A 72,089-nucleotide genomic window follows, 5' to 3' on the forward strand; every position below is an offset into this window, starting at 1 on the left:
CTGCAATATAAATAATCACAATTTTCTTGATTAATGTAAAACAATCAGCCATTCATTAGTAGGATTAGATAGTATTACTGTCTATTAAGTTCTTGAAAATAGAAAGAGCTGCATCCACATGACATTTTTCTTTTCCATGTGGCTAGAAAATACCTCCAGATTTCTTGGCTCTTTGATGCTGCCTTCAGAAACTGTGTGTGATTCACAGGACAGCTGAAACTGATAGCATTCATTCTATCAGTTTCCAAAGAAGTAGAAAATACCCATCAAATTATAAACAAGGAAGTTTTCACTTAAAGAACAGATGTGTGGAAAATAAAGACCAATTCTGATTTTAAACACTACAGAAATAGCTTACAGCAAGTGCCTCATTTTCTGCATTTTAAAGCTGTACTTTGAAGAGTGAAAAGACTATTATTTTAGACCACGTGAAAATTTTAGTGACAGTTGTATAGGATGAAAATCATATTTTTAACTTTTAAAATTTGTTTAAATTGTCATACCAAGTATTGGATATAAATTTTTTTATAATGATCTTATTATCTAGACTGACTCTGATCACTATCCTACAATGCTAACCCCCACTTGATATCAATTTTACTGTATTTTTTAATACATCAATGCCATGGGAAATTGTTTTGCTCTATGGCTTTGTTCACGGGAGACCATAAAATGAGACTCTCTGAATAAACCCAGGTGTGATAAGAAACTGATTTCTTTACCAGAATGGCTTCTTGGATCTGTTTCCATGTTTATTTTTTGGATTCGGTGGTTAATTTGGTTTCTAATCATGCTTTTGACCCCATTTCCAGACAGTTTGTGGTAACGGGAGAAGAAAGGCCCTGCAGTAGGTAATTAAGTCTGCAAACGCCGTGCTGCTTACTCTTCATTGCAGCCGATAACCAGAGTGCTGTTGCTCGAGTGTAAAATGCAGAAATTAATGATCCTATGTAATACAGATTAGGGCTTTCATTTTAAAAACTATCAATGCGGAAGAACAAAGGTGGGGAAAGCAGCATGATATTTGGATTTTCAATATCTAGTAAGGATTGCAAATTTTTAAAGAGCTTTCTGAGCAAAGACTAATCAAAATTCTCCTTATGTTCTACAGTGATTGATTAGTTCAGAACTCAAATATATTATTGCCCCATTGAATCTTTGAAAAGGCACAATTAGACACATTTGTACATGTCTTTTCACTGGTAAACATGTCCTTTTGTTTCTTCAGATCAAATGGAGATACTAAAGGCATTGAACACACTGAGTATCACACAGTAACTACTCATAAAGAGTTCCATGTTTGAATTAAATGTGTTCTTTCCCTATAGAGGAAATATAAAGTAATATATGAGAATCAATAAAACAGCATACTTATTTTTAAAAGAATGGTCTCGTAAGATTTCTATTTGCATTGTTTTTTTTTACCCCTAATTATAGCCACCTAAATTACGAAGTCAACCTAGTTTAACCTATCGTTGTAATTTACCCATCATAAGAAAATAGTATTCCAATAAAATAAAAATATTTGTTAATACAAAGCTTGAGGCCCTGAAATGCACATGTTTCAGACTGTGATCATTCCTCAGTATGTGAGTATCCTAATATTCTCCATCAGCAGCATCAATTTAATCCAGATCCATGATCATATTGATGTATTTTTGTTCCTTCTTATTTAGACCACTTTATTTTATTTCACATCTGTTTATGGTTAGCCATTGTTAAAAACATTGTTCTTATAAAATTAATTCTCACTTGCCATTAGTAATAAATTAGTAAATCTGGTCAACATTTCATTATACTAGTCAGTTTTCTGTCACTGTCACAAAAATGCCTGAGAAAGATCAAAGATTTATTGGACTTCACAATCACAAAGATTTCCACCCATATCCATTTGTCTTAATGAGACAGAGCATTCCAGTAAGGACACATGACTGTGAGAAAGACTCAGCAAGGGAGCAAATAAAGAAATAGGCACATGACAAAGTACAGTGACATGTACAGAATGTCTCATGGCCTTCATCTAGTTCCTACCTTCTATGTTTCACTTCCCCCAAACTCATGCAATTATTATAATCTCAGTAATAAATTAATCACCAACAGTAAAGAGTACTCATCATCAAATCAGTCTGCAAAATTTCACCTCTGAGCACTGCTACATAAAAGAAACCGAGCCCTTCTGTTCTCCATCTGCATCCAGTGCTGGGGCAGTCCCAAAGCCTTCATACACTAAACCTGAATGCAGAGATCTGTTCTGCCAAGAGAGCACTTTTCCACCTAAACCCAGAGGCCCCAGGTAGGACCCCACTTTTTCTCCATTGACTGTCCAAAGAGAGACCATCCATAGTGCACAGGACTCAGGAGCAACAAGACAGCCTGGGACTAGACCTTTCAGATCTCCCTCTGTGCCCAGAGCTGGGGCTGTCTCATAGCCCTAGGACCCAAAACCTGCCAGCAGAGAGCTGGTTTCTGAGGAGCACTCTCACTCCTAAGACCACAGCCTCACAAGCATATAGGCTCACAAGCATATAGACTTATAGGCTCAGAGGAGACACAAGTCAGAGACAGCAAGACCAAATAACAAAGAGATAACCAGATGGTAAGAGGCCAGAACAAGAACCTAAGCAACAAAAACCAAGACTACTTGCCATCACCAGAACCCAGAACAACAAATACTGGATATCCAAACACACAGGAAAAGCAAGATTTGTATTTAAAATCACATCTCATGATGATGATAGAGGACATTAAGAAAGACATAAATAACTACCTTAAAGAAATACAGGACAGGACAGGTAAACAGGTAGAAGCCCTTAAAGAGAAAACACAAAAATCATCAAAGAATTACTGGAAACACAAGCAAACAAGTGAAGAAATTGAAAAATAAAATCCAAAGTCTAAAAAATGGAAATAGAAACAATAAAGAAACCACAACGTGTGACATCCCTGGAGATAGAAAATCTAGGACAGAGATCAGGAGTCATAGACACAAACATCACCAGTAGAACACAAGAGATTAAAGGGAGAATCTCAGGGACAGAAGATACCATAGAAAACTTTGAAATAATAATTAAAGAAAATTAAGAAAAGCAAAATCTCCTAAACCAAAAGATCCAGGAAATTCAGGATACAATGAGAAGACCAAACATTAGAATAATAGGTATAGAAGGGAGCAAAGATTCCCATCTTAAAGGGCCAGTAATTATCATCAACAAAGTTAGAGAAGAAAACTTCCCTAACCTAAAGAAGCAGATGCCCATGAACATACAAGAAGCCTACAGAAGTCCACACAGATTGGACAAGAAAAGAAATTCCTCCCTTCACATAATAGTCAAAACATCAAATACATAAAACAAAGAAAGATTATTAAAAGCAGTAAGGGGATAAAGGTCAAGTAACATATAAAAACAGATCTATCAGAATTACATGAGACTTCTCAACAGAGACTATGAAATATAAATGATCTTAGACAGATATCATACAGGTAATAAGAGAACACAAGTGTCAACATAGGCTACTATATCCAACAAAACTCTAAATTAACATAAATGGAAAAACCAAGATATTCCATTACAAAACCAAATTTACAAAATACTTTTCCACAAATCCAGCCGTAAAAAGAATAATAGATAGAAAACTCCAACACAAGGAGGGAAACTACATCCTAGAAAAAGCAAGGAAGTAAACTTCTTGCAAGAAACCCAAAAAAAGATAGCCGCACAAACAATCCCTCTTCTAATAATAAAAATAACAGAAAACAATCACTATTGCTTAGTATCTCTTAACATCAGTTGACTTAATTCCCCAATAAAAAGGCATAGACTAACAGAATGGATACATAAACAGTATCCTGCATTTTGATGACTACAGAAATTGCACCTCAGTGACAAAGACAGACACCACCTAAGAGTAAAAGTCTGGGAATTTTTTTTCCAAGCAAATAGTCCCAAGAAAGAAGCTGGAGCAGCCATCCTAATATCAAATAAAATCGACTTTCAACCAAAACTTATCAGAAAAGATAAGGAAGGACACTTCATTCTCATCAGAAGAAAATTCTACCAAGTTGAACTTTCAAATCTGAATATCTATGCTAAAAGTGCAAGAGAACCCACATTCATAAAAAAAACTTTACTAAAGCTAAAAGCATACATTGCAACATACACAATAATAATAATAGATTTCAACACCCCACTCTTATCAATGTACAGATTATAGAAACAGAAACTAAACAGAGACCTCCTGAAACTATCAGAACTTATGAAACAAATGGATTTAATAGACAGCCATAGAACATTTAGTCCTAAAACAAAACAGTATACCTTTTTCATACCACCTCATGGTATCTTCTGAAAAATCGACCATATAATTGGTCACAAATTCTTCAATAGATAGAGGGAGATTGCAATTATCCTGTGTTATCTATCACATCACCATGGAATAAGGCTTGTCTTCAATAATAACAAAAACAACATAAAGCCCAAATGCACATGGGAACTGAACAATTCTCTACTGAATGACAACTTTGTAAAGGAAGATAGAAAGATAGTAAAGACATTTTAGAATTTAAAGAAAATGAAGACACAACATACACAAACATATGTGATACAATGAGAGGATGCTAAGAGGAAAACTCATAGCTCCGAGAGCCTGAGAAAAGAAGTTAACAGCTTGACAGCACACCTGGAAGCTATAGAACAAAAAGAAGCAAATACACCCATGAGGAGTAGAGGGCAGAAAATAATCAAACTCAGAGCTGAAATCAACCAAGTAGAAATAACAACAACAACAAAAAAAATCAGGAGCTTGTTCTTTGAGAAAATCAACAAGATAGATAAACACTTAGTCAGACTAACCAGACAGCACAGAGACCATATCTAAATTAACAAACTCAGAAATGAAAAGAGAGACATAACAAGAGAAACCGAGGAAATTAAAAAATAATTATTAGATCCTACTACAAAATTCTATATTCAACAAACCTGAAAAATCTGGAAGAAATGAATTATTTTCTAGGCAGATACCAGGTACCAAAGTAAAGATGGAATCACATAAACTATCTAAATAGTTCCATAATGCCTAAAGAAATAGAAGCGGTCAATAAAATCTCCCCACCAAAATAAGCCCAGGGCCAGATGGGTTTAAGTGCAGAATTCTATCAGACCTTCAAAGAAGACCTAATACCAATACTCTTCAAACTATTTCACAAAATAGAAACAGAGGGAACACTATCCAATTTGTTCTTTGAAGCCACAATTATGCTTATTCCTAAACCACACAAAGACCCTATGAAGAAAGAAAAATTCAGACTAATTTCCTTCATGAATCTCGATGCAAAAATACTCAATAAAATTCTCAAAAACTGAGTCTAAGAACACATCAAAAGGATCATTCACAGTGATCAAGTAGGCTTCATCCCAGGGATGCAAGGATAGTTCAGTATATGGAAATCCATCAATGTAATCCACTATATAAATAGACTCAGGTGAAAAAAATAACAGATAATAATCTAATGAGATGCTGAGAAAGAAGTTAACAAAATTCAACATGCTTCATGATAAAAATCTTGGAAAGATCAGGCATTCAATGCCCACACCTAAACATTGTAAAAGCAATATATAGTAAAACAGTAGCCAATATCAAACTAATGGAGAGAAACTTGAAGCAATTTGCCTAAAATCAGGGACTAGACCAGACTGCCCACTCTCTCCCTACCTATTAAATATAGTAATTGAAGTTCTAGCCAGAGCAATAAGACATCGAAAGGAGATCAAAGGGATACAAATTGGAAAGGAAGAAGTCAAAATTTCACTTTTTGCAGATGATATGATAATATACTCAAGTGACCCCAAAATTCCACCAGAGAACTCCTAAACCTGATAACCAACTTCAGCAACGTACCTGGATATAACTCAAACAAATCAGTAGCCTTATTCTACTCAATAGATAAACAGGCTGAGATTAAAATCAGGGAAATAACACCCTTTGCAATTGCCACAAATAAAACAAAATACCTCAGTGTGACTCTAAGCAAGAAAGTGAAAGATCTGTAATCAAGAACTTCATGTGTCAGAAGAAAGACATCAAAGAAGATCTCACAAGACAGAAAGATTTCCCATGCTCATGGCTTGGCAAGATTAATGTAGTAAAAATGGCCCTCTTGCCTAAAGCAATCTAAAGATTCAATGCAATTCCCATCACAATTCCTAATCAATTCTTCATAGAATTAGAAAGAGGAATTTTCAAGTTCATCTGGAAAAGAAAAAATCCAGGATTCCAGAAATTATTCTCAACAATAAAAGAACTTCTGAAGGAACCACCATCCCTGACCTCAAGCTGTATTACAGAGCAATAATGATAAAAACTGCATATATTGGTACAAAGACAGGCAGGTAGATCAGTGTAATAGAATTGAAGACCAAGAAATGAACCAACTCATCTATGGTCACTTAATCATTTGCAAAGGATCTGAAACTCTCCAATCGAAAAAAAAAAAAAAAAGACAGCATATTCAACAAATGGTGCTTGTTCAACTGGAGGTCTGCAAATAGAATAATGCATATTGACCCACTCTTATCTCCTTGTACAAAAGTTAAATACAAGTGGATCAAAGACCACTGCATAAAAGTCAACAAAATAAAACTATTAGAAGGGAAAGTGGAGAAGAGCCTTGAACACAAAGGCACAGTGGAAAATTTTCTGAACAGATCAAAAGTGAGTTCTGTTCTAAGATCAAGAATCAATAAGTGGGATCCCATAAATTGCAAATTTTCTGAAAGAAAAAGGACACTGTTAATAGGACATAAATGCAACCAACAGATTGTGGAAATATTTTTACCAAACCTATATCCAATAGAGGGCTAATGTCTAATATATACAAAGAACTCAAGAAATTAGACTCCCAAGAATCAAATAAACCTCTTTAAAAATGTGTACAGAATTAAACAAAGAATTTTCAACTGAGGAATCCCAAATGCCTGAGAAACACCTACAGAAATGTTCAACATCCTTAGTCAGCAGAGAAATGCAAATCAAAACAGTGCTGAGATTCTATCTCACACCAGTCAGAATGGCCAAAATCAGAAACTCAGATGACAGCAGATGCTGGCAAGGATGTAAAGGAATAGGGACAATCCTCCACTGTTGGTGGATTGTAAGATGGTACAACCACTCTGGAAATCAGTCTGGAGGTTCCTCAGAAAATAAGACATAGTACTACCTGAAGTTCCAGCTAAACTACTCCTGGGCATATATACCCAAAACTTCCTCCAACATCTCACAAGGACACATGTTCCACTATGTTCATAGCACCCTTATTTATAATAGGCAGAGACTGGAAAGAACCCAGATGCCCTTCAACAGAGGAATGGATACAGAAATTTTTGTGCATTTACATAATGGATTACTACTCAGATATTGTAAACAATGACTACATGTAATTCTTAGGCAAATTAATGCAACTAGAAATTACAATCCTGAGTGAGGAAACCCAGGCACAAAAGAACACACATGGTATGCACTCACTGATACATGAGTATTATCCCAAAAGCTTAGATTACCTAAGAAAAAATTCACACATCATATAAAGTCCAAGAATAAGGAAAACTAAAATGTGGATTCTTCATTTCATCTTAGATGGGAGAACAAAATACTCATGGAAGGAAATACAGGGACAAGTGGAGCATTGACTGAAGAAATGGTCATCCAGAGACTGTCCCACCTTGGGATCCATCTCATATGCAGCCACCAAACCCAGTTACCACTGCTGATGCCAGGAAGTGCTTGCTAATAGGAGCCAGATATGGGTGTCTCCTGAGAGACTCTTATAGATCCCTATTGATACAGATGATGGTTTCAGCTAACCATTAGACTGAACAAGGGCACGCTGATGGATGAGGTAGAGAAAAGACTGAAGGAGCTGAAGGGTTTTGCAACACCATAGGAAAACAACAATATCAACCAGCCAAACCCCACCAGAGATCCCTGGGACTAAACCACCAACCAATATGTACACATGAAGGGACCCATGACTGGAGCCACATATGTAGCAGAAGATGGCATTGTCCAGCATCAATAGGAAGAAAAGCCCTTGCTACTTTGAAGGTTTGTTTCTTCAATGTAAGGTAATGCCAGGGTTTTGAAGTTGGAGTGGGTGGGAGTGGAAGCATCCTCAGAGAAGAAGGAAGGGTAGGGGGAAGGATGATTTGGGAGAAAGGGATAACATTCAAAATGTAAATTCATAAAATATTCAGGAAAAATAAAATTAAAATTAAAAAATAGAAATTAGAGAATAAAACTATAAAGGACACCGAGTCTTGATATGATATTGCAAAATCAACCCATAGCATTTTTAAGAGAATACCACTGAATTCTTCAAATTACAAATATATTAATATAGTGTAGTCATATATTCTATAAGAATGGAAATGACATTACATTATATATGAAGACAGTCGAGCCTAAAGTTGGCAACACCATTCTGGTGTTTGGGGAAAGTACAAAGTAATAAACAATGTATGATCCTTTAATTGACATCATTGAGTCTGAAACATGAATTTAAAAAATTTAGGGATTCATTAGCCACTCTCTCTGGGCTTCCCTCCTCTGTCACCACTTTCCCAGATCCTGTTCTTGGCTATTGACCAGAGTCTTGAATCAGATCATATGTGCTGGCCTCTGGACCACCTGAACTCAGATTTCTGACCTTTCAAAACCCTTAATTAGATCTTTGCATCAGTTTCTGTTAGAGCCAATGAACTACCTGCCAAGTCTAGGACAGAGATCATACCCAGATCCCCCTTAGCTTCAATAATGGTGAAGTGAAAATCTACACAAGGAAGGTGAGTCAGTTGGTGAAAGCACATGAGTTGAAGGAACACAATAGATACATCACAGGTATAGCATCCCAAGAGCTGCTGTCATGTTACTTGCCTGGTAAACTGCAAGGCCTGTGTCTACAGTCAGAAGAATGGTATCTGGAAACACACCATGATGTTCCGCAATATTAAGTGCGACATCTCTCTTGTGAAGAGGTCCTCACTCAAGTTCAAGTTTGGGGAGCAAAGCACAGCTTGTCTCTGTTTGTTACTTTGAGTTGAAAAATGACTGGTGGGAGAGTATTCACACTAAGTTCCAAGGTTCTCAGCTTTGATTGACACTCCAACAATATTTGACTCAATGCAGGCTCATGTGATTAAATGCAGAGTGTTTTCTGCCTGCATCATAGGTGGATGAGAAGCCAGCTCGAACATGCTGGGGCACAAAGAAGCTTTTTGGTCAGTTGGTCTTTGAGTTTGGTGGCAGCAGCACCAGAATCTGGGTTCATGACACCGTGGTTGTCCATGACAGTCTCAAAAATCATGCAAGATTCAACTGAGAAAACAGAGTTCCTGGCACTGCTGAGTATGCAGTTCATCTCAAAGAATGACATTAGAGATGCTGCCCATAATTTCTGCCAATTACTTTTTAGCTGTGATGACCATGGTTGTTTGGTCTTTGGGTCTGAGATAGACATCCCAAAACAGAGCATCCATGGGGTGCTTCTGTAATATGGGAAAGAAGGGCAAAGCACTGCCTTGGAGACAATATATCAGAGCAGCATTCCTCAAAAGTGTATTTATGAGACATATACACAAGGTTGTTAAATATTTTGCACTACTCACATTGATAGAGTCATGACAATTTGGGATTTCAAGACCCTACATTTCCGTCCCCTGAAAATTGTGAATCCAATGTGCGCATTTGACATCTAGCACAAAGAACATTACTAAACACACTGTGCAATTAGCATGATGGTGAGGATCATCGGTCCATGGAAATACAGTCACAGTAACCATTGACTAGATGTGTTCATGTGAATATTTTTGTTGTAGTGTTTGTTTTAAAGACAACAGTGGTTTGGGTTTTTTTGTTTCATTTCATTTGTTTCGATTTTGATAATTTATTCAATTTTAACCAAAGCTTCTCTTTAAGTGTTTATAATGGACGATTGTCACACTAACTGAAAAGGTAGGGAAATTATGAATAGCATCTGCTAAAATAAAAAGATAAAGAAAAATAAGAAAAAGGAAAATGTTGAGTTTGGAAAAATTAGAAACAATACCCCTATTCTATCACTTCAAAAGTAAAATTTGACTGGGATCTCTAAAATATGATCCAGAATGAAAGGTTTTGCTCCCCTTTGGCAGTTGGGAAAGCATTTGGCGTGCTGATCTGGCACAGTCTCTAGCCTGTATTAGTAAAATTGCTAACACAGGAAGAGCAGCATTTGGTGCATGTTGGTAACCATTCTAATCTATTTGTAAAATATGCTATGCTGCATTGTTTTCTAAACAGAGGAAAATGGAGCTTTGGCATGCATCCTGATCAGAGTATGATCAAAAGAACTTCTCTTTTTTTCAAATATCAGTATTTTTATTATTTATAAAAATCATTATATTATATTTATATTATTGCTTTTGTTCTTTGGAGACAAGGTTTCTCTAACAGTCCTGGCTGTCCTGAAACTCAGTTTGTAAACCAGGCTAGCCTCAATTCAGAGATCCACCTGCCTCTGCTTTCTGAGTGCTGGGATTAAAAGTGTGTGCAACCACCATCTGCCCATATTTTTATTCTTTTTCTTTTTTTTCTTTTTCCCTATCTTTATTAAATTGGGTATTTCTTATTTACATTTCAAATGTTATTCCCTTTCTAGGTTTCCAAGCCAATATACCCCTAGCCCCTCCCCCTCCCTAAAGTGATGCCAGGAGTTACAATAATGAAGTCTACAGCCAAGCACCTGTGCTTTGCAGTTCAATTTTTACTTTGGCTAAGACTCACTCAAAGACTCAATGTTTATTCATTCCAACAGATACATTAGATTAACATTAAATAACATCCTGTCTTTCACGTTAAATTCAACAGCTACCATGCTACCCTCACTAATAAAAGCACCAACCAGCCCTGTATGTTGTGCCCCATCACATTAACACTGTGACTCAATCTGGTCCTTTCAGCACAATTGATCTCTGATCTCTTCCTTCCTATATAAATTATGTATGCAGATTTTACTTCTTATAGCATTTCTGAAAGTCAAGTCAAAATATTCTTCCGTTATTTTTAACCAACATAATATAGGTGAAAGCAGCATGCTACAGCCATTAGACAACCTGTGCTCTTAGTCTGACTCCGTACTTCTAAGAAGTATACACAAAAAGATTTCCAGATCAATTATTCACTAGTATGCCCATGCTATTCATGTGAAACATTTATTCCCTTCAGTGGCCCCTAATGAGGACCTCAGAGGTCTTTGGATCTATCCCACTAATATTTGAAACATGACTGGCACCAGGGAGTACAGAAGTTGATATGACCAATGAGTACGAATTTAGGGAGAAAAATATGTTCCTATTCCCCCCCCTTCCAATGATCAGTTTACTAGCATCTTTTTAGTTGAATTTCAGAATGATTTACCTGGTTACAACAAATTAATAATTAAGTTGAAAAGACATACTGCCATAATGGAGTAGATAGCTTGTGTTTTAGTAACCACAGCTGAGAGTTTATACTTTTATATTGTATGATTTATATATTTCCATCTAACTGTTTCTGTCTTGCAGATAAGAACAAAGAGTTAAAGACATGCAGTGATCAACTAATTCATTCAGCAGAAAAACCAGGATTCTAATGTCCAGTTGAAAATATGAACAAGTACAAATAAAAAAAGCTTTTAATTAATTAACTAATTAATATCCCAAACATTGCTCCCCTCACAAAGTTCCTCCTACCATCCCCCTCCCTTCTCCATTGAAAGTCCCCCACTGCAACCTCCACTCATATCCCCTCTCTGCAGGATTAGGTGCATTCTTACCCACTGGGGCCAGGCAGTGCAGCCCTGTTGGGAAACAAATTCTACAGTCAAGCTCTAGCTTTAGGAACAGCCCCCCTCTACTTGTTGGGGAACCTCATGAAGACTGAGCTGCATATCTGCTGCAGATGTGCTGGGGGTCTTGGTCAATCCCCTTTATGCTCTTTGGTTGGTGGCTCAATCTCTGAGAACCCCAAGGTTCCAGGTTAGTTGAGTCAGTTGGTCTTCCCATAGAGTTCCTTTCCCCTACAGTGCCTTCTCCAACTCTTCCATAAAAGTCCCCAAACTCTGTCCAATGTATGGCTGTAGGTATCTTCCTCTGTTTCAGTCAGCTGCTGGGTAGATCCTATCAGAGGACAGTTATGATCGGCTCCTGTCTGCAAACATAACATTATTGTTATCATTATTTTATTATTATTATTATTATTATTATTATTATTAATTGCCATTATTATCATTATTACCTTTATTATTTTATAGTCCAGTTGTTGTTCCCCCTCCTGGTCTGACCACCAACAATTCTTTATCCCATTCCTCTTCTCCCTGTCTTCAAGAGGATGCTACCCTGTAAAGCCTCCCTACTCCCTGGGGCATCAAGTCTCTCAAGGGTTAGGTGCTTCTCCCACTGATGCCAGACTAGGCAATCATCTATCAGGGGCCTAGGTTCAACTACTATTTGCTGCCTGACTGATTGTTCAGTGTCTGAGAGATCTCAGGTACCAAGGTGAGTTTAGACTGCTGGTCTTTCTATGGGATAACCTTCGTCAGCTTCTTCCAGACTTACCCTAATTCAACCACAGAGGTCCCCAACTTCGATCCAATTGTTGACTGTAAGTATCTATACCTGTCTCAGTCAGTTGTTTGTTCGGCCTCTCAGAGGACAGCCATACTATGCTCCTCTCTATAAGCACACCATAGCATCCGCAAGAGTATCTGTCCTTGGAGTCTTCCCCTGAGATGGATACCAAGTTGGGCAATCACTGAACTGCCTCTCGTCAGCCTCTTCCCCAGTTTTGTCCTTCCAGTTATTTTAGAGAGGACCAATTCTAGGTCAGGGTTTTTGACTGAGAGACGGCAAGCTCATCTCTCCATTTGATGCCCTACCTTTCTACTGGAGGTGGATTCTATTACAAGTTCCCTCTCCCCATTGTTGGGCAGTCCATCTAAGGTCCCTCTCTTTGAGTCATGAGAGTCTCTCACCTCCCAGCTCTCATAACCAAGTATTAGTAATAGCGTCAGAGATTAGTGCTTGATCATTGGATTGGTCTCAAGTTGGGCCAGTTATCAGTTGGCCATTCCTTCAGTCTGCTCCATCTTTGTCGCTGTATTTAAAAATAAACTTCTTTAAGAAGAAACAACAGACTGTAGAGTCAGTGCCAGGCATTAGATCTTTAGATGTTTCACTAACACAACTGTAAAGTGGAGGCTCAGCTATTTCTTTGACACTTGCAATTTCTCCTGGATTTGCGACTTCCACTCTGTCTCTTTCTCTATCTCTGTGTCTGCCTGTCTCTGCTTCTCTCTTTGTGTCTCTGTCTCTGTCTATTTCTGTCTCTCTGTTCTCTCTCTCTCTCTCTCTCTCTCTCTCTCTCTGTGCAAATACTTAAATATTAAAAACCTTGGGACATAGCAAATATAAAGAAAAAGCAGAAAGGATGAAGAGCAATCAATTGGTTAAAATCATAAAAAGATTTTTTATGTTACTAAGAAATTTGCAAAGACTTGAGCTCACACATCATGTACCTTAGAAGAAGAGATAACTAGACATATGTAAAAAATGCAAAAGTAAAATAATATTGTTATTATTGCATTAATGGATTAAATATCTTCATCCTTTATGTGGGACTATTATGAAGCAAACTACACTCTTCCTTTCCTTATGAAACCCATATGGTTGTGAACAAAAAACTGCATTTCATAGATAAATTCTAGAAATTAATTTTCCATTATTCTTACTGATAATTCTTCGGTGGGAGGGAAATAAACAGTAACAAATACCCTCAAAGCAGACCAAGACCTGCTAATAAATAACAAGACGAACTACAAGTAGTCACTGTTGAGCAATTATATTAACCATAAATTATATACCTCTATTATTTCACACTAAAGATGGTTCTTTTTTTCATACTTAACAGTACAAACAAAAAGATGCCCTGGTAATATAATGATTGGGCAATCTTACTTTCCTTGTAGCCTCCTGCCATCCCAACACCCACTACTTCTAAAATAGGCCTGTCCATCTCTTTACTGCTTTCTGAGATGAGTGGATTGTTTGCTTCCTTTCCCTTTTCACAATTTCTTTTTTTTCAATCTTTATTAAATTTGGTGTTTCTTATTTACATTTCAAATGTTATTCCCTTTTCCGGTTTCCATGCCAACATCCCCTTAACCCCTCCCCCTCCCATATGGTTGTTCCCCTCCCCATCCCCCCCCCATTACCGCCCTCCCCCCAACAATCACGTTCACTTGGGTTTCAGTCTTGGCAAGACCAAGTGCTTCCCCTTCCACTGGTGCCCTTACTAGGCTATTTATTGTTACCTATGAGGTTGGAGCCCAGGGTCAGTCCATGTATAGTCTTTGGGTAGTGGCTTAGTCACTGGAAGCTCTGGTTGGTTGGCATTGTTGTTCATATGGGGTCTCAAGCTCTTTCCACTTCCGTTTGGAAACCTCATTTCCTAGAAAATAGTAGATTGAAGATCAATAGGAATAGTAGGTCTGGACATTGAGGGATCTCATCTGATGCAGAATGACAATTTGAGGAGCGGCAGATGCTGAAGCATTTTTTGAATTATGAGTTTTACCTAAACTCTATTGAACAGAGTAAGTAAGGGATAACCAGGTTAGAAAATATTGTACCTAAGCACTACAAAGGCCATAGGATAATGCTAGCTGATGGTGCATATTGTTCAGGAGGAGAATGTTTCAAGGTACCAACTAACTTGTATCATAGCAAGGAGACTTAATGAGCACCCAATAAAAAGTGAGAGCATCCAGATGGAGCGTAGCATTGAGACAGACTCTTCCCCATTTAAGAAAGAAAGACCATCAGACAGCAAGCAAAACAATAGTAGATTTTATTCTAAGAAGAAATTCTTTGGAACTAGAAAAAGTCATGCTGTCTTGAAATTTTACACACTAGAAGAAATCTGGGTGTTAGAGACATTATCTGGGAGACAGGAAGGGCAGTATAAGACAGCAGGATAGTTTTGTCTCTCAATTTTCTGAAATTCAGAATAGCTGTAACCATGTTTTCACTTAAAATCTACATCATGAAAGAAAGTGAAATAAATATCCTCAGGGAAAGCTATCCTGAAAGTGAGTTCTGATATCATAAAATAGAGCCCTATCTTTAGCAAGGCAGCAGCCAGCTTACTATAGACAGCACAGTACCATGAAGACTGCAAGAGGCCCTGCTACAGACACAAAAAAGAAACTCACAGAGAAAATTCATGGAAGTGAGGGACATTGTCAAAATTAGATATTCATTGTAAAGTGTGTGAATATAGTATTGAATAAGTCTTGTTATTCATCAGAACATTCAGAAACACAGGTTTTTAATGTGAGATCTAAGTTTTAAATGTTTACAATTAAGTTACTTTTCTGAACTTATACAGTCTCAAAACATCTGTTAATTGGATTCAGCACCCTTATTTAATCTGATGACAGAGGGAGGTAAAATGTGATAGAAGTGTAAAATCATCAGGTTAGGCTGGCAATATCTAACTAAGAGGAGAAATGTCAGCAAGTACATGTATGCTACACATCCACAGTATGCTTTGTTCATGGCAATCTTTGATTGCACTTGGATCTAATGGAAGTCATCTTGCCAATTCTATGCATGTTTTTTGTCTTATTCTGCTATCATAAAACTCACATGACTGAAGGTCTACATGTACATCTTAAAATGAAAAGAGAAATCACTTTATACATTCAATTATTCTAACAAGCTGAGGGAGGCATGTCGTAGAATATACCTGAAGGTCATTGGATCATGTGTAGATTTGCTTCTCTCTTTCTACAATGTAAGTTATAGGAACGAAACTCACATCTTCAGCCTTGGCACACACAGCCTTATTTATTGGGTTATCTACCAGCCTGACAAAATAATCGAATGAACAATGAAGTGATTTGCCTAACTCCTGTATTTTACAACTATCCATGAGATTTGAACTTAGTGCACACCCATACTACATGCTTCTAACTCCTATAATAAGAAACAATGAAGGGAAGCAGGGGTAAATAAACAGAAAAGTTAAACACCTACTTTAAAAGAAAAATAAACATGTCTTTATGAAAATTCAAAATGGTAAAGATAAAAGTGTTCTTTAGAGAGGGAAATAGAAGCCAATTCATAAGGAGAGGGATATTTGTGATAGTCAGAGGTGGGAGCTACATGTTCCCTCTCCCCACTGTAGGGCATTTCATCTAGGGTCCCTCTCTTTGAGTCCTGAGAGGTTCTCATGTCCCAGGTTTCTGGTTGATTCTGGGGAGACCCCCACCTCCTACCTCCCAAGGTTGCTTATTTCCATTCTTTCTGCTGAACTTCAGAGCTTCACTCCTGTTTCCCCTACCCAATACCTAATCACGTTACTCTCTTCCCCTCCCTGTACCCTTTCCCACTTAGGTCTTTCCCTTCCTCCCTCCTCCTGGGATTGCTTTCTGTCCTTCCCAAGTATGATTGAGGCATCCTCATTTGGGCCCTTCTGCTTATTAAACTATTTGAGTTCTGTGGATTGTATCCTGGGTATTCTATGGGTGGTTTGTTGTTGTGTTGTTTTGTTTTGTTTTTGGCTAATATCCTCTTATTAGTGAGTCCATACCATGCATGGCTTTTTATGTCTTACTTACCTCACTCCAGATGATATCTTCTAGTTCCATTCATTTGCCTGCAAAACTCAGGATGTCCTCATTCTTCATAATTGAGTACTATTGCATTGCGTAAATGAATCACATTTTCTGTATCCATTCTTCTATTGTGGGACATTTGGTTTGTTTCCATTTTCTGACTATCACAAACAGGAACACAATGAACATAGTAGAACACATGCTAGTGTGGCCTGGTAGGGCATCTTTTGGGTATATTCCCAAGAGTGGTACTGGTGGATCTTCAGGTAGATCTATTTCCAATTAATGAGGAACCTGCAGATTGATTTCCAGAGTACTTGTACAAGTGTGCAATCCCACCAGCAAATGGAGAAGTGTTTCACTTTCTCCACATCCTTGCCAAAATGTGCTGTCACCTAAGGTTTTTATCTTAGCCATTTTGATTGGTGTGAGGTGGAATCTCATGGACATTTTGATTTACATGTCCTTCATCACTAAGAACTTTGAACATTTCTTTAGGTATTTCTCAGCCATTTTGGATACCTTTGTTGTGAATTCTCTGTTTAGTTCTTTACCTCATTTTTGATTGGGTTGTCTGTTTTGTTGGGATGGTTAGTTTCTTGAGTTCTTTATATATTTTGGATATAAGCCCTCTATCAGATAGGAGGTTAGTAAAGACTTTTTCCCAATATATAGTTTGCCAATTTGTCCTATTGACTATGTGCTTTGCCCTACAGAAATTTTCCAATTTCATGAGGTTCCATTTATCAATTCTTGATCTTAGAGCGTGAGCCATTGGAATTCTGTTTCGGAAACTTCCCCCTGTGACAATGAGTTCAAAGCTCTTTTGCACTTTCTCTTCTATTAGACTCAGTGTATCTGGTTTTATGTTGAGGCCCTTGATCTACCTGGACTTGAGCTTTGTGTATAGTGACAAATATGGGTCTATTTTCATTTTTCTACATACAGACAACCAGTTAGACCAGCACTATTTATTGAAGAGGCTTTTTTTTCTCATTGTATATTTTTGGCATCTTTGTCAAAGATTAAGTGTCTGTACATGTGGTTTTATTTCTGGGTTTTCAATTCTATTCCACTGATCAAGGGTCTGTCTCTGTACCAATACCGTGCAGTTTTTGTCTCTATTGCTCTGTAGTATAGCTTGACGTCAGGGATTGGAATTCCTCCAGCAGTCTCTTTTATTGTTAAGAATTGTTTTCCCTATTCTGGGTTTTTTGCCTTTCAAGATGAATTTGAGAATTGTTCTTTCCATGTCTAGAAGAATTGTATGGGGATTTTGATGTGGATTGCATTGGATCTATAGATTGTCTTTGGTATGATGGACATTTTTACTATATTAACTGTGCCAACTCCATGAGCCTGGAGATCTCTCCATCTTCTGATATTGTCTTTGATTTCTTTCTTGAGAGATTTGAAATTATTATCATACAGATCTTTCATTTGTTTGTTTAGAGTTACCCCAAGATATTTTATATTATCTGTGGCTGTTGTGAAGGGTAGTCTTTTCCATAATTTCTTTCTCAACTGTTTATATTTGTATAAAGAAAGGCTCCTGATTTATTTTAGTTAATTTTATATCCAGCCACTTTGCAGAGGTTGTTTTTCAGCTGTCAAAGTGCTCTGGTAGAATTTTTCGGTCAGTTATATACTATCATTGGCAAATAGTGATACCTTTACTTCTTTGCCAATTTGTATCCTCTTTGATCTCTTTTGTTGTCTTATTGTTCCAGCTAAAACATCGAGTACTGTATTAAATAGACATGGGGAGAGTGGAAATCCTTGTCTTGTCCCCGATTTTAGTGGGATTCCTTCAAGTACCTCTGCATTTAATTTGATATTGACTGTTGGTTTGAAGTAAATTGCTTTTATTATGTTTAGGTGTGGGCCTTGACTTCCTGATCTCTCCAATACTTTTAACATAAAGGGGTGTTGTATATTGTTAAATGATTTTTCAACATCTAAAGAGATGATCATCTGATTATTTTCTTTGAGTTTGTTTATATGGTGGATTACGTTAATAGATTTTCATATACTGAGTCTACCTTGCATCCCTGGGATGAAGCCTACTTGGTTGTGGTTAATGATGGTTTTGTTGTGTTCTTGGATTCAGTTTGCAAGACCTTTATAGAGTATTTTTGCATCAATATTCATGAGGGAAATTGATCTAAAGTTCCCTTTTATTATTGTGCCCTTGTGTGATTAAGGTATCAGATCAATTGTGGATTCACAGAATGAACTAGGTAGTGTTCCTTCTGTTTCTATTTTATGGAACAGTTTGAAGAATATTGGTATTAAGTCTTCTTTGAAGGACTGGTAGAATTCTACACTAAACCTGTCTAGACCTGGCCATTTTATGGTTTGGAGGTTTTTTAGTGACTTCTATTTCCTTAGAGAATATGGGACTGTTTACATTTTACCTGTTCTTGATTTAATTTTGGTATGTGGTATCTGTCTAGAAAGCCATCTATTTCATGAAGTATTCAAGTTTTGTTGAGTACAGGCTTTTGTAGTAGGATCTGATTTTTTTTAATATCCTCCACTTCTGCTATTACGTTTCCCTTTTCATATCTGATTTTGCTAATTTGGATACTGTGTCTGGGCCTTCTAGTTAGTTTGGCTAGGGATTTCTCTATCTTGTTGATTCTGTCAAAGAACCAGCTTTTGGTTTTGCTGATTCTTCGTATAGTTCTCTTTCTTTCCATTTGGTTGTTTTTGGCCCTGAATTTGATTATCTCCTACCTCTTGGGTGTATTTGCTTCTTTTTGTTCTTGAGCTCTCTCTCACATGTGTTGCTATTGTGATCTCTCCAGTTTCTCTACTAGGGCATGTAGTACTATGAATTTTTCTCTTAGCACTGCCTTCATTGTTTCTCATATGTTTTGGTATGTTATGTCAACATTTTCATTGAATTCATTAATTTCTTTCTTATTTTTCCTTGACCAAATTATCATTGAATAGAGAGTTGTTCAGTTTTCACATGTATGTGGGCTTTCTGTTGGTTTAATTGTTATTGAAGACCAGCCTTAGGACATGATGATCAGATAGGATGCATGGGATCATTTCAATTTTCGTGTATCTGTTGAGACTTGTTTTGTGACCAATTATATGGTCAATTTTGGACAAGACACCATGGCTGAGAAGAAGGTGTATTTGCTTGATTTAGGGTGAAATATTCTATTGCTATCCATTAAATCCATTTGGTTCATAACCTCCAGTAGTTTCAATGTGTTTCTGCTTAGTGAGAGTGGGGTTTTGAAGTTTTCCATTATTATTGTGTGTGGTCTGATGTGTGTTTTGGGCTTTAGTAAAGTTTTTTTTAAATGAATGTGGGTGCCCTTGCATTTGGGGCATACATGTTCAGAATTGAGACTTTTCTCTTGGTGGATTTTCCCTTAGATGATTATGAAGGGTGCTTTCACAACTCACTTGATAATTTTGCTTGAAATTCTATTTTACTGGATAGTAGGAAGACAACTTGTTTCTTGGGATCATTTCCTTGGTAGACTGTTTTCCAAACTTTTTCTCTTAGGTAGTTTCTATCTTTGTGATTGAAGTATGTTTCTTGTGTGCAGCAAAATGTTGGGTCTTATTTGTGTATCCATACTGTAAGATTATGTCTTTTTATAGGTGAGTTGAGTCCATTAATATTGAGAGATATTAAAGACAGATGATTATTAGTTATTGTTATATTTGTTTTTATAGATGGCATTATGTGCACATGGTTGTCTTCTTTTGACTTTGTTGTGAGATGATTACTATATTGTCTTTTCTTTGGTGTAGGTACATTCCTTGCGTTGGAATTTTCCTTCTAGAATTTTCTGTAGGGCTAGATTGGTAGGTCAATACTGTTTGAATTTGGATTTGTCCTGGAAGATTTTGATCTCTTCATCTAAGTTGATTGAGAATTTTGCTGGATATAGTAGCCTGGGCTGGCATTTATGTTCTCTCAGTATCTGCGGGATCTCTGACTTTTAGTTAGACTTCTGGCTTTTAGTGTCTTTTTTGAGTAGTCTGATGTAATTCTGATAGGTCTTCTTTTATATGATTGGCCCTTTTCCCGTGTATATTTTAACATTCTTTCTTTGTTCTGTGCATTTAGTGTTTTGATTAGTATATGACAAGAGGATTTTTTCTGTTCCCATTTATTTGGTGTTCTATAGGCTTCTTGTACCTATATGGCCCTCTCTTTAAGTTGGGGAATATTTCTTCTATGATTTTTGTTGAAAATGTTTTCAGGTCTTTGAGCTGAGAATCTTCATTCTTGTCTATTCCAATTATTCTTAAATTTGTGTTTTCATTGTATCCTGAATTTTCTGGATGTCTGGGGTTAGGAGTTTTTCATGATTTGAATTTTCTTTGACAGTTGTGTCAATCTCTTCTACAGTATTTTCTACACCTGCGATTCTTTCTTCTATCTCTTGTACTCTGCTGGTGATGCTTACATCTGTAATTCCTGATTCCTTTCCTAGGTTTTCCAATTCCAGGTTTGCCTCCATATGTGTTTTCTTTATTGTTTCTACTTCCACTTTCAGTTCTTGGACATGTTTATTCAATTCCTTCACTTGATTGTTTTCCTGTATTTCTCTAAGTAATTTGTTTCCTCTTTAAGTGCTTCTACCTGCTTTCTTGTATTTCTTTTAGTGATTTGTTTATATCCTCCTGAAAGGATTCTATTATCTTCCTGAGATAAGATTTTAGGTCAGCTTTCTGATTTTGGGGTGTGTTGGTATATTTAGGACTTGCTATGGTGGGAGAATTGGGTTCTGATGATGGCCATGTATATTGGATTCTGTTGCTTATGGTCTTGCACTTAACTCTCACCATCTAATTATCCCTGGTATTTGCTGGTCTGAGCGACTTTGTCTGGAGCCTGCCTCCTTTTTCTCTGGGTTGCTTCAGGTCTCCTGATAGGCCTGTGGCCTGGTTGTAGCAGACTTTCTCTATGGCCTTCCAAATGTGGGGTCTTCAGGGGGACAGAAAAGCTGCTGAACTATTGGCCTGGCTGCAGCAAAACTCCTGGGAGGCCTTCAGACTGTTGGGGTAGTTGCCCTTCATGACTTGGAGCCCCCAGAAGGTCCTCAGAGTATGTTTTGGTTGTCTAGCTGCCTTGTGTGCAGAGAAATCCTGGGATGTCTTGAAGAAGTAGTCTCTTCAGGAGAGCAGACCAGCTGTTGATCAGTTTCCCAGTTGCCTCGTGTACAGTGGATCTCCTGGGATATCAGTTGCATTGTGGGCAGTGGATCTCCTCAGATGCCAATTGCACTGTGTGTAGTGGATCTCCAGGGTTGCCTCAAGCTGTGCTGTCAGATGCCCAGTTGCCTTGAGTGAAGCAAATATACCAGGATGCCTCAGGATGTTGTGTCTTTAGGAGAGCAGAGTAGTTAGCATTCTGCCTCAGCAGAAAGCACCAGTTGGAAGGCTTTTATTAGTTTTTATACAAAGTCTGATATTGTAAATTTCTTTACCATCCTTATTTTAGCCTGTTCTTTCCTTTGTGTGCTGACTGGTTTTGTGTGTCAACTTGACACAACCTGGAGTTATCATGTAAAAGGAGCTTCCCTTGAGGAAATGCTTCCTTGATATCCAGCTGTAAGGCATTTTCTCAATTAGTGATCAAGAGGGGAGAGCCCATTTTGAGTGGTACCATCCTGTGCTGGTAGTGTTTTTCTTTGTAAAAAAAAGGAAAAGCAAAACAAAACAACAACAAAAAAACAAAAACAAAAACAAAAAGCAGGCAGTAAGTAACATCCCTCCATGGCCTCTGCTTCAGCTCTTGCTTCCTGACCTGCTTGAGTTCCAGTCCTGACTTCCTTTGGTAATGAACAGGAGTATGAAAGTGTAACCTGAATAAATCCTTTCCTCCCCAACTTTATTCTTAGTCATGATGTTTTGTGCAGGAATAGAAATCCTGATTAAGACAGAATGTTAAGTTTCTTTTAACCATTATTTTGCTTATTTTTCCTCTAGAAACTTAAATATCCTCTTTTTGTCCTTGTTTGCTTTCATTTTATGAATCCCCTCTTAGTTTAACCTCACTGAGCTTGTAAAATAAATTTATGGGACTATGAATCCTTTGTATCATTAGTGCCATTGAAAGTTTTTTTTAATTATGTTTTTATTTGAGTATTGTTTAACACAAATATAGAAAGACGCAAAACCCTAAGAGTTGGCAATTTTTTTCTTTTACATTTACATCCTGTGTGTAAGGCATCTCCCCTGAAATTGACATTCTTCTTTTCTTGTTGTGATGGCAGAGACATATAGAGAATGTGACAAAATAAAATCTCACTGTGTATTTCATAAATGCTTCCAGTTGATGGTTTTGCATATATTTGGTTAACTGTAAGTAGTAAATCTAAAGCTATACATCATACTAGAGGTCATCAACTCTGAATTTCTATTATTTATTTATTTTTTATTCTTCTCTCATGTTTTACATCCTGACTGTACTTTCCACTTTCTCCTCTCCTCCAAGTTCATCTCTCCTAGATTGAATCCTCTTTCATTTCCCATGAGAAAACAACAGACCTCTCAGGAATATCAACCAAACAAGTCACAAACAAGTTGCAATAAGACTAGTCGTATCTGTCATACTAAGGCTTGATTAGGCAATCCAGTAAGAGGAAACAGAGTTCAAAAGCAGGCAAAAGAATCAGAGACAGTTCCTGATTCCACTCTTAGGAGTCCCACAAGAACATGAAGCTGCACACCTGTAACATAAATATTGAGGACCTAGTCCAGATCTATAGGCTCCTCCCTGACTGTTGGTTCAGTCTTTGTGAGAACCTATGAGTCCTGGCTAGTTGATTCTATGAATCATGTTCTTCTTGTATGCTTGACCCTTCTTGCTTTTACAGTCCTTCCCCACTCTTCTGAACGATTTCCCTAAGTTCTGCCTATTGTATGACTGTTTATCTCTTCAACTGTTCCCATCAGTTACTGGATGAAGCCTCTCATGACAATTACGCTATGCTATGGTCTCAGAACTTCTCATTTTCTAAGCAAAAACAGTTAAGCTGGGGAAGTGAGGAAACTTTACTAATGTCTCAAGTTGTTTATAAGAATTTGATTTTCAGTACTGGATCCTGTGATTCTCAAACATTCATCAACCTTAAAGTACATTTTACTCTAGTTCTGTTACACCTGTTGTCTTTACATTTTTATTTTGTGTAAGATTCACATATATGTGCATGCAGATATGCTCTATCTATGCATTCATGTGTATACATGTGTGTCTTCTTCTACTGTCTATCATGTTATTCTTTGAGTCATATCTTCTACTGAATGTGCAATACAAGTATACATTTCAAGTATAATGACTGGCTAGGAAAATCCCATGCTCCTGCCTCTGGTCTTTGGGTTTTAGTCCTGCTATCCTGACTGACTTTTATGTTGGTCCTAAGGATCTGATCTTAGATGTTCATGCATGCTCAGCAAGCACTTCATACACTAAATTATCTCCCACACAGGAGTTTCCTTAGCATCTAATATGTCAGATCTGGACTTGAGTCAAATAAAGGACTGTTACATTTTTCATAGTTGTGATAAAACAAAGAGAGACTAAAAGCTGACCTAGGTAGAAACAGGAATCTGAAAAAGTCAAGAGACACTTGGGCTTTCCCCTGAGCTAGCCCACAGCTGTTATCTCCCAACCACTGTGCTTTTGTGGAAACAAATTCTGTCTTCCCTAGGGGCTAAATAACTCCCTAATGGAAAGTCATTCACTTAGGAGAAACATTAACTTTTGAAGACCTCTGGGGTATCATTATTTTGAAATAATCTCTTTCTAGTCCACTGGCTACAATGATAGAACATAGTATTAAATGGTACCCTAGTTGCCCAGGAGAGTTAATGCACCTCCCATAATGCTAAATTTCCTTCAAGTTAGGGATGTTCCTAGGACACTGCAAAATCCTTTATTGGTTTTCTGACCAAGAGTACCATCATATCAAATTGCCTTTCAGATTATTTGCCTTCAAATTTCTCCTTTTCTGCTTCCAGGTATTTTTCTTCTAAGGTTTTTTCATTCTCCAGTACTTAGTTTGTCAGAGACCCAGAATCCCCCATGGTGCCTCAGGATACTCATTCTCCTGTGTCCCCAAATTTTGTACTCCCATGTTAGTATTTCATTTTCTTGACCCCAAAAGGTTTCTTCCGTTGTAACAAAAAATGTCTCAAAACTCAGTCCTAATGCCCTGTGGGTCTGCCCTAATTTAATTATATATTAGGGTGAAAATAATTCAGTAATGCCCTAAGTAGTCATTTGCAGCTTATAAGACACAATTTAAAAGAGCCATTTTATTTCAATACACTAAAGAATATAATAATATAAAATTTCAAAAAGTACAAAAGTTATATAGCAAAATATAGCTTCACTCCTCGTCTGTTTCTGAGAACGCAATTGTCCATTCATGTGATAATTTTATTATTACTTATCTGTGTAATATAGAAATGAACTGACTATATTACATATACACATATCTGCATATGAATTTATATTTAAGTACATAGGCCTTCATAGAAGTGTTAGATTAATATACACACTGTGTACTTGTCTGCATATTCATACAGAAAAAAATCTAAATTTGGGAATATTCTACTTTGATACATAGAGCATTCTTTTTAACTGATACATATTTTCTGTCTTTTATGGGTGCACCATGACATTTTCAACTAGTCTCTAAGTGAAGATATGAAGTCTAAGGATTTTAACCTCAACTCTTTAATTACAAGTAGTATTATAACTGCATCTGTATAATTTATTGTTAGAAATGGAATTACTGATGTGAAGTATACATGCATTCTAATACTGACAGGAAAAATGACTTTAGATAATTTAATTGCTTCACAACACTTCAATGTTGGCCATTTCCATAGGTGAAAATTATTTTACACTGAAGCACTTGATACAGCTATTTCATGGAATCAAAGACTCAGATGTACAATTATCTGAACGCTTAACCAGTGCTGTTTCCTGTTAGCCTAATACTACATTTGAGTTCTGTGTTTTGTATGACACAACACAAAGAGCAATATACTTGTAGACACCTACATCCTCTGGCCTGAAGAACTGAAGTATGAGGAACAGAACTTATGAAAAATACAGGTGTAAATAGTAAATAGCCAATGTAGAAAGAAAAGAAGTGAAGACGAAATAGAGAGGGCATCCGAAATTTAATGAGGTTCTGGTGTAAGATTCTTCATATAGGTATTCTTGTGAAGTAAGTCATAGACAGATTCCTGATTTAAGAACCACCAGGACTTGTTATTCCTCTCACTTTGGGAACATTTATTATAAACTTGAAGGAAAACAGAGCTGCCCTTTCCCTTCTCCCCCCACCCTTGTTTCTTTTCTTTCTCTCTCACCTCTTCTTTATCCTTTCTTTTTTATCTCTACTTATTTTTGATCATTTTGTCAAGACTAATAATAGTTTTGGAAACTGCCACAAAACCCTCCTTTTATTATTAAAAAATATTAAAAAAAATCTTTTCCAATAAAAGAGAGAATAATGCCCCGTTCAACAATATAGTATTTACTGACTCATAAACCACAGTACCACCCAAGATGTTAACAAGCTGGCATGTTTTGAGCATCAAAGATAGAGAGGAAACTGTGTTTACATGTTTGGCACAAAAACTAATGAGGCAAGTCAATTGGCCCTTTGTCTTGAGGGTCTGGAGCGCCCAGCTCTAATGTTTGGTTTCTTCATTGGCACTTGTTCAAGTAATCACTTGTGGCCTGACAAAGCCTTGCTTGTGTTCTATTAGTGGCCAAGTTGAACTCTCTGCTTGGGCTGTGTTGTCTCTCAATAGAGAGCAGTGACAGAGGGCACACTTATTTGAAAACACTAAATCAGACCATGGTGATCTCTCTCCACCAAAGTAATCCAGGAAACAAGAAATGTTCAGTCTTGCTCCTTTTGTGTGGGGCAGTGTCGTGGGAAGGTGGACCCAATGCCTTTGATGCAGTGATTTGGGAAAGCCAGTGACAAATGGGAGTTCTCCAAGAACTCTTTTCCCTTCTAATATGATTGCTACATTAACATTAACACCAACATAATGCATGACGTATTTAAGCAAAGAATGAGGAGGTGGATTGAGCACCTAATGGCAAGGACCATCCGGGGGTGATAACCCTGTTTGTCGGAGAGGATGCTAATAGTGTCTCTGTCAATATTGTCTGGTAGGAAGGAAAAGCTCCTAAAGTGGGTCAAAGTAAGACACACTGTAACTTCTTTCTCCTGCTGTTGTGCCTCTCTTCCATTCTGTCTCTTATTAGATATGTTTTTCTGCTTCCATTTAGAAGAAGAAATGCTTTGGGCCATCCTGGCATTTTTATCTGAACAACTGAACAAGTGAGTATCCAAACATTTGGCTGCTAATTTCAAAGTTCTGAACCAGAAATGAGGACTCCAAAATCTTGTTGCATGCAACATTTTTTAAGTGACAGTTTTGGCAGTTTTACCTACAGATCCAGTAAAAATAAAACTTAGGACAGTTTGTTCTTAAACTATTTCTGGTATCAGTTCTGCGGAGAATGTACTAAACTACACATAATTAAATTTATTTTATTTTTTAGTGACTGAAATTTTACATGTTCAAAATGAGATTTTGGGATAGGTTAAGATATGTTCATGTCTTTGCCAAACCCTTGAAGTTCTCTCTGGCTGCCTGCCTTGCCTCGGATCTTTTTATGAAGGGTGTAAGTGTGCATTCTATGTGCTCAGTGCCGTCAAGTAAGACTCCACTATGAAAATGGGGGGATGCTGAGTGGAACTTCTTACTTAGGAAGTCACGGGATGCTAAGTTACAATTGCAGAATATACAGAATTTGTTTGACTAACATGTTTATTTGACTTAACATGTCAAGTAGTCAGAATTTTCTTTCTTAAAAAATTAATAGCAAAACATTTCATGTTTAGAATGAAGAGGATGCTAACCTCAGGAAGGTTTCATTTTATACTTCTTTAACACATTTTATAAAAATCTTTTGAACTGCTGTTGTCTGTGCCGAAAGGAAAGCATTAATTTTGCATATGTGTAAGGCAATTCCACATTCCATCCCTGTTGTTAGTATTTACTTTTGTGTAATGACCAGAGTGTGCTGCGAGCACGGCACAAATGACCTAGTGAAGGTGGGAGAATAAGTAAACAAGTGGACGCTTTCTAAAAGAGCAATTCCATAAAGCAAAGAGACTTCTCTAAAGGCTCGAGGTCTTTGACAAGGGTTGCTTTAACAAAGCAGTGTGCTTAATTTTCTTGTTTTTGTAAGACCTTGAGATCTAGGGAGATGTGAAAAGAGATTCTCTTCAGCCTGCTTCCTTCCCTTTCCTAGCTGTGCGAGCGCTCTCCCACCCGAACCTAGTGTGGGTCCTTTCCATAGCCTCCTGCTGCAGATAGCCAGGCATTGCAGCTGACACCCAGAGCCCAGATCACTTGCATGCAAGGAGCAAATGGGGGCGGGTATGAAGGAACTGTGGCCAGCCTATATTTCTCAGCAAAGGAGCTGTCCACAGCGTAAGATGTCAGAGTGGATATGCATCTGCAGCAGAAAAGCAGGTTGCCTGCATCAGCACCAAGATCTTACACAAAGATCGCGCCCCTCCTCCCACCTTGAGGAGTTTTCACTCAAAATCAAATGGGAAGTTAAGAACTCATCGCCCTTACCGTCTCCTATGAAAATATTTTCCATATTGTAAAATGTACTTCCTGCCTACAAGCCATTTGCATTTTAATTCACAAAGGACATATTTGACATGAAACAAATTAATAAATCCATTTTTCATCTACAATGGTATTAATAAGTTTAATGTATATAAATATATATATCCTAATATGTACATGTGGTAGTTGTATATGTATTACATTTTATAATCTACTTATATGGAGCACAGTATAACTTATATGAACTGCAAGAACGACTGGGTAAATATATTCTCTGTCACAATTAACTCAGTCACTAGATAGACCTCATGCACCCGATATTTCCAGATCACAGGGTCAGGGAATCCTTTTACCAAACAAGAAGGAAGGATCAAGGCAAACCAAATAGACAAAAAATAAAATAAAATGAATGTCAGTGAGATTCCATATTGTCCTTTAACATAACCATTCTAGATAAGCTTTAAGAGTGTGCCCCACACCCAGGAATGAGAAAACGTAAGTTTGAAACAATAGCTAAATGCAGGTAGCATGAACGATGAGCTACTTGTCAGTCCCTAACAATGCACAAAACTACAGGGGATCTAGAGAAAGTTGTGGGGGAATGAAGGGAGATGGAGAAGCTCTGGAAACTTTTATCTGGAGGTGAGATATTTGCAGAAAATTGTTCTGATCACAACGTTAAAATTGTGTAGTATTAAGTACAAAATCTGAGGGGCACTATGAACACTGATCCCAATCAAAGAAAGGGAAAAGAAAAATTTCTTATTACAGAGTGTATTTTCATAACTGACCAAGAATAATTAAACAGCTGCTCTTATACTAGATGTTTGTCAAATTTATAACCAAAGGGAAACCTGTAACTGGTGTTTTGTTATGGACAGACAGTGAATACAGACGATGAAGGCAGAGACTTCATAGTAACAGTTTTAAAATCTATTTCTTTGAGGACCATATTTGAACAAAATACTAAATGCTAGTTAAACAAAGACTGCAGAAATCAATAACATGTTTTGATAGATAAGTTATGCAGGTTAATTTGAAATATGTTTTTATGAGCAATTAATGATAGCCAATGGATTTTATTCCAAACATAGCAGACTAAACAATAATATCTATTACATATTTTTCAAAAAAAATGCTTAAGTCGAGAATTACAGTTCATCTAACTGTGTTGGAATGGAATGTCACAAATAGGTAGGATACATTGTTCTATTGATATCAGTAGTTTATGCCAACGTCAAATCTATTTCTTCACCAAAGCATATATTTTTAAAAACTTAATGGAGATGAAACTGTAAAATAATCTCATGTGTTTTAAACTAGTTTTAAAAATAAGTTATGCTTTTCATGAAAGTTAGAAATTACAATATGTCCCTAATAACTAAATTTGACATATTCATGAACTGTAAGATTTCTTAATAGAAAATTCAGAAATAATACCAGGGATTTTTATTAAAATTTAAATTCTGTGATAACAAATAATCATGGACTCTAGTGTTTAAAAAATCGTAAAATCGTAAAGATATTTACTCCTCCTTTTTGACAAGATCTGCCTAAAATAATCAGTAATATTTTACTCTGATACTCAATCGTAGTTGTAAATTCTTTTCCACTGTGTCTACTCATTAGAATGGATTACAATTTATATTGTGAATTACTACATTTCTCAAGTTAAACTTTTTATTGTTCGTAGAACAAAAGGTTATTTTATGTGTTTATTATACTCTTGCCCCTTAGCAATTACCTTGAAGTTAGCATTCCTGGTACACTGACTCTCCCCATTTATGTCTGCTGTTTTTCTTTGTCAGATGCCGAGTTTCATCCCATGGTTGGGCATAGAGCAGAAGGTGTTCATCACAAATGGTTAAGGACTTCTGCTTTGATATTATAAACAGACAAGTGTAGTCACCCCATTAATTTATGAAAATACGAAATCACAAATATGTCTGAAGCAGTTCAAAGTCCTTCCTAAGGGCTTATTTGCAGCCCTCAGAAGGTAAAACTGCCCCTTTAAAGTGATTGAATCCTTTTCTTAATTTAAGAATCACTGTTTTAATACAGGTCCTGATGACCTGATATTGTCATCTCTCCATGGCACAATTGTTTGACCTTCAGAATTATTTATAACTATGGTAGGCTTGTGTTTTAAGTAGTCTTTGAAGTCTCTGACTAGATTCAGTGTTTACAAGGGTTCTCTCTGCATGAACTGGATCATGGTGTCTCCATAGCACATCCTTAAACCAAAGCAAAATATACCCCTGCACCTACACAGGTGACATAGGATATTCTGAAAGAATAGTTACAATCAGCATCTTAGGAACTATTAAATTTACCAGTAACTTAGCTTACGTTTTCTATGTTGACTTACAAATTCATCATATGAATGTTTCTTCAGAAATATAAAGTCTTTACTAAAAAATCCACTATATCATTTGTTTATTGAGAGTATCCAGATAAAATCTAGCTTTCCTCTCTCAGTTTCCAAGTTCCCAGAGCTTGTACTCAGTACTGAGATGATGGAAACTGATCCACAGCCTCCATACCAGGTTTCTGCAGAGAAAATATGAATCCTGCAAGTTCGATTACGCTTGCTAATTTTCAGTCAAACAAGCTAATTTCCAGACAGATTCTTCTGATGTTTTCCCTCTGTTTGTAATTTGCATCATTAAATAGATTGGTGTTTCAAAGCAGCCACTGTACTAAGGTCATGGGTCTTTGAGTTAAATAGAAACCACCTCATTTTTTTTCCAAGGAAGGAACAGAGAGCAGCTGATCCTGCAGTGCCAAGGCTTTCTTTTCTCTTAATGGGGAGAGTCTGAACTGTCTTGTGGATCAGAGAAATTTGCTCTGGTTTGGAGCATGGCTTTTCCCTATGTCTTTGTGCTCCAGAAAGCAGCCCAGGATCACAGGTGGCCTTGATTATCAAGATTTTTTTAATGGTGTCTCCCTCCCCTCCCTAGAACAGCAGGACATCTTCCTGATGTGAATATGTCTTTTTAAGTGGCACAAAATTTAAAAAAAATCTTAAAGCAATATCCCAAACCTAAATTAAAAATATATGTCATTAAACTTCAAAGGGCAAAATTGGTTCACAATCATCACTAGTGCTACAAAGGGGCTACATAGATATACAGAGTTATATAGCCTTTCATAGCCATTTTTTCCCCTAGAAGGTTTTCAAAGGATGGCTTCTAAAATAACATACCTAATGCAGAAAAAGAAGCTATACCCCTCCACTGTTGCCTATGTCTCTCCTGAATCAAGTAATTCCCTTTTGTCTCGGGTTACAGGGATATGTTCTTGGTTTCTCTGGCCCCCTGGAGCACTATTTCTGCCCTACAAGCTGACAATGGTGCTGGTATTAAAAAAAAGACCCTTCAATTATATAATGCTGGGCCATTCATATCAATGTGCCTGAGTCAAATTAGCCATTCTTTTCTGCAGGAGGAAGAAAGACCATAAAACGCACTCTGATTCCATATTGACAATCTCACTGCCACAGAGAGGGGTTTGGTTATTATGCAACCTCACCCCTCTCTTATAGAAACATCATATTTTGACATTGAACCTCCTCTGTCACATACCTCGAGAGCCACTCTGGCACAATGTTCCGTGGTAATTCAGTAGAAAAACTGTAATCTTTATTTGCAGATGTTTATTATTGGGGATGTTCAGATTTGGTCTGCAGTAGCACTGTGTGTGTGTTACCTTAAGTTATAATGTGAATTCTAGGAAATCCACTATTTTGTTTCAGCCACCATTTTTTAAACATTTACTGAGAAAAATGTGCACGAAGATTTATTGTCAGGGAAGACCACTGAGTTCAGAGTGCATCATTCAGGATAATTAAACATGTTTTAAAATAACCTTCCATCACAAGAAGGCATGCTAGGTAACAGTGGGACTTTAATAAGAATACATGTATGAAAGTGTGTCCTCACATGGGCAAAGCTCTTATTTTGACAAGATAAACTTGTGATTGACCCTTGGGGGAATATTTAGGTGAAGAAAACCCATTTAATTTATCAGCATCCACCCCGTTTGGTAAAGGAACACTACCGCATTCTCTTGGATGCTGAGCGTTGGCTTCAGGCTGGGCATGAGATTCAGTTTTTCTATCAAATTGTTCCTTATAAGGAGAAGGGCTGGACAGGGACTGATTCTTAGACAATGGTTTTCCTGGTTTTGGCACATTTGTCCAAGCTTAGCACTTAAAATGAAAAACTATTTTGTTGTTCACTTCAGAAAGAAGTCATGGTGTCAGATTACGATGTTTCATTTATTTTTAAAATCTTTGATTTGCTACTGAGAAGACAGAAAAATTAAACTGTCCCCCAGTAAACAAGAGGTGAATATGATTCATTAGACAAGCACCCTGTGAAGACGTGACACAAAATAAATACTCTTTGCAGTCAATCTGTACAAACATTAGAAGAATGTAGCACTGTCCTATTTACATGATAAGAACTCACATAAACTTCCTGTTCCCTGAGCTCCAAGGTTATAAGGACAATGAGAACCATTTTAATTATGTCTTTAGTTGCACAGGTAGATACCATGAAGAGGATGAAAATGCCTCAAAAATGAGGCAAGAAAGGCTCTTTTGATTGTATTCTGCTGTGTGCAAACATGACATATTTAATTAGTATTATGTTCTATCCTTCAAAAGCCACCAAAGATTTAAGACACGATAATTACCTTTTAACAACTCACAGCTGCTAAACTTCGCAAGCAACCACAACTTTCTGATTCTCAGGGAAGACCACGAGTGACTATTCCTCCGGCTGGAGTACAATGCATATGCACATAGACCACCGCATCAGAACTAAACCAGAAATGCATCATTTTCATCAGCCATAGAGCAAGAGTGATACATGGATGATACAAGCTCATAGGACAAAAAGGGATTCAGTCAGAGCACCAAAAACACCACTTGCTGTGGGAAACAGCTGTATTGCTAAGCACATGTGGTTTATCTATTGCACTTAGGTTGAGGGGAATCATCAAGCTTTCAATTTTGAACAAGAAAACTAGTTGGTGTTCAGAGAGCATTTTTTTTAGTCCTCACTCTACTCACTCTATTGGGTTGCACAATTTCCAAAGCAGCACAATGATGTAAAAAATGCCCCTTTAATCAGATTACCCTTGGCGGACTTCCCAAACTCAGGCTGAAGTGCGGTGCTTGTGGTTTCTCAGCAGCTTACACTAAGCCTGCACCATGGAAATAATCTACTTTGAAAACCCAGGAAACAAATCGACTGCACTGAGGACATAAGTCGCTGTCATTAGGGAGTGATTAGGCTAAACATTTTTATACACTCTACTAGCCCACTTTTAAATTATATATTTCTAGCCGATAGGAAGAAGGAACCTCAGGTGAGTGTTCGGAACAACCATGCAGAAAGGTGCTAGATCCAAATGAATAGAGCAGGGAACAAAGAGAGAAAGGAGAGAAAGAGAGAGAGAGAGAGGGAGGGAGGGAGGGAGGGAAAGAGGGAGGGAGGGAGGGAAGGAGGGAGGGAGAAAGAAAGAAAGAAAGAAAGAAAGAAAGAAAGAAAGAAAGAAAGAACTTACCACTTGAACTTTAACCTGTTAATGCTACATCTGGAATTTCAGATTTTAAACATAGCACTTTGTGCATAATACAAAAGAACAGGCTTTTCCTTTTCAGAATACTTTGACTTATTTATTTGTCTGTTTCCAGGATGTATGGGTCAAAATTCCCTACCTTTTGTTGTAGGCTAACGCGCTGCTGTGAATTATACTCCTTATGTAAGAAATTGTATGGGGACTTTTATAATTTCTATCACAGGCTATCAGCTCTTCTTTAACAGGGAGGGCTAGATTGGGGGATTTTGCTTCCTATCAAAAGGTTGTATTGTGGAGGCTAATACAAAGATAGCTGTGCTCTTAAATATGATTGACTTTAATCTTACAAAACCGGTGTATTAGCAGCAAACAGACAACATGCAGCGAAGCACCAGGGAACATAGGTTTATAACCTTGCATTGCATTTGCTGTTACTTTGCCTTCTAAAATGTTTCTGCTCACTAATGGACTGATAGATGTCTTTTCTTCCTTGTTGCTGTTTTTCTATTATTATTATTATTATTATTATTATTATTGTTGTTGTTGTTGTTATTGTTATTATTATCATTATAAAATAAAAAATTACCAACATGCTTTACAATTAATTTATTTATTGAAAACATTAATTTATTTAATGAGAAGCTGGATATCTGATCTCAGTCAGCAAAAAAGGGAAGTGTATTTTTTTCCCAAGCTCAGAGAAAATGCTGGATTTGAGAATGTCTTCCTTAAACAGCCGAATGAATCTCTAGCTTAAGCCATGTCTGCTTACTTTGGACATTCTGCTGAGGGTTTCATTTCTAATTTATGAAATGTTTCATTAATCCTCAATCTGTCAGCTCTTTTTGACAACAATCAAAGTTGACAGACAAAGATGAATATTTATTAAATACTCCACACTTTAGAAGTTTTTGATACATACCACTCATTGTAGTCCCCATTACCCTTAATTTTAAACAAACTGTACTCTTCAAATCTGCCCTATAGCATACAGATAACGTAGCAAGACAATTCTTGCATGTCAAAATATACTATACTGATTTCCAACGCAACCCAAAGGAATACAAATTCAAACTGCAGCTGTCGTTAGCAGAATTGCTAGAATTCAGGTGAAAAGCACCTCCCAAGTATTTCAATCATGTGTGTGTGTGTGTGTATGTGTGTGTGTGTGTGTGGTATGTGCACACGCGCGTGTGTATTCTTCCTCATCCTCCTAGCACAGCCCCCTCCCCATCATTTTTCAATCTCATGAATAATTCATGAACTGATAAATATGCAATTTCAAAAAGTGCAGACATGGCAGCACTGCATTAAAAAAAGAAAAAGAAGAAAGCGTGTGCTTTTTTACACACAAGTCTTATGCTGCACTTTACGGGCAAAATTTTTCAGGATTCAAACCCTGTGTTGTATGCATAATGGGGAGTGTGATGAGATTCTATTCAGACACCTTGCTAGACATGGAAGGAATTGTTTGTAGAACACTGTACTGCAGAAAACAATAAACATTTAAAGAAATGATGTCAGCAGTGTTTTGGACCTTTAAGCTTCATCTTTGTAATTTTTTAATAAGCAGCTTAAACTTTCCTCTCCTCAGTAAGAAGACTAGGACTGTTCATGTCTTGCTTACAGGACAGTTCTCTAGTGATACCAGGTAATAGTTTTAAGGTGTTCTCCTAACCGAGTGTAATTCTTCAGAAGCCCGTTTCACAGGATCAGCAGTTAAGTGTTCTCCCTGAGGTTTCACAGAGATAAAACCAATGGTATACAGAGCAGACTGAGGCCCTCCATTTTGCGGACTAATTGCTTGATTACCAGCCTGAAACAAAATGGAGGTGAAACCTTTTAAAAGCAGCGCAGGCAGCATATCAGAAGGAAGTAGAAAATTTATCAACGGGAAAAAAACATTTCTTAAAGAAACTGTAACATCTGAGGAGAAAAAGATTAAAGGTAATACAATACCCATGAATCACATTGTATTCATAAAGCTGTGGTTAGATATGATTAAGAGAAATAAAGTATATATTAAAAGACAACTATTCTAGGTTAGCAACAGTTAAATTTTAAAAAAAAGAAAAGGAAAATGGTTTTAATCTCAAAAGTAACCTTTCAAATGATCACTTAAATTGGAAAACACCATGGGTAAGAAATAGACCACAGCATTTAATTTGGCCTGGCTAGTTGGAAGCCTATATTTACTGTACTATAATTTCAAATTTAATTAAGTCACACTGCTGACGCCAGTAGCATCAACACAGTAAAGATGATTAATTGCATGCGTAAATGAAATATAAACAGCTCAGAAAGCAACATTAATGCAGAACCTTGCACACAGAAATGGTATGATCGATTTAAGGGTAAGCGCCTACCTGCGTCTTTGAGACACTTGCCAAAATTGGGATAACGCTCCTGCGATGGAATATAATCACTGTACCAAAAATATAACCTTTTACAGGTCATTATTTTCCTAAGACATGTGTCCAAGCTCCCTATTCCTCTCCTCCCTGTACCTCAAGCCCCAGCTTAATTTGTTGTCTGCTAGGAGACTTCTCAGACAATTTGCATTGTCATCGTATGAACTGGCTACTGGTACACAAACATGAGCTGACACACTGCTATGGAGGGACAGGGCTGTCACAACAAGGCAGCTGGACTGTTATATATTCACTTTGCTCCCATTGTACTTCCATTCACAGCAGCGCTAGGACAAAGGGCCTGACAGAGCTAACCACGGATTGTCACCTTGATTTGTCCAGGATAGCAGATATGCAGAAATAAATTATATTTTCCTGCTCATGAACATAACACAGAAGAAAATAAGCTTGCAAACAGCCTCTTCCCAGTATTAATACCAAAGAAACATCTCCTCTTTCAGAGTGACTACATGCTGCCTTACTGAGGTGATGGGGAAAAGCTGGAAGAACACAGAAAGGCTCTCCAATATTTTATGTCTAACATGGCAAAACAAATTCTCTGGTTGTGAAATTTGTGACTGTTATTTCACTTAGCTTTGATTGGTAGTGAATAGGAACACAGTTGTATAAAATGTAAACTTACCCCTCCTAAAAATGCCCTGTAAAACCTAGCAATTGCAGCTGGTGTTTTCCCCCGATAGGAAATACATACTGTATTGAAATAATTCTTTAAAAAATAAAATGAATGACATTACTCAATGTCGAATTATTTCTCAATAAGCTTAAATCTTGTGTTGGTTAAAATTTACCAAATGTGAAATCTCTAAGCTTGAAAGTGGCAAACACTGTCGGCTGCAAATGAGAAATTTTCCTGGGTAATGTTTTTATGCCAGCGTTTAATTTACTACTTTATTGACAAGGTGTTTGTGGGCCTTTGAGATGAGACAGTTTTAATATCCACATGTAGATAAATGAAGCAGACAAGGTTGGAAAATGGTTTTCTGCCAGCTTTCTGAAGGAAAACAGAACATTTCCCTGTGCAACAAGGATAAAAATATGTTACCTTATAAAATGGGAATCATTGCAAACCTGATAAAGATCATACATGCAGAGGTCTTATCAATTCTTTCCATTTTCACAGACAATGCCACAGGCTTGCTGATCCTTCAAAGGACACATTTTCACGGCCTCATATTTAAGAACTTTTTGGAAATCATAACGTTACCTACAGCTTGTTTCATTATTATTTCTAATGCTATCCGAACAGGATGTGCGAGGCACTTGCACAAAGAAACACCTAAAAAATATATTCCATTTGCTCTTTTACAAAAGAAATAAATGATGAGATATGGTCAATCTGAACTTGCTATATTTTAGATGATGTCATTGCATTCTGTAGCTGAGTACATCTTATTGAAAACAGTCCTATGGAAACTGTTTCTTTCAAAGGAGCTATTCATTTTGAATTTTCCCTTGTTCTATTTTGTTTTTTTGGCTGCACAGAACATACAGATTCTGTCCACAAAGCCGCACTTGGTAGCCAGTGTTTTAAATAGTGACTAGCACAAACCACGAAGATACATGGAGTAGGGTGGTGCATGTGAAGAGAACGTAAAGCCCTTCCCCATACTGAAATGCAAATGTCACTCGATCAAAGGCTTGCCCTCTCACAATAAAAGATGCACTCAAAATTAAACCTATGCTTTAAGAGGATAAGCAAAAAAAATCCCTGAATAACTTGCTTTAAATATACTCAGGAAAAAATCTAAATGAACTCAAAGTGTTATTTATTACTGTCCAAGAAAAAAAAATGGTACAGATGTGGCTTTCCTCAGAATTCTATGCAGTCAACCGTAAGAGCTCCGTGCGCGTGCACCTGACTGCAGCAGAACCCGAACTTGATGGTTACAGGGGATGACAGAAAGGGAACATTGAAAGTGCTATTATGCAGTTTACAAGGGAAAGGTTTCAGCACATTTCAGCTTCCTCTAGTTATCCTAGCTGAGACTCTCTCTCTCTCTCTCTCTCTCTCTCTCTCTCTCTCTCTCTCCCTCTTTCTCTCTCTCCTTGTTTATCTTCTGTGTGTGTGTGTGTGTGTGTGTGTGTGTGTGTGTGTGTGTGTGTGTTTATTAGTTGTGCATAGTTTTAATTCTGAGACTTGATTTGTCCTCCGTGGTCACCATCTCTAACACCCTGTGCCTTTTAGGATTTCACATCATTTGACAGATTTTTCAACCTGCTTTATGGTTGTAAGTAAAATTCACAAATATTGGATTCATGTATATTGTCCTCTTTAGAAAAAAAAGTGGACATGATCCCACTTCATCCCTGTATTTTAGTCATATGTTCTGAGACCACATTTTATACTACTAAGATTTTTTTTTCCTGATTAAATGTAGGAATGTGTTCAGTTTAGGGCTTTTGTCATTCCTATAACTAAAGTGGTTTTCAGTCAGTGGGTAACATTTGTGTTTTAAACTATATCATGTACATATTCTTCCTAGATGAATGTGTCAATAAAAATGATTCTAGAAATAGGAGTTATTTGCAATTATTTTATGCTATATACAAATTGGAGTTCTATGATTATAGTGTTTATACTCATCAAAGAGGGAAGGAAATGAAATGATTCAAAATTCCCAAAACATGTCATATCATATCAAAACACAGACCTCAATAATTATACTAAAATTAGTGATATTTTAATGTATTTTGTGGAGGACCCAAAATATACAATTTTTATTTCGGGGAACAAAACCATAATTTTTCAATTCTTTTCCCTGGTATTTTCCTGTTCTCTCTCGGTATATTCCTATAAAGCATTTCTAGGATCAGCATTGCTGCTTGGCATTGTCTTAAACTTTCCTTGAATTTAAGAGCGATGCAAGCCACGCTGCCCTGCTCCTGATATATTGGTAAGTAGGCCTTCGAAGATTCTATTTTCCACACAGGGTCAAGACTGCTGACAAGGGATTAATCAGCTGCTCCTCCTAAGCCATGAATCAGAACAATTGCTGTCAGTTTCCTATGGTACAAATGCCTGGGAAGAGAAGAGTTGGGAAATGAAAGAATGTATCCGGAATGTAGAAACAAAAGTGCCAGAGAATAAGAGAAGCTCGCTGAAACTACAATTTGGCTACTAGTGATTTGATCTGATTCAATCACCAAATTAAATAGATGAAATATATGTTGAACTAAGTGCTTTCAAGGATCCACCCTATCCCTCTGAGGTCATGCTCTTATATCACTTGTGACATTTTATAAAAGCTTTCTGCCCATTTACTTTCTTTTGTTGGCACTGCTTATGTTCAGGTACGCATTGAAACACGTCCATTGGCTGAGGGTTACATTCAGGGAAGTCTGGGCAAAATGTGTGCTGCTCTTCTGTATGGCTATTGCAGAGCCAACATTGTATTTAACATCTCTGTGCGTGTTTGCATCATTTGCATCAGAAAATTTAAAAACACTGAGTGAAAATGTCTGCATGAAGGGGAAATGAAAATCCACCTTCTCAGAGTGTGACAAGAGTCTTTGTGTAGGAAGATACACTTAGGCTGAAATGGCCCTTCTGTAAGTGAGATTGCCACTAGTCCATGAGGACATGAAAACACACACAGACTAATAACACATTTGTGGAAACAACTGTGCCTAGATTTCCAGATAATAGTGAGAAAATAACAAAGAGTTCCTTTTCTTGGAGATAAGATATCATATGCAGATAAATATTTCTGATTTTGAGCTTTAGAATATGGTATTTTTAAAAAGGCAATGTGAGGACCGTGATTCACAAATAATGAGGAATACAGAATACAGGTGATTAATAATTGTGTCATGAAAATTAAATAATGTCACATTAGAGAACATGAATATAAAGGAAGTTTTCAAAATAAAGTCTTTCTTTAAATTATTAAAAAATAAAAATATTCAATGATAATATATTTTAAATACTGTAGAAAACAATTCTTTCACAATTAAAAATAAATAGCAATTTTATGCTGATAGATTTTAGTAGAATTATTTGTCAAAATTTTAAGAATAAAATTATATACATGTATATATTCCTGTAACAATGTAAAAAAATGATCATTTATAAATATTGGCTGTGTACTGAGGTCTGTTTTAACAGATAAGTAAATGAAAGTAGTAAGTGTATTTTGATGTTTCACAATGATTTTGTATATGTATATAGTATATAATAAAGTATAAAATATTAAAATTAGTAATAAATAGGAACAAAAGGTATTAAAGTCTTTCTACAGGCATCCAAATTGCATTTTATTTTGGGTGTATATTTAGTGCAGATTGTGAGCAAGAAATGCTTGGTGGTTTAAAAACAGCACAGAATTAGCATGTTAAGTGCTATTCTACAAAAATAGTACTTCATATAAAAATAATATTAGTTCATGAATTAGTAAACACTGTGTCATATCATTTTAAGTGGAGTGTTTGGTATATCTAGACTATGGCTAAACCAATTTGACTTACTAGAAAAGACCGTAAAGCATGCACTGTATTTCATAAGAACACCTCTTCCCCTAAAGGATTTACCCTACAACTTCCACATGTTACTGAGAAATAAGTGTACAGCTACTAATGCCTTCCTTAAATGCATTGTGAATATAGATATGTATTTAATTACATGCTGTAAGGATTTATATTAAAATTATCTGTTGCTTGCATGAAAAATAACCTTTACTTGACAGATTAAAAAAACTGAAAAAAATCTTGTAAACAAAAATTGGCATGCAAAGGGCTAAAAGGAAACACTATTTTTAGAAATAGATGACTTATTTTTACCCACATGCAAAGATTAATGCATCTTATAATTGATGAAATATTTGATTAAAAATAATTGCATAGAGAGTGATTCAAAATGACTGTTTAGCACAGTTCTGACAATGATTTATAAGGTGTTTGGCAAAATTGTACAAAGCAGTGCACATAAGTAATCTGTAAAAGGCTATAAAGAGTGAATTTAATATTTCTTGTTTATTGATAATTTTTGTGTAAGTAGACACAATGAAAAAGCATTTCTAGACAGGTGCTAAGAGTATACCTGAACTTAATAATGTATTTGTTTAGCATTTCCACAATTTATTCTAATTCGGAACAGTGCAATTTTGTTACTGCTCTCCACAGAACAGAAATCCTTGTTCTCTGTGCTACTGTCCTAATACTTACGCAAGAGCTGTGAAGGACAGGTTTTTGTGTGAAACCTCCTATCCACAATTAAATGATATTTGTTTCCTGATTGCAAATGATTTAGTAAAAAAAAATGGCCACTGATGAAAATACATGTTTCAGATATGAAATATATATAAAGACACATTTAGAACTTAATGTTGTACCTGAATGTAGTTTCTCCAAGACATAGTAAACTACCACAGATGACATGCACAGGTGCTCACAGAGGACAGAGAAAGGAGGAAACTAGGAGGCAGGATTGGGACTGAATAGCCTTCCCTTTCTGTAAGACAAGAAGCCTTGAATGTGATTCCTACCCTTTTCTTCAGAAAGGATGAATGAGGGCATCAAAGCCACATTTAGGCCATACACTATGCTTAATGTTTTTTTCCAATTATAGATGACCTTTAGGCAAAGAAGTAAAAATCTCTGCATACTATTAAATGCAACAAAATCACTATTTTTATGTTGCTGAGTAAGCATGTACAACTGAACTTAAAACCTGATTTATTTACTCTTTTTACAGCAATATTTCATCATTCTGCAACAATATTTCATCTGATTTCTCAGTATAATTTGGGAAGAGGGTTTTCAGTGATATATATATATATATATATATATATATATATATATTCCAAGCAGTATATGATTTTGAATTCCATTGATATGTGTGTGTTTACATACATACATGTATATATATATGCATACATAAGAACTATTCATTTTCCTTTTTATATTAATTTCACTTGAATGTAAATTTAACCACAGCAAAAGAGTTTTGGAAAACAAATTTGAAAACATCTCTGTGGCCCTATCATTTTTCATTGTTTAAAACATTTAATTTAAATATATTTTGTTCATATTCTTCCCTCATCTAGTCATTTCAGATTCTCTTTTTCACTGCCAACCCAACTTGAAGTTTTCTCAGAGCATAAACAAAAAACCCAGTACAACAAAAAAAACCCCCATAAAACCAAGAAAACAAAATAGTACCCAAACAGAAAGAGAAAGACTTTAATAAATAAAAGCACACACACACACACACACACAAATAAACAACAATAAAATCTGTGTAGTCCAATTATATATTGGTCACCTACAATATAAGATCTGCTTTGAAGTGACTGATATACCCATTGTCACGCAACATCTTAGTATCTAGGGTTTCATTTATTCATCCATAATTCATTAATTTAAACACAAAAATTATTTAATAAGATAAATTGAACAAAAACTATTTCACTGAAGTTGTACAAGACAAATGAACAGAATGAAAATGGCCCAAGAAAACACAAGAATCAGAACAACATATTTGTTCACACACTCACGAATCACATAAAACTACTAAATTAAAAGCTGAAGTATATACAAGAGGACGCAGTGCTGACCCTTGAAGGCCCTTTGCTTGCTGTTTCAGTCTCTGGGTTCATATGACCTTTGCTCAAGTTGATTTAGAGGGCCTTGTTCTCCTGCTGGCCCCCATCGTCTCTAGCTCTTAGGCTCTGCCTCCTCTTCAGTGGGGTTCCCTAAGCTCTGAAGGGAGGAATTTGATAGACACATTCCATTTGGAGTTGAATATTTTTATATAATGAAATTGGTACCTTCTAAGAAAAATAATATCAGAAATATATCTAACCACATCAAATTTCATAGCTATAGTACTACTGTTATTTTAAACTTGCATAATACTTTTAAAATATGTTTATTAAATATTCAGAAATTACCTAATATTATAAGGTTGTAAAATGGGATTAAGAGAGAATTTTATCAGCAAATTAAAATAATTCCAAAATGCGGATGCTTCACTCCTTTTTTAAAAGGGGAACAAGAATACCCTTAGGAGGGGATAGAGAGGCAAAGTTTAGAACAGAAGCTGAAGGAACACCCATTCAGAGCCTGCCCCACATGTGGCCCATTCGTATACAGCCACCAAGTTAGATAAGATGTTTGAAGCAAAGAAGTGCAGGCCGACAGAAATTAGATGTAGATCTCTCCTGAGTGACACAGCCAGAATATGGCAAATACATAGGCGAATACCAGCAGCAATCCACTGAACTGAGAACTGGATCCCCATTGAAGGAATCAGAGAAAGGACTGGAAGAGCTTGAAGGGGCTCGAGACCCCATATGAACAACAGTGCCAACCAACCAGAGCTTCCAGGAACTAAGCCACTACCCAAAGACTATACATGGACTGATCCTGGACTCCAACCTCATAGGTAGCAATGAATAGCCTAGTAAGGGCACCAATGGAAGGGAAAGCCCTTGGTCCTGCCAAGGCTGGACCCCCCCCCCAGTGAACCGGATTGTTGGGGGAGGGCGTTAATGGGGAGAGGATGGTTAGGGGAACACCTATATAGAAGGGGAGGGGTAGGGGTTAGGGTGGTGTTGGCCTGGAAACCAACCAGGAAAAGGAATAACAATTGAAAACGTAAATAAGAAATGCTCAATTTAATAAAGATGCAAAAAAAAAACAAAAAGAAATTTCTAAAGCGATGATAGCTAATTTATTTTCCTGCAAGAGTCAGGGTATTTACAATATATTATTTAATATCCAATTCTACTTCCTTTACCTGGTTTACAACTGTATTGTTGGTAATTCAATCTATCAAAAGTTAAGTACTGAGAGTGTGTTTGCTTCAGCACTGATCTATGAATCTGGCACAGGGGCAAATGAAGGATGTACTTCTCAGTTGAGTGAGTGACAAATACATTAATGAAAAACATCAAAAAATAATTTTAAAATATACATGAGATGGAGTTTATTTGTGACACAAAAGAAATTTTGGTAAAATAATGCTTTAAAATTCTCCAATAATGAACACTCACAGAACTATAGAAGAATTTGAAATGAGATAAATTCTTAAATATTAATCATGGCCATCTATATTACATGTTTCTATTATTTAAGTGGTCAAAGAATATAATCTTTACCCAAAGCATGTCTTAAAATATTTAGAGAAATATTAACTCTGTTTAGAAAGAGACATTCCTATTTTACTACATTTTATCAAATGAGTAAAAACTAGTTTTATAATTGTTTTTGTTCAAAGAACAAGTGCTTAGTTATTTATTTTATCTAGTGTGAAAATATAACAAACAAATAATAAAAATTAAATCATCTACAATCGCAATAATCATAGAAAACTTCAATTTAACTATTTCTTTCCAGTCTTACTTGGTTTAGGAATTTGACTTTTGTAAAAAAAATAAGTAAATAAAAATAAAAATAGCTACTAGAGTAAACTGCAATTTGTTATGCTACATTATTGTTCCATGAGGAATTATTATTTCAAAGTGTGAACACAGTATAATTTCATTGCAAACATCAGAAGTCACACTATAGAAATGTGTGACCATCAATTCTATGTATATTAGATAAATTTGTTTAAGTAAACAAGGAAATTTTGGTTGTGAATGGTACTAAACTAAATAGTATATAACAATAATAATTATCCTGCTCTCTTTCTTGTGTCCTTTCTCTTTCTCCTGCGAAAGAATTCTGTCAGTGATTTGAAATGAATGTTATATATTTTTCACTTATCATGCTTTCAAACAATCACTCAGTTAAGAATATAATAAGAATATGAATAGTTATAAGATTAAGAGAAATTATGAATTGTTGCAGCCACACTTACAAAAAGAATTTGCAGATTTAAATGGTGACATTTTATTCTTGCATTTGTTATCGGCAAATACTGATATGCAGTGTCACCAATTCTAATGGCATTCACAATGTACCCTGGACTATGATTCAAAAATATCACCTTGTCTAAACTGGTATGTGTATGCTTGTGTGTGTGTGTGTGTGTGTGTGTGTGTGTGTGTGTGTGCATGTTAGAGAGAGACAGAGACAGACAGACAGACAGAGAGACAGAAATACACAGAGAGACAGGGAGAGACAGAGAGAGAGAGGCACAATATGTATTTATATGCATGTGTGCATCTGTGGTGACTTGTGTGTTAATAGACATTTTGTGAACATGTGTATTCATGCCCACATTCAGAGAATGAAAGTCCCAGAAGGACAAACAATCAATAGTGAGGAAAACTTGCAATGAGCCATGTGAATAGTATAGAATAATTCATGATTCTCCAGTAACAGAAAAGATTTTTTTAAAATTTTCCACTATCAAAAATCTATTAAGAAACTACATTTTGAACATAGTGGAGCAAGTGTTTTTGTCATAGGTTGGATCAACTTTTGGGTATATGCCAGCTAGTGCTATAGCTAGGTCCCCAGGTACAACTATGTAAAACCTTCTGAGGAACCACCAGAATGATTTTCAGAGCAGTTGTACCAGCTCGTAACTCCACCAACAATGGAGGAGTTTTCTCCAAATCCTCACCAGCATCTGCTGTCACCTGAGTTCTTGATCTTAGCCATTCTGACTGGTGTGAAATACAATCTCAGGATTGTTTTGGTTTGCATTTTCCTGATGACTAAGGATGTTGAATACTTCTTCAGGTGTTTCTCAGCCATTCTATATTCCTCAGTTAAGAATTTTTTTTTAGCTCTGCACCCAATTTTTAATAGTGTTATTTGATTCTCTGGAGTCTACCTTTTTGAGTTCTTTGTATATATTGGACATTAGCCCTCTAACGGATGTAGTGTTGGTAAAGATCTTTTTTCCTTTTTTTTTTATTGGATATTTTATTATAAATGTTACTCCTTTTTCCAATTTCCCGGACATGTAGGGTTTCTATTGTTTTAGTTGTTATTGAATACCAGCCTTAGTCTGTGGTGATCTGATAGGATGTATTGGATTATATTACTCTTCTTATATATGTTGAGGCCTGTTTTGTGACTGATTATGTGGTCAATGTACCATGGAGAAGATACCATGAGGTGCTCAGAAGAAGGAATATTCTTTTGTTTTAGGATAAATACTATATAGATATCTGTTAAATCAATTTAGTTCATAAATTCTGTTATTTTCTTGGTGTCTCTGTTTCCATGATCTGTTCATTGATGAGAGTAGGGTGTTGAAATATCCCACTATTATTGTGTTAGGTGCAACGTATTCTTATCAGATGAAACTACAAGAGCCTATACTCAACATAACTTGTAAATCTGGATGAAAGGGACAATTTTCTAGACAAATACCAGGAACCAAGTTAAATCAGGATCAGATAAACCATTCCAACACTCCCATAACCACTAAAGAAATAGAAGTAGTCATTAAAAGTCTACCAACCAAAAAAAGCCCAGGACAAGAAGGTTGAAGTGCAGATTCTATCAAATCATCAAAGAAGACCTGATACCAATACTCTTCAAACAATTCCACCAAATAAAAACAGAGGGATCATTACCCAATTTGTTCTATGAAAATACAATTATACTTAAATGTAAATCAAACAAAAACAAACAAATGAAAGAGAATTTCAGACAAATCTCACTTATGAATATTGATGCAAGAATACTCAATAAAATTCTTACAATCCAAATCCGAGGATAGATGAAAATGACAATCCATCATGATAAAGTAGGCTTCATCCTCAGATATATGGGGATGGCTCAATATACAGTAATCCATCAACATAAACCACTATATAAACAAAGTAAAAAAAATCACCAACATGATCATCTCATTAGAAAATTCAAGCTCCTTCATGGTAAAAGTCTTGGAAAGATCAGGAATTGAAGGTCCATACCAAAACATAGTAAAAGCAATATACAGCAAATCAGTAGCCAACATCAAATTAAATGGGGAGAAACTTGAAGCAATCTCACTAAAATCACAGACTATACAAGACTGCCAACTCTCTCCATACCTATTCAATATAGAACTTGAAATCCTAGCCAGAGCACTTAGACAACAAAAAGTGGTCAAAGGAATAAAAATTGGAGAGGAAGAAGTCAAACTATTGTAATGTGCAGATGATATAATAGTATACTTCAGTATCCCCTAAATTTCCACCAGAGAACTACTAAGCCTGATAAACAATTTCAGCAAAGTAGCTGGGTATAAAATTAATTCAAACAAATCAGTAGCCTTACATTACTTTAAGGATAAACTGGCTGAGAAAGAAATTGGTGAAACAACATCATTCACAATAGTCACAAATAACACAAACTACCTCAGTGTGATTTAACCAAGCAAGTGAAAAAGCTTTATGACAAGAACTGCAAGTCTCTGAAGAAAGAAATCAAAGATCACAGAACTTGGAAAGACCTCCCATGCTCATGGATTAGCAGGATTAATATAGTAAAAATGGCCATCTTGCAGAAAACAATCTACAGAGTCAATGCAATCTCCATCAAAATTCCAACACAATCTTCACATAGTTAGAAAGAGCAATTTGCAAATTCATTTGGAATAACAAAAATATCAGGAAAGCAAAAAGTATTCTCAACAATAAAATACCTTCTGGGGTTTCACAATCCCTAAACTCAAGGTGTATTACAGAGCAATAGTGATTAAAAAATGTATAGTTATTGGTCCAGAGACAGGCATGTAGATCAATATAATAGAATCGAAGACCCAGAAATGAACTCACACATCTGTGGTCACTTGATTTTTTTACTAAGGCCCTAAAACCACCAAGTGGGAAAAAGACAGCATTTCCAACAAATGGTGCTGGTTCAACTGAAGATCAGCATGTAGAAGAATGCAAATCAATTCATTCTTACCTTGTTGTACAAAGCTCAACTCCATGTGGATCAAGGACCTCCCCATAAAACCATATTCACTGAAACTAAAAGAAGAGACAGTGGGGAAGAGTCTCAAACACATGGGCACAGGGGAAATTATCCTAAACACAACACCAATGGCTTATGCTCTTTGATCAAGAATTGACAAGTGGGACTTCATAAAATTGCAAAACTTCTGTAAGGCAAAGGACACTGTCAACAGCAAGAAATGGAAACCAACAGATTGGCAGAAGATCTTTACCAGTCCTACATCTGATAGAGGGATAATATTCAATATACACAAAGAATTCAAGAAGTTAGATTCCAATAAATTAAATAACCCTATTAAAAAAGGAGTATTGAACTAAACAAAGAATTCTCAACTGAGGAATGTAGAATGGCCAGGAAGCAGCTAAAGAAATGTTCAACATCCTTAGTCATCAGGGAAATGCAAATCAAAACAACTCTGAGATCCGACTTCACATTACACAGAACGACTAAGATAAAAAACTCAGTTGACATCAGATGCTTAAAAAGATGTAAAGGGGCTGGGGATTTAGCTCAGTGGTAAAGCGCTTACCTAAGAAGCGCAAGGCCCTGGGTTCGGTCCCCAGCTCCGAAAAAAAAAGAACAAAAAAAAAAAAAGATGTAGAGGAGGAGGATCACTCCTCCATTGCTGGTGGAATTACAAGCTGGTACAACCACTCTGAAAAATCATTCTGGCATTTATTCAGAAAATTGGATGTAGTAGGACCTGAGGAGCTAGCTATACCACATCTGGGCATATACCCAAAAGATGCTCTAACATATAACAAGGACACATGCTCCATTCTGTTCATAGTGGCCTTATTTATAATAGGCAGAAGCTGGAAAGATCGCAGATGCCCTTCAACAGTGGAATGGATAGAGAAAATGTGGTACTTTTACACAATGGAGAACTATTCAGTTTTCAAAAACAATGACTTACTGAAATTCTTTTTTTTAATTTTATTAACTTGGGTATTTCTTATTTATATTTCAATTGTTATTCCCTTTCCCGGTTTCCAGGCCAACATTCCACTCACCCCTCCCCCTCCTCTCCTCTATTGGTGTTCTCCTCTCCATCCTCCCCCCATTACCGCCCTTCCCCCAACAATCCCATTCACTGGGGGTTCAGTCTTGGCAGGACCAAGGGCTTCCCCTTCCACTGCTGCTCTTACTAGGCTATTCATTGCTACCTATGAGGTTGGAGCCCAGGGTCAGTCCATGTATAGTCTTTGGGAAGTGGAAGCTCTGGTTGGTTGGCATTGTTGTTCATATGGGGTCTCAAGCCCCTTTAAGCTCTTTCAGTCCTTTGTTAATTCTTTCAATGGGGGTCCCATTCTCAGTTCAGTGGTTTAATGATGGCATTCGCCTATGTATTTGCTGTATTCTGGCTGTGTCTCTCAGGAGAGATCTACATCCGGTTCTTGTCGGCATGCACTTCCTTGCTTCATCCATCTTATCTAGTTTGGTGGCTGTATATGTATGGGCCACATGTGGGGCAGGCTCTCAATGGGTGTTCCTTCTGCCTCTGTTCTAATCTTTGCCTCCCTATTCCCTCCCAAGGGAATTCTTGTTCCCCTTTTAAAGAAGGAGTGAAGCATTCCCATTTTGATCATCCTTGAGTTTCATGTGTTCTGTGCATCTAGGGTAATTTAAGCATTTGGGCTAATATCCACTTATCAATGGGTGTATACCATGTGTGTTTTTCTGTGATTGGGTTACTTCACTCAGGATATTTTCCAGTTCCATCCATTTGCCTATACATTTCCTAAAATCATTGTTTTTGATAGCGGTGTAATATTCCACTGTGTAGATGTACCACATTTTCTGTATCCATTCCTCTGCTGAAGGGCATCTGGGTTCTTTCCAACTTTTGGCTATTATAAATAAGACTGCTATGAACATAGTGGAGCACCTGTCTTTGTTATATGTTGGGACATCTTTTGGGTATATGTCCAAGAGAGGTATAGCTGGGTCCTCAGGTAGTGCAATGTCCAGTTTTCTGAGGAAACTCCAGACTGATTTCCAGAATGGTTGTACCAGTCTGCAATCCCACCAACAAAGGAGGAGTGTTCCTCTTTCTTCGCATCCTCACCAGCATTGGCTGTCACCTGAGTTTTTGATCTTAGCCATTCTCACTGGTGTGAGGTGAAATCTCAGGGTTGTTTTGATTTGCATTTCCCTTATGACTAAAGATGTTGAACATTTATTTAAGTGTTTCTCAGCCTTTCGGCATTCCTCAGCTGTGAATTCTTTGTTTATCTCTGAACCCCAGTTTTATAGGGTTATTTGTCTCCCTGCAGTCTTACTTCTTGAGTTCTTTGTATATTTTGGATATAAGCCCTCTATCAGTTGTAGGATTGGTAAAGATCTTTTCCCAGTCTGTTGGTTGCCATTTTGTCCTAAAAAAAGTGTCCTTTGCCTTACAGAAGCTTTGCAGTTTTATGAGATCCCATTTGTTGATTCTTGATCTTAGAGCATAAGCCATTGGTGTTTTGTTCAGGAAATTTTCTCCAGTGCCCATGTGTTTGAGATGCTTCCCCACTTTATCTTCTCTTTGTTTGAGTGTATCTGGTTTGATATGGAGGTCATTGATCCACTTGGACTTAAGCTTTGTACACGGTGATAAGTATGGATCGATCTGCATTCTACATACTGACCTCCAGTTGAACCAGCACCATTTGCTGAAAATGCTCTCTTTTTTCCATTGGATGATTTTTGCTCCTTTGTGAAAAATCAAATGACCATTGGTGTGTGCGTTCATTTCTGGGTCTTCAATTCTATTCCACTGGTCTATCTGTCTGTCTCTGCACCAATACAATACAGTTTTTATCACTATTGCTTCATAATACTGCTTGAGTTCAGGGATAGTGATTCCCCCGGAAGTCCTTTTATTGTTGAGGATAGTTTTAGCTATCCTGGGTTTTTTGTTATTCCAGAAGAATTTGCAAATTGTTCTGTCTAACTCTCTGAAGAATTGGATTGGTATATTGATATTAATTGCATTGAATCCACAGATCGCTTTTGGTAAAATGGCCATTTTTACTATATTAATTCTGCCAATCCATGAGCATGGGAGATCTTTCCATCTTCTGAGATCTTCAATTTCTTTCTTCAGAGACTTGATGTTTGTATCTTACAGATCTTTCACTGGCTTGGTTAAAGTCTCACCAAGGTATTTTATATTATTAGGAAAAGGGATGGAACTAGAAATATAATCCTGTTTGAGGTAACCCTGTCACAAAAGAACACACATGTTATGCACTCACTGAGAAAGTGGATATTAGCCCAAAAGTCAAAATAGCTGAGATATAATTTACAGACAACATGAAGGTCAAGAAGTTGAAAGACCAAACTGGATTCTTCAGTTCTTCTTATAAGAGTTAACAAACTACTCACAGAAGGAAAATACAGAGACAATTTGTGGAGCAGAAACTGAAGGTAAGGCCATTCAGAGACTGCCCCACATGGGGATCCATCCCATATACTGTCCCCAATCCCAGACAATATTGCTGGTGCCAAGAAGTGCATGCTGACAGGTGCCTGATATAGCTGTCTTCTCAGAGGCTTTCCAGAGCCTAACAAATACAGAGGAGAATGCTTGCAACTAACCATTGGACTGAGAATGGGGTCCCCAATGGAGGAGCTAGAGAAAGCACTGAAGGAGCTGAAGGGTGTTTCAAATCCATAGGTAGAACAACAATATCAATCAATCAGACACCCCAACTAAACAACAAAAGAGTACTCATGGAGGGAACCATGGCTCCAGCCACATATGTAGCAGAGGATGACCTTGTTGAGCATCATTCAGAGGAGAAGAGGAGAGGCCTTTCTTTCTGTAAAGACTATATTCCACAGTGTAGGAGAATGTTAGGGTGGAAAGGTGGGAGTGATTCTGTGGGTGGTGGGACAGCATTCCTAAAAAAGAAGGGAAAGGGGAAATGGAATAATGCATTTCTGGAGGAGATCCAGGATAGCAGATAACATTTGGAATGTAAATAAAGAAAATATTCAATAAAAGAAACAAAATAAAGAAACTATGTTTTGATTTATATCAGTACTCATGGAGATACTAAAATATATAATATTTTAAAACCCTCACACTTCCCTATTTTGACTGGATATTACTTCTGACATGTGCCCACCATGTCTTTATCTTCTTTCACTGATATATTAAAATTCACAGAGATGTCCTGATGCTAATAAGAGAATGGAGGGTGGAATTTCTTGAAATAAATGTGATATTTATTATAAGCTAAATTTTAATTTAATTGAACAATTTTATTGCTTAATTGATTTCTTTTTAGATAGATTGGGGAATATATATAAAATCTGTATTTGTGTATGTATTTGTGTGGAGACAGACAAACAGACTGACCAACCTAGAGACAAAGAGACAAGCAGAATAAGAATAATGGATAAGAAAGTTTTAGGCCTAAGGAGAAGTAGAAATGATCACAGATGCAAGAGATATTTAAAAGAAAATCACTCAGACACAATTAAAGCCTTGAAAACAAGTGTCAAATGAGGCCTTCTGTGAAAGTCAGATAGAATTCTACACTAAACCCATCTGGTCCTCTGCGTTTTTTGCATTGGAGACTTTTAATAACTTTTATTTCTTTAGGAGGTATGGGATTGTTTAGATGGTTTGTTTGATCCTAATTTAACTTTGGTACCTGGTATTTGACTAGCAAATTGTCAATTTTATCCAGATTTTTCAGTTTTGCTGAATATAGGTTTTTGTAGTAGAATCTTATTTTTTTCTTTTAATTTCCTCAGATTCTGTTGTTATGTCTCCCTTTTTATTTCTGATGTTGTTAATTTGGATCCACTCTCTGTGCCCTCTGGTTAGTCTGGCTAAGAGTTTATGTTTCTTGTTGATTTTTCTCAAAGGTCCAGCTCCTAGTTTCTTTCCTTGTAAGTCCTTTTTATTTCTATTTGGTTGATTTCAGCCCTGAGTTTGATTATTTCCTGACATCTACGCCTCTTGGGTATATTTGCTTCCTTTGTTCTAGAGCTTTTAGGTGTGCTGTCAATCTGCTAATGTATGCTCTCTTTAGTTTCTTTTTGGAGACACTCAGAGCTATGAGTATTCCTTAGCACTGTTTTCATTGTGTTCCATAAGTTTGGGTATGTTGTATCTTCATTTTCATTAAATTCTAAAATGTCTTTAATTCCTTTCTTTTTTCTTCCTTGACCAAGTTATCATTGAGGAGAGAATTGTTAAGTTTCCAATTACATTTGAACTTTCTATTGTTTTGTTGTTATTGAAGACCAGCCTTAATCCATGGTGGTATGATAGGATGCATGGGATTATTTCAATATTCTTTTATTTGTTGAGGCCTGTGTTATGAACGAGCATATGGTCAATTTTGGAGAGGGTACCACAATGTGCTGAGAAGAAACTATGTTCTTTTGTTTTAGTACGAAATGTTTTGTAAATATCTGTTAAACCTCATAACAATACTGTCTAAATTATTCTGCAAATAGAAACAGAAGGGGCACTACCAAATTCCTTCTATGAAGACAGAATTGCACTTATACTTAAACCACACAAAGACCCAAAAAGAAAGAAAACATCAGACCAAATTACCTTAAAAATATCAACGCAAAATTACTGAACAAATTCTCACAAAACAAATGCAAGAAAACATCAAAATTATCATCCGTCATGTTCAAGTAGGCTTCATCCTAGGGATGCAGCAATGGTTCAATATACAGATATCGATCAATGTAATCCACTATGTTTCCAAAGAAAAAAACAATATGATCATCTCATTATATACTGAAAATGCATTTGAAAAAAATTCAATACCCCTGTATGAAAAAAGTATTGGAAAGATGAGTATTTGAGGCCCATATCTAAATATACTAAAAACAGTGTACAGCAAACCAGTAGGCAACATGAAACTAAATGAAGAGAAACTTGAAACCATCCCACTAAAATCAGGGACTACAAAAGGCTGCCTACTCTCTCCCTACTTATTCAATATAGTACTCAAAGTACTAGCCAGAGCAATTAAAAAAAAAGGTCAAAGAGATAAAGATTGGAAAGGAAGAAGTCAAAATATCTCTATTTGCAGGTGATATGACAGTATGCTTAAGTGATCCCAAAAGTTCCACCAGAGAACTACTAAGCCTGATAAATAACTTCAGCAAAGTGGCTGGGTATAAAATTAACTCAAACAAATCAGTAACCTTTTTCTACTCGAAGAATAAACAAGCTGAGAAAGAAATTAGGGAAATGACAACATTCACAATAGTCAAAAATAACATAAAATACCATGGTGTGACTCTAATCAAGCAAATGAAAATTCTTTATGACAAGAACTTCAAGTCTCTGAAGAAAGAAATTAAAGAAAATCTCAGAAGATGCAGAGACCTCCCATGCTCATGGATTGGCAGGATTAATAGAGTACAAATGGGCATTTTGCCATAAGCAAGCTACAGATTCAATGCAATCCCCATCAAAACTCCAACTCAATTTTTCATTGAGATTGAAATAACAATTTACAAATTCATTTGGAATAACAAAAAACTCAAGATATCAAAAACTATCCTCAACAATAAAAGCACTTCTGAGGGAATCACAATCCCTGGCCTCAAGCAGTGTTACAGAGCAACAGTGATAAAAACTGTATGCTTTTGGTACAAAGATAGACAGGTAGATTAATGGAATAGAATTGAAGACCCGGGAATGAATCCACACACCTATGGTCACTTGAACTTCTACAAAGGAGCTAAAACCATCCAGTGGAAAAAAGACAACATAACATGTTCAACAAATAGTGCTGATTCAACTGGAAAGGATCATGTAGAAGAATGCAAATAGATCCATTTTTATCATGGTATACAAAGCTGAAGTCAAATGTGAATCAGTGACCTCCACATCAAACCAGATACACTCAAACTAATAGAAGAAAAAGGGGGAAGAACCTTGAACACATGGGCATTGGGGAATATTTTCTGAAGAAAACACCAATGACTTATGCTCAAAGATCAAGAATTGACTAATGGGATCTTATAAAACTGCAAAGCTTCTTTCTGTAAGGCAAAGAACACTGTCATTAGGACAAAATGGCAACCAACAGATTGACAAAGATCTTCACCCATCCTACATTTCATACAGGTCTAATATCCAATATATACAAAGAACTCAAGAAGTTAGACTCCATAGAGCCAAATAACCCTATTAAAAATGGGGTACAGAGCTAAACAAAGAATCCCCAGCTGAAGAATATCGAATGGCTGAGAAGTACCAAAAGAAATATCCAACATCCTTAGTCATCGGGAAAACACAAATCAAAACAACCCTGAAATTCTACCTCACTTCAGTCAAAATGACTAAAATCGAAAACTCAGGTAACAGCAAATGCTGGTGAGGATGTTGAGAAAGAGAAACACTCCTCCATTTTTGATGAGATTGTCAATCGGTACAACCACTCTGGATATCAGTGTGGTGATTTCTCAGAAAATTGGACATGGACATAGTACTACCTGAGGAACCAGCTATACCTCTCTTGGGCACATATCCAAATGATGCTCCAACATACATCAAAGACACATACCCCACTTATTCATAACAGCCTTATTTATAATAGGCAGAAGCTGGAAAGAACCCAGATATCCTTCAACAGTGGAATGGATACAGAAATTGTGGTACATTTCCACAATGGAATACTGTTCAGCTAACAAAATATGGCTTCCTGAAATTCATAGGCAAATAGATGAAACTAGAAAATATTGCCTTGAGTGTGGTAACCTAATTACAAGAAAGCACAGATGGTATACACTCACAGATAAATGAATATTAGCCCAAAAGTTTGAGTTACCCAAGATACAATCCACTGACCTCATGAAGCTCAAGAAGGAGGTCTGAATTGTGGATACTTCAGCCCTTCTTAAAAGGAGGAACAACAATATTCATAGGAGGAGATATGGAGACAAAGTTTGGAGCAGAATCTGAAGGAAGGGCCATTCAGAGCCTGCCCCATATGGTTATACAGTCCTTAGATATACAGCTACCAAAACTAGATAACCATGATGAAGCCAAAAATTTTTTTCAAAGTCCCTGCTTTTTTTTTTTAATTAACTTGAGTGTTTCTTATTTACATTTCGAGTGTTATTCCCTTTCCCGGTTTCCAGGCAAACATCTCCCTAATCCCTCCCCTTCCCCTTCTTTATGGGTGTTCCCCTCCCCATCCTCCCCCCATTGCCGCCCTCCCCCCAACAATCACGTTCACTGGGGGTTCAGTCTTAGCAGGACCAAGGGCTTCCCTTTCCACTGGTGATCTTACTAGAATATTCATTGCTACCTATGAGGTCAGAGTCCAGGGTCAGTCCATGTATAGTCCTTAGGTAGGAAGCCAAAAATTTAATGCTGGCAGGAGCCTAACATTAAATGTCTCCTGAGATGCTCAGCCAGAGCATGACAAATACAGAGGCGAATGCTAGCAACAAACCACTGAACTGAGAATGGGGTCCACATTGGAGGAGTTAGAGAAAGGATTAGGTGGTGGCTTGCAACCACATAAGAACAACAATATCCAACAACAAATCAGAGCTCCCAGGGACTCAACAACTACCCAAAGACTAGACATGGACAGATCCATGGCTCCAGCTCCATATGTAGCAGAGGATGACCTTGTTAGGCACCAATGGGGGGAGAAGCCATTTGTCCTTCCAAGCCTGTAGTCCCCAGTGTGGTGGGATGTCAGGGCAGGTAGTCAGGAAGGGAGTGATGTTGGGAGGGGGAATACCAGTATAGAAAGAAGGGATAAATGGATGGGATAGGGGGCTTATGGACAGGAAACTGGGAAAGGGAATAATATTTGATATGTAAATTAAAATATCCATTAAAAAGTGTCTAACATTTTGAACATACTTCGCCTGTAAAATAATCCTGGCTGCATTACTTTTAAGAGTCAAGCCATGATATTATTTGCATTTTAAATACCTAAACTGGTATTATTTGTATTTTCTCATATCAAAGTAAAATACATACGTCATATTTAGAAATATGGTAGTCTATATTTATACATGCTTGCAAATGAAACAGGATTTACTGAAAGAAGTCAGTGAAAATATACATGATCTGAGATACATTATCCTTAGATTGTCTCGTGGTTATTTTTGTATAAACAAAACAATTTATTTTCTGTTTGAAAAGAGGGCTTGTCTTGGTCCTGCCAAGACTGAACCCCCAGTGAACGTGATTGTTGGGGGGAGGGTGGTAATGGGGGAGGTTGGGGAGGGGAAGCCCATATAGAAGGGGAGGGGGAGGGGCTAAGGGGATATTGGCCCGGAAACCAGGAAGGGGAATAATAATCGAAATGTAAATAAGAAATACTCAAATTAATAAAGATAAAAAAATGAAAAAGAAAAGAGGGCTTGTTTATATTTATTCAAAATTTAAATTAACTTGATCTTTAGTTTCCCACATACAAAGAAAGAAATAATCATCTTAAGCAAAACCTCAGAGAATCTGAGATGCACTATCAGTTTTATGACAAACTTTATTTTGTAGACTAATAATACTATTCATTATTCAATCACTGCAAATAAATCTCTGTTTTTTAACTGCAAATCACTAAGGAATAAATACTGATAAATTTGAAGAGGAATGGAAACAAAGAGTGTTCTGTTTTAGATTCTTTAATGTGCAATGAAAGATTATTTTTTCCATTTTATTTAGTACCAGAAAGTAAAATTTTATTTTCTAGATAATTGAAGGTTTTTCTATTGTCTCTCTCTCTCATATTTATATAACCAATCACTGACACCCTTCCCCATATTCACACAACCAAACACTATTACTCTTCCTCCATACCATATAAACAATCACTATAATCCTTCTCCTTATTCATATAACTAGTCACTATTACCCTTCCCATAATCATGTAAGCAATCATGGACATTGAAAAAGTACCTGGGATGATAGTATTTTATGTTTATGATTTACTGATACAAATTTTACTTTTAATCATGATTTACCTTAATGAAATATAAAATTTATGCATTAAAAATGCTCAATTTTTTAAATCAATTTATTGATAACCACTTTTGACTTATCCATTTTTTCTAAGAAGCCACAATTTCTCTAACACATACCTATTTGTTGATTTTCAGTTTTACATATATGTATATATGAATATATATTATTATATATCTTATATAATTATAATTTTATGCATATATGCTTATAGTTAAGATAATGTCAATTTAAGAAATAAACTAAATCTTAGATTTTTAAATCAGTACTCTCGTCTGTAGGCATTACTAAGTTCATATACATCATATGTGTGTGACCATTCTTCCTTTTAAATGACCTTTGTGATACAATCCTCTTTGCAAATCTTAAAGATATCAAGTTATCACAGAAAGAGTTTATATTTATATAATACTAATACATGTTGTTTGGGGTTAAAATTAGAAAAGCAGTAAAAGAAAGCTAAGAAGAAACTAGGAGATGTACGTTGCCCAATCTTTCATGTGTGATCCATGATCAGAGTTGGTTTTTACACAATCCTTGAGGAGCAAGAATATTAGTGATCTGTATGTGCAAGGCTATAACACAGCTTGTTTGAAAGACAATTCTCATTTGCATGCATACATATTCACTTGCTTATTTTAAGTGAATGTACTTATTATTTCATAGCAGTGCTTTGTATCTTTTCATCACATTTGGATCTTAAAAGAAAAAAAGCAAACAGACAGAAAACTGTGCTGCACATTTGGAAAATAGGGCAGTAAGACATTCCACCTTAGACCTTGTCAGCCACAAATTTTCTTGCTAAATGGAGAGGTTTTACACTTGTTCCAGCTCAGTGGGTTTTGCCAATGCAGCACTTTCTGAGGGTGTTGTAGCCATTAATCACGTGCGAATGTCACTTTTTTACCCTGGCACTACAGGTTTAGACACCTGAAAATGGCATACCCAGTTTGGGTTAACAATTTATTCATACAACTTGACTTTGAATGTATCCTCCTTATTTCTAAAACCAAAACAATCTTCAATATAAAAGGATTTCGATCTTTAACTGTTATCTGCATCTCAAAAGATTGTCCAATTTCTGAAAATAGTTGCCAAATGACTTTCCTAGTAGGTTTTTGATCAATGCCCACTTATTAGCTTTACATGACTACTCAAAGGAAGTGTTTGATTTTTTTTGCATACATAGTGTGAGTTTTTTAAGTTTTATTTTTAAATATGTGCTTATTGAAGATTTTGATAATTTTTTTCAAATATAAGCAGATTGGTTCATGTTCCTTCTATAAACGGTACCCATTTCTAACAAACTCAAAGGAAATATTACCATAAAGTACACTATTTTTTACAATTATTGAATCCTAGTGAAAATGATGGGTCGAGGAAGCCAGATCTATGGATAAAAGCACCTACTGTGCTAGTGTGACATTGCATTGAATTTCCAGCTCTAGTAGAAAAACCATGTGGGGCTGTGCATAGACCTCCCTGCTCTACATCATGGACAGGATAGTTTATGGGGTTTGCTGGCTGCCAGACTATCTATAGGTTTAGTATGAGACCCACCTCAGGGGATTAAGAAAGGGAGTTAGAGAGCAGTATTTGACAACCTTTTCTGGACTCCTCATGCATACAGAACCACATGGCCACATCTACTGGTATATCTGCTACACATTCATATGTACACACAGGCACAATTTTGGGTTAATTTAAATTGTTGAGCAAAATAATTCCAAAGAATAATACTTTCTATATTCATTCTTATACTTCTAAAAATGGGAATTTAAAACATTATGTCTGCCCAAATCCCATGGGGGAGAGAGCTGAATACCCAGAAGTGCAGGCAATTCTGAGAACGCATGTCCAACTGCCACTCCTGTCCACCTTTTCCCACATCCCTGGCCAAAGAGGAAACAACATAGTGCCTCTGGACAAGGGAATATAGGAGCAGTAAGCGACAGAACCCTGCAGTCCAGTTCTGTGCACAAACCTGAACTAAACCAGTCAAACAGCTACCTGCACCCAAATCCCTTGTAGGGGAGAGTTGGACTCTCAGAAGTATAGACATCAGAAGTGAGAAATCAGAGGACAATACTCTCTGCCAGCATTCCCAGGCCAAGCGGAAATTGCCTAGTGCTATCTGTGCCCCCTGGGCACAGTGACCTAGGAGCAGTTAGGGACTAGACACTTCTAGTTCCAGCCTGCACCAAGAGCTGAAAGATAACCGCCAGCAACACACACCTGAGAGCAAAACACTCTGTTCCCAGAACCAGCTGAAAGACAACAGGAAAACAGGTCTACAGGAGTGCTAACACTCCGGCCTAAACGACAGTCAAGCCACTGACAGAAACAACAAGACAAACTAACACCAAAGACAACCTCATGGCTAGAGGCAAGCACAGGAACCTAAACAACAGAAATGAGACTACTTGGCAGCATTAGAGCTCATTTCTCCCACCCAAGCAAATACTAGATTTCAAAAAACAACAGAAAAGTAAGATTTAGATTTAAAATTACATTTTAGGATGATGTTGGAGGACTTTAAGAAGGATATAATTAACTCGTTTAAAGAAATACAGGACAACACAAGTAAACAAGTAGAAGCCCTTAAAGAGAAAACACAAATTCCTGAAAGAAGTAGAAGAAAACATAACCAAAAAGGTGAAGGAATTGAAGAAAACCATCCAGAATTTAAAAATAGAAATAGAAAACATAAAGAAAGTACAAAGGGAGACAATCCTGCAGATAGAAAACCTAGGGAAGAGATCAGGAATCATAGATGACAAGAGAAAAAAGGTATAGAAGAGAGAATTTCAGGGGCAGAAGATTCCATAGAAAACATTGACACAAACATCAAAGATAATGTAAAACACAAAAAGTTCCTAGCCCAAAACATCCAGGAATTATAGGACACAACGACGTGATCAAACCTAAGGATAATAGGTATAGAAGAGAGTGCAGACTCCCAACTTAGAAGGCCAGTAAATATCTTCAACAAAATTATAGAAGAAAACTTCCTTAACCTTAAGAAACAGATACCCAAACACATAAAAGAAGCCTACAGAAATCCAGATAGATTGGACCAAAACAGAAATTCCTTCTGTCACATAATAGTCAAAACACCAAATGCACAAAACAAAGAAAGAATATTAAAAGCAGTAAGGGAAAAAGGTCAAGTGACATATAAAGGCAGACCTATCAGACTTACACCCCATTTCTCACAAGAGACTAAGAAAGCTAGAAGATCCTGGACAGATGTCATACAGACCTTAAGAGAACACAAATGCCAGCCCAGGTTACTGTATCCAGCAAAACTCTCAATTAACACAGATGAAGAAACCAAGATATTCCATGATAAAACCAAATTTACACAATATCTTTCTAAAAATCCAGCCCAACAAAGGATAATAGATGGAAAACTCCAACACAAGGAGGGAAACTACCCAGTAGAAAAAGCAAGAAAATAATCTCCTTGCAATGAAACCAAGAGTAGAGAGACACACAAACAAAACTCTACCTCTAAATATGAAAATAACAGGAACCAACCATCACTATTACTTAGTATCTCTTAATATCAAGGGACTCAATTCCCAATCAAAAATACATAGACTAACAGATTGGGTATGTAAGGAGGACCCAGAATTTTGCTGCATACCGAAAACATACCTCAGAGACAAAGACAGACACTACCTCAACATATAAGCCTGGAAAACAACTTTCCAAGCAAATCGTCCAAAGAAAGAAGCTGGAGTAGCCATTCTAATATTGAATAAAATCAACTTTCAGGGAAAAGTCATCAAAAAAATTTAAAAAGGACACTTCACACTCATCAAAGGAAAAATCCACTAAGATGAAATCTCAATCCTAAATATCTATGCTCCAAGTGTAAGGGCACATACATTCATAAAAGAAACTTTACTAAAGCTCAAATCACACATTGCACCACACACAATAATAGTTGGAGATTTCAACACCCCACTCTCATCAATGGACAGATCATGGAAACAAAAGTTAAAAAGAAACATAAAGAAACAAACAGAAGTTATGAAAAAACTTGACTTAACATATATTTATAGAACATTCCATTCTACAACAACAAAATGATATAGTTTCTTCTCAGCATCTCATGAAACCTTCTCCAATATTGACCATATAATTAGTCACAAAAAGGGCCTCAACAGATACAGGATTTTAGAAATAATCCCATTTGTATGATCAGATCACCACAGACTAAGGTTGATCTTCGAAAACAACAGTAACAACAGAATGCCATCATATACATGGAAGTTGAACAATACTCTACTCAATATCTTGGTCAAGGAAGAAATAAAGAAAAAAATTAAAGACTTCTTAGAATTTAATGAAAATGAAGGTACAACATACCCAAACTTATGGGACACAATGAAAGTAGTGCTAAGAGGGAAACTCATAGCTCTGAGTGTCTGCAAAAAGAAACAGGAGAAAGCATACATCATCAGCTTGACAGCACACCTAAAAGTTCTAGAACAAAAAGAAGCAAATACACCCAAGAGGAGTAGAAGGCAGGAAATAACCAAACTCAGGGGTGAAATCAACCAGGTAGAAATAAAAAGAACTATACAAGAATCAACAAAACCAGGAGCTAGTTCTTGAAAAAAAAATCACCAAATAGATAAACCCTTAGCCAGACTAACCAGAGGGCACAGAGACAGTATCCAAATTAACATCAGAAATGGAGAGTAATACATAACAACAGAATCTGAGGAAATTAAAAAAAATCAGCATTACTACCTCTAAAGCCTATATTCAATAAAACTGGAAAATCTGGAGGAAATGGACAATTTTCTAGACAAATACCAGGTACTAAATTAAATTAGGAGCAGATAAGCAATCTAAACAACCCCATAACCCCTAAAGAAATAGAAGCAGTTATTAAAAGTCTACCAACCAGAAAGACTGGAGGACCAGATGGGTTTAGTGTAGTATTCAATCAGACCTTCATAGAAGACTTCATACCAATACTGTCCAAAGTATTCCACAAAATAGAAAAATCACCAAATAGATAAACCAGATAAATCACCAGAAAGAGCACTACCAAATTCCTTCTATGAATCCACAATTACTCTTATACCAAAACCACAAAAAGACCCAACAAAGGAAGAGAACTTCAGACTGATTTGCCTTATTAATATCGATGCAAAAATACTTGATAAAATTTTTATAAACTGAATCCAAGAACACATCTAAACGATCATCCATCATGATCAAGTAGATATGCAGGATAGGCCAATATACAGAAAAACATCAATGTAATCCACTATAAAAATAAACTGAAAGATAAAAACCACATGATCATTTCATTAGATGCTGAGAAAGCATTTGACAAAATTCAACACCCCTTCATGATAAAAGTCCTGGAAAGAATAGGAATTCAAAGCCCATACCTAACCATAGTAAAAGCCATATACAGCAAACCAGTTGCTAACATTAAACTAAATGGAGAGAAACTTGAAGCAATCCCATTAAAATCATGGACTAGACAAGGCTGCCCACTCTCTCCCTACTTATTTAATATAGTACTCTAAGTCCTAGCCAGAGCAATCATAAAACAAAAGGAGGTAACAGGGATACAAATTAGAAAGGGAGAAGTCAAAATATCACTATTTGCAGATGATATGATAGTATACTTATGTGATCACAAAAGTTCCACGAGAGAACTATTAAGCCAGATAAACAAGTTCAGCAAAGTGGCTGGGAATAAAATTAACTCAAACAAATCAGTAGCCTTCCTTTACTCAAAGGATAAACAGGCTGAGAAAGAATTAGGGAAATCACACCCTTCACAATAGTCACAAATAATATAAAATACCTTGGTGTGATTTAACCAACCAAGTTTAAGATCTGTATTACAAGAATTTCAAGTCTCTGAAGAAAGAAATTGAAGATCTCAGAAGATGAAAAGACCTCCCATGCTCAAGGATTGGCAGGATTAATATAGTAAAAATGGCCATTTTGCCAAAAGCCATCTATAGATTCAATGTAATCCCCACAAAATTCCAATCCAATTCTTCATAGAGACAGAAAGTGCAATTTGCAAATTCATTTGGAAAAACAAAAAGCACAGGATATAGAAAACTATACTCAACAATAAAAGAACTTCTGGGCATTTACCATCCCTGACTTCAAGCAGCAATACCAAGCAGTAATGATAAAAACTTTATGGTATTGTATAGAGACAGGCAAGTTGATCAGGAGAATTGAATTGAAGACCCAGAATTGAACCCACATACCTATGGTCACTTAATCTTTTGCAAAGGAGTTAAAACCATCCAATAGAAAAAAGATAGCATTTTCAACAAATGGTGCTGGTTCAACTGGAGGTTAGCCTATAGAAGAAGGCAAACTGATCCATTTTTACCCTGTACAAAGATTAAGTCCAAGTGGATCAAAGACCTCCACATCAAACCAGATATGCTTAGACTAGTGGAAGAAAAAGTGAGGAAAAGTCTGGAACAAACAGGCACTGGGAAAAATTTCCTGAACAGAACACCAATGGCTTCTGCTTAAAGATCAAGAATCAACAAATGGGACTTCATAAAACTGCAAAGTTTCTGTAAGGCAAAGGACATTGTCATTAAGATAATAGAAAGAATTCAAGAAGTTAGAGTCCAGAGAGCCAAATAACTCTATTAAAATTAGGGACAGAGCTAAAAAAAAAATCTCAGCTGAGCAATATAGAATGGCTTAAAAGCTCCTAAAGAAATGTGTAACATCCTTAGTCATAAGGGAAAGGCAAATCAAAACAGTCCTGAGATTCTACCTCACACCAGTCAGAATGGCTTAGACCAAAACTCAGGTGACAGCAGATACTGCTAAGGATGTGGAGAAAGAAGAACACTCCTCCATTGTTGGTGGAATTGCAAACTGGGACACCCACTCTGGAATTCGGTCTGGAGTTTCCTCAGAAAATTGGACCCAGATATACCTCTCCTGGGCATATACCCAAAAGATGCCCCAACATACAATAAAGATACATGCTCCACTATGTTCATAGCAACCTTATTTATAATAGCCAGAGGATGGAAAGAAACCAGATGCCTTTCAACAAAGGAATGGATACAGAATATGTGGTACGTCTACACAATGTAGTACTATTCAGGTATCAAAAAATAATGATTTCATGAAATTCATAGGCAAATGGAATGAACTAGAAAACAGCATCCTGAATGAGGTAACCCAATCACAGAAAAACTTATATGGTATGCACTCACTGATAAGTAGTTATTAGTCCAAAAGGTCGAATTATTCCAGATGCAATCGACAGACCATATGATGCTCAAGAAGAAGGATGACCAAAATGTGGATGCTTCACTCCTTCTTAAAACGGGAACAAAAATATCCATAGGAGGGGACATGGAGGCAAAGTTTAGAGCAGAGACTGAAGGAACAGTCATTCAGAGCCTGCCCCACATATGGCCCATATATATATATATGGCCACCAAAACCAGATAATATTGATGAAACTAAGAAGTTCATGCTGACAGGAACTGGATATAGATCTCTCCTGAGAAAACACAACCAGAACATGTCAAATACAGAGGCGAATGCCAGCAGCAAACCACTGAATTGAGAACGGAACCCACATTGGAAGAATTAGAGAAAGGATTAGAATTTGAATTAGAGCTAAAGGGGCTTGCAAGAGCATAAGAACAATAATGCCAAACAACCAGAGCTTCCAGGGACTAAACCAATACCAAAAGACTATACATGGACTGACCCATAGCTCCAACTGCATATGTAGCAGAGGATGGCCTTGCTGGGCATCAGTGGAAGGAGGAGCCCTAGACTCTGCCGAGGTTGGACACCCAGTGTAGGGGATTTTCATTGGTGGGGTGGGGTAAGGGAGCAGTGGATGGAGAGGGGAACACCCTCATAGAAAAGAGAGGGAGGGAATAGGGGGCTTATGGACAGGAAACCGGGAAAGGGAATAACGTTTGAAATGTAAGTAAAGAGATATCTTATAATAAAAAAAAGAAAACAACAAAAAAATTGTATCTTATGATAATAATCTGCTCATTCTATATAGTATATATTTCAACACTTGGGAAGAGAGAAGTAAATAATATTTAATAGTATTAATTTGCCAATATGTGGCATTGGCATAAATGACAATTTGCCAAAATATCATTATATATTATATATCTTACTGATATATAAATTGTGTACAAAATTGTGTATGAAGGGCAAGATAAATGACACAATAAGATTGTGTACTCTCAGGACTAATGGCCTGAAGTCAATTCCTGGTCCCAGAGAGGAAAATTATCTCCTCTAAGTTTTCAAGTTTTCTTCTGATTTCCACACAGACCATGTCATGCTTTCATGTGCATGTGAATACACTCACACACACACACACACACACACACACACACACACACACACACACACACACGTACAAAGGAAAGAATTCCCTCTCGTTTTCCTTTGTTGAAAGAGAAATCTTCCAATTTCATTTACAAATAAGCTTGTACACTGTTGTGAAATGCATAAGAGAATATGTGTCATTTTATCCCCTTAGAATCTAACTTCATGAAAAGTATCTTTGTGACTCTTAGTAGATCTAGGACACAGAAAGTTACAGCCAGTGTTTGCCTTGTTTCTGATGTGTTTTCTCCAATCATTTTTAGACAGTGCTATAAAATTCTATGGGTCAACACATTTTTTATTCATCTGAAGAAGTAATTGCTCAATAATCAGCTTAATGCTCTGTTCTCTAAGCAAGAAAACCAAGAACCAAGGGACTGAACTTTCTTCAAGTTGTAGCTCCAGAATTCATAAACAGAGGAAGAGGACCGATTCAGACAAGAACATCTCAGAACATTCTACCCTGTAACATGAATAGCTGGGGAGAAACCAAGTACCCTCTCTTGAGGATACTTATATTTAACAACTCAATCCTGACTATTATCTGAAGAAGTCTGAAACTTGTACAGTATTTATTTATTTATTATTTAATTTTTAAGTTTTAATTTATTACTTAGTGACCCAAAAATACTTCTTTCTCCTCCAATGACTTAAAAAAATCAGCACTAAAAATAGGTGTAATGTGAATGATAACAATCTAGGAGTGATTGAAAGTTTTCTGGAACAGTTTGTGTTTTTATAGTAAGATGACAATGGCAATGGCAGTCATAGTCAGCAAAGTTTAAGATCTTATCATATAATAGGATTGTGGTTGATGGACAAAGGGATAGACACAAAAGTGGATAGCTGCTCTATGTTTGACCTGTGAGGCCATGCCCACAAGAAAAGCAGTGAGTACTGGCAGAGTCTAACATGAGGGGAGACTGGGAAGGGTGACATTTGAAATGTAAATAAATAAAATACTTAATCAAAAAAGGAAACAAAGAAAAGAAAAGCACTAGACATCTCAGGGTGCACACTGCATTTTCCATTAGTTGTAATTTTTTTGTATTGTTTACATTAGCATATGTTTTTCCTTAATGAATTTTTCCAGTTAAATTGTAATGAATAATACCCTACATGAATCTTTTTAAAATTAATTCAATAAATTAACACAGTTCTCACTTGGAATGAGACTGCTGCCTTTTGACATTTTACTCGGCTTTGCAGAAATATCCATAGCAATAAGTGTGTAGCCTGTAAATATGGTCATATACTTAAAAATATCATTTCCTATTAGCAAGCTCTTGCAATAAACTGCAAAGTTTTCTGTCTGAGAATATAAAATTATTGTAAATATTTGAATTGCCATATTTTTGATACATGCATTTAATTAAGATCATTTTCTTCTCTTTGACCTCAGTGACCTCAATGCCAAAAATCTTTTTTTTCCTTTTTTATCTTATTATCATAACAAAAAATTAACTTGGGCATTTTTCTCCGTTTTTAAAATAAACGACATTGTGAAGGGAGACTCTCCTAAAAATCCATTATGCAAAACCAAAGGGGAAACACAGCCACATTCATGAAGATTGTATTTACTAAATCTTTCACAAATTAGATCTTCAGGAACAACATGCTACACAAGTAGCAAGTACTCAATTCAGGAATTGCCTGAAGGCTTTGGATTGCATTACCCTGCAGATCCATCACAGGAAAAATAGCAATTCTGCAAGGTTAGAGAAATCATACCTCTCATCTACTTTTCATAAGGAATATCTGGACAGCCAAGGCTTCATAAAAATCTCTGGAACTCACCATATGACAAGCTGGAAACATTCCATGATCATATTTGTGTCCAGTCATTCACAGTTTGTTTTTTTCTGTATCAAAATATGCATATGGATAATAGGAATAAATTGTTTATTCCCTAGGTTACTAGGGAATTATAAATATTTCCGCAAAAGGGTTATGCTATGCCAAGGTTAGAATATAATAGAATAATTCAAGATGCAAATTCATTGTCTAGTAATCTAATGTTGATGTTTCTAAATAGTCCTCATTCAGTGGGCTTCTAGAAAAAAGACTTACAGAGAATAATGTGTGGCTTTTGAATTGATGCTAGCCTAACACTTCTTATTTCTATAGCGACTTTTTTTACGTTTTTACACTGGAAAATAGTCCCAGGATATTATGCTGCACCCTGCACTTAAGAATTGTCAATTTAGGACTATTAATCCCACAATAGAATATTCTAACATAAAATTGAAATTAAAGCTATGTGTTAATCCCCTACATTTATTATATTTAACACTTTTTGAAAACCTCATTCAGTTTGCTAATTGTGGATAATTTTTTTACTTATTGTTTTTCATACAAAGCAAAATTAACTCATAATGGATAATATATACATCGTTAGAGGTGGATATTATAATTTTCTAGCTTCTCCAAGAAGTGGTGTTAGAATCATGGAACTAAATGAGTTACAAAAGGTCCTTGGAAAAAAAACTAGAAGGAATTAAGACATTTTGCAACACAACATCTTTGACTTCTCTGACTTGGAAAAGATATAGATCATTCTTCTAAGCAAGCATCACCTGCACATAGAAGACCATGGCAAAGCAATCTAATCACATGTAAGCCCTCTTCTGCTATCCTGGCCGTGCTGCATCCATCATTTATTTTATGGATTAAGAAACTTTCTAATGACCTCCATCTGTAGCAAAATTAAGCATCTTTCATGAGGTGTGTATATGAGTACAAACAAGAGTACTTATGGAAAGGTTTCTGTCCAGCCCCAAACAAGATGTTAACATAGCCCTCATCCTTAACAGATGTTACCAGGGAACATCTCCAGGAACAGTGCTTTATGATACTGTCTTCTGGACATGGCAGCAGTAGTTCACACATGTGCTCTCAACAATATGGCTTCTTGCTCAAGATCCACAAGCACAGCGATAATATGCCAACACAGATGGGTGGAATTGTTTCAAGACCCCACCTTGCATAAAGAACTGTAGATAGACAATGTCTGTGAATGGAAGAAAAGTACGTTTTTCTTTCTCGATTTTCAGGGACAAAGCCAAAGTCCTAGGTAGTCAATTGCAAACACATAAAAAGAAAAAAAGACAATGCTAATTGTTTCAGTAAGCTGTGAGTGTGTAACAAATTAATATATACATATATACATACACATACATATACATGTAATTGGGAAGGAGTTGATGAAATGATACAATGTTCTCATGATGAATTGCTCAAATACTTTAAATAATTGGTAGCTGTAAAAAAATAAGGAAATAAAAGGACTGCTAAAACTAACATGTAGTTTACTAGATTACATAATAAGCAGGAGGTCATGGCTTGATCATGGGTACTGCAAAGGGAAAAGAAAAGAAAGAAAAACTATCCATGTAAATTATGGAAAAGTAATCCAAAACAGATAGCAAAATCCAAATCTTCTTACATCATAGAAATAAGAATGAACAAAAACAGACTGTGTCAGTGTGAAGTGTCCTTTCAACATGACACTCATTCTACCACAGCAGCTAGTTTTAATTTGCTGTTGGTATGTAAAAGAGTTGTTGAGAAAAGTCTCACACCTGTATATTCTAAATTTATAGAAATTCAGAGGGCTTACAAGAATCTGGGCATTATTTATATTTCCAAAATATTGTGAGGCATGAAGGAGGCAAATAGCTCATGAAATCTACAATAATCAACATGAAGAAAACTTCAGATTAAAGATCAGGTAAACACTTGGATACAATTGTAATACCATGCTTTGCAACATATTCCTTAAGGGGATGACACATTCAATTTATCTTGACCTGTATGCAGTAGCTATATGTGTGTGTGTGTGTGTGTGTGCGTGTGTCTGTGTGTCTGTGTATCTGAGTGTCCATGTGTGTGTCTGTGTGTTAAATATTGCTTAATGCATAATATTCTTTATAGATATGTTGCAATACATACATTTGCATAGAGAATTTTACAATAAGCAAAATTATTAATTGGCAAAGTAATATTCAACAGTTAAAACTGTTTTGAATTCTAGTGTTTAGAGAAGGGATGTTAGACCAGAAAATACAAACAATTAAATACACACTATTCAGAACATTCAGAATTGAGCATGCACCCTCTGTATTTAACATTTCCCATTGGGGTAGCAGAGATATTTTAGTGGGATTATTATTTCATTTCCAATGGCATTTTTGGGTTGGGAGACACAACCCTTAATGTGTAATAAAATGAAATGGCAATTTTCCAAGAGCTGTGAGACAGCAGCTAATTAGCACATTAATTTATATAAATAAAATTCTCTTTGCTGTTCCCCAGTGTTCTGCATGAAAATTCAACAAGATGGATGACCACAACAAATCACAGTGAAATTTACAGGTTTTGAAAAAATGAAAAAGAAAAAAACCCCGTGACCATTTCCTAACTTTTCTGTCTCTCTTTCAACAGCATCAGTATATTAGATCCCTATATACTAATCTGTCATTCTGCACGACTTCTAATCCAGTGACACATTCACAGGGGAGGGGAACATGCCTCTGAATTCTAGGTCTGTCTTTCTGTACAACACACCTACAATCACAATTCAAAAAAAATTTCAGAGTTAAAATTTGCTTTTGAGGTTTTTTTTAAGAAAAAATAATAGTTTTAATCAAGAATTTCTTCCTACGTTAAGAGATAGTTGCTTCTAACATGTTGGGGTATGACAGCAAGTATAGCAATGTGGTCCCTGCTCTCAGGGAGTGAAGGCCCAGGGAGCCACATGGAATAAACCCCATGATTAGGCTGATCTCCACCAGCACACAGCACTCAGTAAGCAGTGGACTGTGAGTGACTGCAGTGGTTAGCCCAAGGGTGTCAGCAAAGAGGATGTGTAACAGACATCGGGGTGGGACCTAGGCCTGGTGGCCTGAGCGGTGGGAAGGTTGGTGAGGAAGCTGCTTGGGCCTGCTCTCTGTGCCGCTGCCCACTCATTACCACTAGGCAGCCTCTCGATTCTGTTTTCTTTTTTTTCTTTTTTCTTCAATTTTATTAAATTGGGTATTTCTTCTTTACATTTCAAATATTATTCCCTTTCCCTGTTTCCTGTCCATCAGCCCCATAACTCTTCCCCCTCCTCCTCTATGTGGGTGTTCCCTTCTGTATCCACCTCCATTACTACACCCCAACAATCCCCTATGCTACGGGTCCAGCCTTGTCAGGACCAAGGGCTTCCAACAGTGACCCAACAAGGCTATTCATTGCTACCTATGGAATCAGAGCGCAAGGTCAGTCCATGTATAGTCTTTGGATAGTGGTTTAGTCCCTGGAAGCTCTGGTTGGTTGACATTGTTGTCCTTATGGGTCGCAAGCCCCTTCAACTCTTTCAGTCCTTTCTCTAATTCCTCCAACTGGGGTCCCATTCTCAGTTCCGTGGTTTGCTGCTGGCAATCGCCTCTGTATTTGACATTCTGACTGTGCCTCTAAGGAGAGATCTATATCCAGTCCCTGTCAGCCTGCCCTTCTTAGCTTGATCCAT

General features: G+C 36.5%; 1 long non-coding RNA gene and 1 pseudogene across 1 annotated transcript; one reads left to right on the forward strand and one right to left on the reverse strand.

The window, feature by feature from the left end:
* The first annotated feature begins 7,391 nt into the window (after positions 1 to 7,391).
* Positions 7,392 to 9,370, forward strand: Arpc1a-ps1 (actin related protein 2/3 complex, subunit 1A, pseudogene 1; annotated as a pseudogene).
* A 1,402-nt stretch (positions 9,371 to 10,772) lies between these two features.
* Positions 10,773 to 38,111, reverse strand: LOC108349983 (uncharacterized). The gene is made up of 3 exons (XR_010064189.1): positions 36,304 to 38,111; positions 14,378 to 14,514; positions 10,773 to 12,216 (listed from the first exon to the last, which is right to left on the reverse strand). It is a non-coding gene; the product is annotated as an uncharacterized LOC108349983 (long non-coding RNA).
* Between the last annotated feature and the right edge of the window lie 33,978 nt (positions 38,112 to 72,089).

Source organism: Rattus norvegicus, chromosome 2, assembly GCF_036323735.1.
Source record: "Rattus norvegicus strain BN/NHsdMcwi chromosome 2, GRCr8, whole genome shotgun sequence".
NCBI lineage: Eukaryota > Metazoa > Chordata > Mammalia > Rodentia > Muridae > Rattus > Rattus norvegicus.